General features: G+C 40.1%; 3 protein-coding genes across 4 annotated transcripts; 1 reads left to right on the forward strand and 2 right to left on the reverse strand.

The window, feature by feature from the left end:
• Positions 1-7,281: 7,281 nt before the first annotated feature.
• On the reverse strand, positions 7,282-24,530 carry si:dkeyp-120h9.1 (Y+L amino acid transporter 2-like). Of its 2 annotated transcripts, none has more exons than XM_047383551.1 (12): positions 24,225-24,530; positions 20,319-20,619; positions 20,018-20,193; positions 18,872-19,014; positions 16,862-16,987; positions 12,481-12,625; positions 12,239-12,362; positions 10,927-11,030; positions 10,715-10,811; positions 10,478-10,627; positions 9,861-10,044; positions 7,282-8,799 (listed from the first exon to the last, which is right to left on the reverse strand). In XM_047383551.1, exons 2-12 carry the CDS (start codon positions 20,445-20,447, stop codon positions 8,705-8,707), a joined length of 1,473 nt encoding a protein of 490 aa, XP_047239507.1. In that variant the 5' UTR covers positions 20,448-20,619; positions 24,225-24,530; the 3' UTR covers positions 7,282-8,704. The 2 variants fall into 2 exon arrangements, with proteins under 2 accessions (XP_047239507.1, XP_047239508.1); XM_047383552.1 differs by lacking the exon at positions 24,225-24,530 and adding an exon at positions 23,664-24,111.
• Positions 24,531-28,540: 4,010 nt separating this feature from the next.
• Positions 28,541-40,741, forward strand: stmn2b (stathmin 2b). The gene is made up of 5 exons (XM_047383553.1): positions 28,541-28,706; positions 35,784-35,879; positions 36,401-36,573; positions 37,133-37,324; positions 39,242-40,741. Exons 1-5 carry the CDS (start codon positions 28,688-28,690, stop codon positions 39,299-39,301), a joined length of 540 nt encoding a protein of 179 aa, XP_047239509.1. The 5' UTR covers positions 28,541-28,687; the 3' UTR covers positions 39,302-40,741.
• A 2,047-nt stretch (positions 40,742-42,788) lies between these two features.
• On the reverse strand, positions 42,789-46,970 carry hey1 (hes-related family bHLH transcription factor with YRPW motif 1). The gene is given in 6 exon segments (XM_047382862.1): positions 42,789-44,468; positions 46,161-46,242; positions 46,357-46,440; positions 46,534-46,609; positions 46,704-46,809; positions 46,812-46,970. Coding segments are annotated over 6 exon segments (1,113 nt in total). The 5' UTR covers positions 46,906-46,970; the 3' UTR covers positions 42,789-43,797.
• Positions 46,971-72,089: the final 25,119 nt, after the last annotated feature.

A 72,089-nucleotide genomic window follows, 5' to 3' on the forward strand; every position in this document is an offset into this window, starting at 1 on the left:
CTGAAAAGCTTTATGGAGATGAAGATTTCATTTTTCAGCACGACCTGGCACATGCTCACAGTGCCAAAACCACTGGTAAATGGTTTACTGACCATGGTATCACTGTGCTCAATTGGCCTGCCAACTCTCCTGACCTGAACCCCATAGAGAATCTGTGGGATATTGTGAAGAGAACGTTGAGAGACTCAAGACCCAACACTCTGGATGAGCTAAAGGCCGCTATCGAAGCATCCTGGGCCCCCATAAGACCTCAGCAGTGCCACAGGCTGATTGCCTCCATGCCACGCCGCATTGAAGCAGTCATTTCTGCAAAAGGATTCCCGACCAAGTATTGAGTGCATAACTGTACATGATTATTTGAAGGTTGACGTTTTTTATATTAAAAACACTTTTCTTTTATTGGTCGGATGAAATATGCTAATTTTGTGAGATAGGAATTTTGGGTTTTCATGAGCTGTATGCCAAAATCATCCGTATTAAGACAATAAAAGACCTGAAATATTTCAGTTAGTGTGCAATGAATCTAAAATATATGAATGTTAAATTTTCATCATGACATTATGGAAAATAATGAACTTTATCACAATATGCTAATATTTTGAGAAGGACCTGTATTAGAACCCCTGCTGTTAATACTTTGTCCAGCTCTAACAATCTCTCCTGGGCCTTAGGAGAGGAAACAGGCCCACAGCATCACAGATCCTCCTCAATACTTAACAAAGGTCATGAGATGCATTTATGCATATTCATGGTTTCACATCAAGCTTGCCTTGAGTTCTTGCTATGGAAAATGTCTTTCTCATTTTGAGGAGTGGCAAAGTAAATTGTGTTGTTGTGCCATGTCATACTTAATGTTGATATCTGGGTACCACTAAATATTTGTTTTATTAATTTAGATGATAGTAAAACAAATATATAAAGGTTATTTACAAACAGCAAAGGAATGCCATCTATCAGGATATAAAACAGAGCAGATTCTCTCTAGATTAACAACCCAACTCTGGAATATCTTGTAACAAAAAAAAAGCAAAGCTCAGTGGATAATTACGGCTAACAGTTCATTTTTTTCCTCTTCTGCTCTCGGTGGTGTCAGACGCACTCTCTCCTTGATCCGCCCCCATTTTTTGCCCTGCTTCAGATTTTTGTCTGTTTTTCTTATAGCCTCTGTTCGCATATTTTCCTAATTTTCAGTATGGATTTGATCAGCTGGTCTCTCAACACAATCGATCACATTTTCTCGACGGGAAGACAGGGTAAAGGGCAACCCTCTTGTCCAGACGGAACGTTCTTCTCCAGATACGCAATGGATTACTGGCAGCAGAGGAAGATTGTGTGCCTGACAACAATGTCAGTCGAGGACGTGGAAGATTTGTACATAATTGGATTTCTGATTACAGGATTTCTGCTTTTTGGAGTTGGCGGTTACCTGGCTTATCGAAAGATTTATAAAACATCGGCAGCTGTTCAAAGCACTCCAAAGCTGCCTGGGATGTTTGAAGGGATCTTTAGAGCTCTCAGCACTCAGACTGATATGTTAAGAGAGCAGAATCGCAAGCTGGACGCGATCCTTGAACAGAATCGCAGGCTGGCTGCGTTTCCCGGACTCAAAGGTGATATGATTTAATCTTGGAGAAAGTTGTTTGCTCAGGATCTACTGAAAGTACCAGAAATTTGGCTATTTGGATTTGAAATTGAGAAATACCAGTAAGACTTTGAAGCCAGGTGGAAAATCACAGCCAGCCAGAACCAAAACATTTATTGTTTGTCTAATTCAGGTGCGCCGATACAGCCTTCACAGGCTTCTTATGAAAATGTTTCTCCTGGATGTTCTGTAAATACTACGCTCTGCCCCAGCAACCCCCTCATCTGTGAATTGAACTGTATGGTCGTTTGATAAAACTTCCATCTTTTCTTCAAGGACAATGGCACCTTCGTCAGTGTTGACAGTCTAATTCTTTGCACACATGATCATACTTAAAGACTGGCATCCTCAAGAGTCCACCATGCCCCTGCAAAATCTTTGCTTATGTGTGTGATTTTCCCATGCTCCTTTTTTTTTTTCATTTCTTCATTTCTTCTCCTTTTCAAAGATTTTTAGATTTACCAGTAAATGGAAAATAATAATAGTTTCTTAAAAATTTGAACAATAGCAGTTTTTACACCAGTGACTCAGCTTCCTTAGTCAGAACTCAATGATTGCTTAGTTAAATTTCAATGGATGCAAATGACTACAACTGCATTATACCAGCGAACCCAAGGATTATTCTCTTATCACAAGATGCTTTCCCCTACATAGAGGACTTAATGATATAATTAACTCTTTAGAAAGATTGGTCTAGAACCAGCTCTTACCAGTAAAACCCAAAGGATTATTAATGTTATCTGTATCATTGTAATGTTGGCCAGAGATTTTTAGATTTCTCAGAAGGATTCATAGATTTTTAGATTTCTTAGAAGGATTGTAGTATCATTTGATTTGTTTTTCTGTGTTTATTTGCTTTGTGATTGTATTGTAATTGTATGTACAGCGCTTTGAGTGTCTCCTTAATGAAAAGCGCTATATAAATAAACTTACCTTACCTTACCATAAACTAAAGTGTACTTTCAAACAACTGAAAAAAAAGTTTTTAACTGATGTTGAAAAACTAGACATCACACAAAAAAGGAGTAATGAACAGAGGATAGGAAATGTAGGAAATTCAGCTTTCCCATCTTAAAAACATATTCTAAACAACAGAAAAGTTAATATGGTTTTGGTTTCACTCAGGAAATACTCCATATTTAAATCGTTGCTGCTCACATGCTGAACAAACAAATATTGTGCATCTATCTTCTCCTCACAATTTGACCATACAAACACAAACACTGGTCTTCAACCAAACCTGTTTGCTAAACGGAAATAAAGGAGGGAAATGATTTTCTTCAGAACATATTTATATTTGAGACTCTCTTGGGGCTTCTGGGCGATGATGGACCTGTTTAACATGCTGTCATTTAGAAGGCCTTGCGAAAGAACTCACACTCCTTTAACCTTTTTCCACATTTTTCCACATTTTAACTGCAGACCTCAGATGTTTAACGATCTGAGATTGCAACATAGGTTTGTATTCAGTCCCCTTTTTTTTTGCTACCCTGATTACCTTCAAAAGTCTCCTAATTGTAGATATGTTTATACCGTTTAATTTGTATTGTATTGCACCGACTACGCCAAAACAAATTCCTTGTATGTCCAAAAACGTACTTGGCAATAAAGCTTTTCTGATTCTGATTCTGATTCTAATTGGTAGAGTCTACCTGTGTGTAAATTAATCTTAGTTGTTGAGCTGTTGTTGGAGCACTTTAGTAAATAAACACAGCTCTTTGAAGAAACCTTCATAATGAGCTACAACAACATTTAATTTCCCTTCGGGATTAATAAAGTATTTTTGAATTGAATTGAAGCACACAGCTCATGAAGAAATCTGCAGAGTTTAAAGGAGTTAGGTTATAAAACAACAAACTTTGAACATCTCACAGAGTACTATTCAATCCATCATCTGAAAACACGAGTATGGAACAACTGTAAACCTACCTGCAGAGATACGTATACATAAACTGACAAGCCAGGTAAAGAGGACACTAATCAGAGAAGCACCCAAGAGGCTCATGTAAACTCTGGAGAGGCTGCAAAGACCCACAGCTCAGGTGGGAGAATATGTTGACAGAATTAAAAATTGGGGCTTTATGGAAGAGTTGCAAGAAAGAAGAAAGCCATAAGCAGTCACATTTTTCCACAACCAATCTAGAGACACAGCAGACATGTGGAAGAAGGTGATCTGGTCAGATGAGACCAAAATAGACCTTCTTACATACAAATGCTGTGTGAGTTGGTAAACTAACACTGCACAACACCCTGAACAAAACATCCCCATGGTTAAACATGGTGGGGGCAGCATCAAGCTGTGGGAACGCTGGAAGCTGGTTAGAGTTGCTGGGAAGATATATTTACCTGTGTACAGGACAATTGTGGAAGAATTATGCTATAAAGAACTTGCGAATGGAGGACCTTCAGGACAACAACCCTGAACATGTAACCAGAGATACAAAGGAGTGGTAAGGTCTAAAGCATATTCATGTGTCAGAACGGCCCAGTCAAAGACCATGCTTAAATCCAATTAGAACATGTAGGAATTGAAATTGATGTTCACAGAAGCTCTCCAATCCAATCTGAATGAGCATTTTGTTATGCCACTGTTTCTAGATTTTTATTTGTAAAAAAGAAAAAGAGGGAAACCATGCATGATTGTCTTTCTTCCTGGCAATCATGTACTTCTTTGTGGTTGCTTGCCACATTAAATACCAATAAAATAGAAAATGTTTCTTTTTTCAATGTGATAAAATGTGGAAGAGTTTAAGGTTTATAAATCAGTCGAAGCCATTGTATGTACAGATTTTTTCCCTACTTGGGTTTGATTGATTGTCTGCTTATCTTAGCATGTGTCAGTGTTCCATGGTATTACAATTGCCAGTTAAAGTAATATTTTAACCTTATTACCAGTCTGAGCTAAGGTTTGGTTCATGCTGAAGGGCATGAAGAGTGATAATTTGACTGGAAGCTTCTCAAGCTCACAACAGCTCCTGAACAATCAAAGATCAGGTAGGCCAACCAGAGGAGCACAAAAAGCAAGGAAGAAGCCAATAACATAGTAAATAGTTATAATAAAGTAATAAGCTGAAAGTTAAGATTTGCTCATTAAGTACGTCTGCTTACGGTTGAACTTCCTGCGGCACACATGGGGTCTCCAGGGTCGCCTTCTTATCCAGTTCAGACGTCGAGACAGCTCCATTTTGACGAGCAGGTGCCAGTGTGTAATATCCAGTCACCCCATCAAAGAACAACACACCTTTCCTTCTTCCCATCCCCAGCACAGATATTTCTTCCAGAGAATCTGCAGTGCCAAGCACCTCCTCAGCAACCTGGATGTTCACAACTAAAAAGAGCCTTACCCCGTCCCCAGCTGCTGTCTGATTTCCACTCTGAAAGGACGGAGCAGGCACAGCAGCAGGCTACATTTCCCTTCCATTGCTCCATCTTTTATGCATGAGCCCATGGAACCCAACTCCATCGGTTCTGGGGAGCAACACAGTCAGGCCTCTGGCTGGGAACACAGCTCCTATCCACAGGCAGCGTCTGAAGTGCAGAGTGCACAGCTAGGAGAAATGTGATGCCTCTGAGCTGAGCCTCCCAGGAGGGGAGCTGGTTGGAGATCGAGGCTCAGCCGGTTACCTGAGGAGGCTGGAAGGTGGACAAAGACACCCTGTAGAAACTTTACCGCTCCTTTTAAAAGTAGAACGAAAACAACTTGAAACTACAAAATAGGTGTTCTTAACAAGCCTTCCCCTTGTTTAGTGTCATTTAAATAATTTTTATTTATAATAAACTTTCTTCAACAGGAAACATGCTCTTTTGCATGCTTCAAAGTTGCAAGCCTTAAAGATGAAACAATAACATGACCCCCTTTCTCACCCAACCTAAACCCTACTGAGAAACTGTAGGTCCCTCTTAAACAGGAAATTTATGGTGAAGGAAAACAGTCGAGCTCTCTGAACAGTGCCTGGGGGGCTGTGGTTGGGGCTGCTACTGCACCAGAAGTAGATTGTCAGCAGGTCAAAATACTGAAAGACTACATGAATGGAAAGCTTGTGATTGTTATTGAAAGAATAACAATCACATTTGCCAATCCCAATCCCGGTGTTCTCTGGAAAATGCCAAGCATCCTGCATGGTGTTGGGCTGTGAGCACAACCCCCATTTGTGGACGTCTGCCCCTCATACCATCCTCATGGAGTCGATTTCTAACCGTTTGTGCAGACACATGCACATTTGTGGCCTGCTGGAGGTCATTCTACAGGCCTCTGGCAGTGCTCCTCCTGTTTCTCCTTGCAAAAAGGCGGAGGTAGCGGTCCTGCTGCTGGGTTGTTGCCCTCCTACGGCCTCCTCCACGTCTCCTGGTAGCGCCTCCAGACTCTGGACACTACGCTGACAGACACAGCAAACCTTCTTGCCACAGCTCGCATTGATGTGCCATCCTGGATGAGCTGCACTACCTGAGCCACTTATGTGGGTTGTAGAGTCCGTCTCATGCTACTACGAGTGTGAAAGCACCACCAACATTCAAAAGTGACCAAAACATCAGCCAGAAAGCATAGGTACTGAGAAGTGGTCTGTGGTCCCCACCTGCAGAACCACTCCTTTATTGAGTGTCTTGTTAATCACCAAAGATTTCCCCTTGTTGTCTATTTCATTTACACAACAGCTGTGAAATTGATTGTCAATCAGTTTTGCTTCCTAAGTGGACAGTTTGATTTCACGGAAATTTGATTTACTTGGAGTTATATTGTGTTGTTTAAGTGTTCCCTTTATTTATTTTTTTGCAGTGTATATAATAAATTATAAAATTAGAACAGAATTAGAACACAAAGTGTTCTCAAACTGAATATACATTTCTTATATTTAAAGCTTGCATTTTTCCATCATAAGGAGTATACGTTTTGTACCTTTCTGTTCGCACAGCTTCATTTAGGTCAAAGATGTCAAACTCAGGCCTGTGAGTGTAATATGCATGTATATTTGGCCCATGAAATAATTATAGAGGTCTACTACAGGTGGTTTACCGGTAAACAGTGCATGCATTGATAATGCCACAAATCCCAGAATACTCTATTTGACACGGATGTGTCTGTTGACATCTGATTTTACAAGTGCTTATAGTATTAAGCTTTTCTTGTTCCAGATACGGTTTCAACTAAATTTAAGGTTTCCACATAAAAAGGCTTATATCTGCGAAGGAAAACCTTTTTTAGCTGTCAACATTTTTTCAATATCAAGGTGCCCCATAACTTTGTCCAAGTTTTTCCCATTTTTGCCTGCTGTGTATTTGAGTTTGACACCCCTGATTTAAACCCTTTTCACACTGATGCCCCCCCCAACGCAAACAAAACTCATCTTCCTCCGATTGATAAACAGCAATCAAGTGCAAAGTAGTTTTTTAGTTAGAAGTTGCTTTTCCACAATAACCTTTATTTAGACCAGAGCAAATCAGAATTATCAACTAAATGTTGCCTGGAGATTATAGTGTGCATCGTCTACAAAAGCAGTAGGCGGAATATTCATAAAGAAAACGAGCTAAACAAATCTAAAAAAAACACACCGAGCTTCAGTTTCCTGTCATGAGTTTAGTAAGAAACAGTGACCTCTAGTGGCGAAAGGTATAACATCTGATAAAAAGGTCAAAGCAGAGTGCACCATTACACATTTTGGACTTTATTTGGATAAAACACAGAGCACACACATTCTTCTGGTGAGACAGGACTTACACAATTAAGCTGTTTTCATCATTTGATTTGTCTATGTTCAATGAAAAGGTAAAAACAAGAACTCACCATTACCTCTGTGGTACAACAATTTACAAACATTTGGTACTCACCGAAACAGCACTCACCTATATTGCAACACTCACTTCCCGTAGTCAAATATAAGTTCATATCTGATGGAAATAGGCTGAATATAGTAATGCAATATTTTTTTTTTAAAACTAAGCCACTACAATTTGTTTTTAATGACTACTAGAATCCCAGAGAAAGCAAATGAGCACATGAACTATATTTGTGTCAGTTATTAACTTGATTTGTGGAAGTGCTCGTGTAAAGACAACATATTAATATGAGGACTGCTTGGTCCAACATCTGCAAGAAGAACATCTGGCTACGTTACAGAGACTTTAACGATTTTGCTCAAGACGTTACAACAGCAAACAGAAAAATTTCACCACTCAGGAAGGCACATACAGTTTTCTACATGTAGTCCAAACACCACACGTCTGCTTAACACAAGAGACGGTCCAAGTATAATTCTACTAGTTCTATGGTGAAACAGTGAAACATTAAAAGTCCTACGTGTTATTCAATCCCTTAAGACTGGCGGGGATCAGCAAAAACAGCGTGACTGATCCTGAGGTTTGCCTCTGAGTATTTAATCCCACAACAATCACAGTAACTCTAAGAAATAGTTTCCATCTTTAGTTGGTTGCGCATGTGTGAAAAGAGGCAGGAAAAAGACAAAAATAAGGCACAACTTCAACAAAAATATGGTGGGCAAAGACACTTCTAAGTTGCTGATGGACGTTAGCATTACCTTCACGAAGGAGACTGCTAGGAGCAGATTTTGATGTCTTCAAAATAAAACGATGATAAAGTGAAAAACAACCTGACATAACAGCACTTTTGATCTCATAACTCCTGAAAAACGTAAAATAATCTCTACATATCTGCAGGTGGTCCTTCGGTTCAGGAATACATAAAACTTTTTGTAACCCACAAAACTGTGATAGAAGATGTGCAAAACTGTTTCTGTGATCTCTGAGGAATGCCAGTGAGTTTCTGCACTCACTATGCTGCTGCCATTTACACACACACACACGCACACACATACACACTTTCAACTCCTAATCAAAACACTGTAAACTGCTTGTGTGCACGGGTTACAGTGTGCGCGCACGCTGAGAGACATCCTGCTGCCGCCTTTCTGATTGTAAGATGTGAGAAGAAGAAGGCAGGAGGTTTTCCTTATTCTTTTAATCTCATCCCTGGTGATGTGCAACTCAGTTTCCTTTATCTGTCCATTCATTCACCATCAAGTGCTTTTCTCAGGGTTCTTGGTCACTGCATCATTCGATCTTCTCTGGGTCTATGTTGTCCAGATCAATATCCGGCGTGGGCAGGCAGCAGAAGCACAGTTTCTGGGTGAACAGAGAGATCTTATCTACAGTGGGAGGAAAGAAAAGCATGAGAAAAATAAATCAAGACAAGCAAACAAACTGTTCATTTTCATAAAAATGAAAAAATAAAATCAACTAATGTTGGTTTTAAAAACAACAAAAGGCCTAAGACCTTCATATTTCTAACCACTTTGCACCGTTTACTAATAGTTGGAGAGTAGTAAGAGAACAACTTATCCCCGAGTTATAAACACATGTACACAATACTTCATTATTAAGCATATGCAGACTTTACAGTAGACTGAACTTTAAAACACTAATCTTAATCCCTTCTTAGCTCCCAACACTGTTCTGTTTGAAATACAATCAAAATAAGCTACCTACTGCAGAAAGTTATTCAGAGGAACACAAAGTTGTTTATGCCAATGACTAAAACTGATTAATTCTGCCGCATTTTGAAAATAAGCATGTAAATAACATTCTGTTCTTAATGCCAAGTAAAGATATATAAAAAAATAAAATAAAAAAAATGTGTCCCACCGACATTAAATCAGACTGAGTGTTTTCTGTTTTAGGTTAGGATTGCCAAAATAATTTTTATTTTCTAAAATCTGCCAGATCTTTGGAGATTTATTTTATTATTTGTCTTCATATTTGGAAATATTTGTTTATAAAGCACCTTACAAAACAAAAGGCAACCAAAGTGCTATACAGGTGTATACAAAAATAGAATAAAAAAAGTTATCCAACCATGAAGCAATAAAATACCCAATGGACAAGATAAGCAACAAAAAAAACCGTGTAATTTCAATTTCAGTATTTCAACAAATATTACTCTATAGCTTTAAGTAAAGAGGTTTTCCACCTGTATTTTGTAATATTTAATAAAAATCTATAAAACAATTGCAGCACACCTTAATGACAAACTGCAGGAAAATATGTCCCTTAATTTAAACATATATTAAAAGGAGCAATTTATAAAAACCTATGAACTGGAGTCTATAGATCAAATTCTGAAATATTTACTATCATTCAAAGTAAATTGCCTCTAGAAAAAATAAAGCATAGCAGACACTGCAACAACCTTCAACACGGTGGTTCTTACCAAGCATTTTTCCAAGGAAGGCTGGTTTAGATGTGGGAGGTAGATGGACACAGATGTAGTAGACTGGTGCTCCAGACAGAGCAACAGCAATTCCAACAAGAGAGTTGATGGTGTCACTGTAGAGAGGCACCACCACCAGGAAAATGCTGCACAAACAGTAAACTACCGGGAAGAACAGAGACAGCTGCAGGGAAGAAAGAAAAAGGAGGAAGGGCAGGAGAACAGAGGCATGTTAAGAAATTAATGCGATCTTTCTTATGTCCATTTGTTCAGCAGCTTTTTCTTTTTTTTTTTTTACCAGAGTCGGTTTTATAGCTGAAATAACCAAACAGAGTTGTAAGGCATAAAAACATCATATGATGACCAGACATACAATGGTTTTACTGCCGAGTACAGAAACCTTAAAGAAATACTTTGGCAATAAAACTATTTTACTTTCAGTCTATGACCAACTGTGTCAAAAAAATTCAGGGAAACTTTCCATGCAACTCAAATTCAAATCCTTTAAGCGTTCACTGGACCAATAAGACTGGAATGCACATATTTCATTCATTTTGAAGTTGCATGTCAACATGCAGGCACATGTGAGACTACAGTGACTAAAACAGTGTTCCTACCTTAACAGGACGCGGCATATCGGGAACTTTGATGCGGAGGTAGATCTGACTGGCTATAGACATGCCGATGAACAACCAGTAGTTAAAGCTGAAGTAGTTGATCAATCGAAAGACATCAGGCACGGACAGGTAAATTAAGGACATGCCCCCCTTAAAAGAGAACAACACATGAAGCACAGAAAGAGGCCAAATGCAGAGTTTTGCCTGAGAACTACTAAAATATTAAAACAAACCAACATTGAAAAGTAGGGCTGGGATTGGGGTGTAACGTTTTATGTGGATCATGCACAGCATGTTGGGTAGGTGGCCTTCTCTGGAACCAACAAAAAACAACCTGCAGGGAGAAACAAAAATGTTGCACAGGGTAAAAACACCAGCACTGCTTACTGAGGCAAACCGGTCCTTATAGGAAGCTTAAAATAGATCAAATGTTTTAAGTGGCTACCAACCTAGAGGCAGCAATGATAGAGGAGTTAAGGCCTCCGTAGCAAGAAATGGCCACAGAAACGGGAATCAGCCATCGAGCCCAGCCCAGAACTTCATCTGCAAACGTCTGAAAGGAAAATAAAGAGAGATCGTCGCTGATGCTCATTCACAGATATAATTCAGTTAAAAATCATACGTTTAACACGAATTATTTTAGTTTAATAATTAAAACTGATAAATACTTAAGCAGGGAGTCAGGCTAACCTTTAATAGTTGCATGTAACAGAGTCAAAATAGGGTCAATTTATAACTTAGTCTGGTTCTTTGTTTTAATTTGTACCAATGTCAACGGAAGCAGAAACGCTTTGCTTTTCAGCAATCACTCCATTCTCTCTCAGTTGTGTTCAATAGACAGATCATAGGTTGGTGAAATCATCAGTAAACCATCATACTGAATATTGCAATAAAAATATTAAAACGACATTGACAACAGTCATTAAGAACAATTGTTCCCCCATCTGTGCTCTAATCAGATCATAAACCTCCCACCCCTGTCCCTGCATAGAGCACTAATGTCTTTAGCTAAATGACGTCACTGCAGTCTCAACTCCTTCGGTCGGAGATAACCAAAGCGACGCGCCGAAGCCAGATGCTTGTGTCAGTGTTCGTCCACCAGACTGGAAATGATGAAGGCCAAAGGCAGGAAGTCCAGATGATAACCTGATGTTTCTATGATGTTGTGCAGATAATAAATAGATAAATGGAGACACAGTACCATGCCGAATATTCATACCCTTTTAACCTTTTTACATTTTGGCATGTTACAACCAAACTGTATTTTATTGGGATTTTGTGACAAACAAACACAGAGTAATCCATAATTGTGAAGTGGGCATAAAATAATAGACAGACACAGAAAATATCTAAAAGAAGGTGCTGACTCAGTTTTAGTGTGTGGATGTGAAAAGCTGTTAGAGAAACGCCAAATAAGACTTGCAGCTGTAATTACAGCAAAAAGTGGTTCTATGAAGTATCGACTCAGATGGGGCTGAATAAAATTTTACATTATTACAAATAAAAAAATCCACAGTTCGTTCCTCTGTATAATTATCCACCACTTTGTTTTAATTAATCACAATGAAAAACACATTAACGTCATTTTAAAAGCAAATAGAAACAGGTTCAAGGAGTGTGAATACTTTTGCAAGGAGTTGTACCTAGCAGGCTTTCCACGTAGGGATTAGTGTTCACATAATCAGCGTGTTTGATGGGTTACTATATGAACAACATACAGCGGTTTTGGGTTTTAATGTTGAGAACTGAGCAGAAACTCACCACTGCAACAGCTTCACTGTAGAGCACTGTGTCAGCATCCATGACCGCATAGTAAGCTACGTTGGTTAAAATGTAGATTATTGTGACAATGGGCATGGAAATTGCAATGGACAAAGGCAGATTCCTACAAAGGAAGTAAAGGGAAAAATGGCTTAAAACTTTTTAGTACAGATTTGTTAGTTTTTCAGTGTAAAGGACATGTAAAGGAAACAGAGGGAACACATGAGAACAGCAGACTATACCTCTCTGGGTCCTTGATCTCCTCTGTGATGAAGTTGAGCGTGTCCCAGCCAGAGTAGGAGTAGAGCGCTGAATAAAGAGCCAAGGCCATGTCACCTGGGTCCAGCTTCGAGCCTTTAAAGGAGTCCTCAAAATTCTGATCAGAACCTGCCGCAAAACAATTGTTCATAGGGATTATCTCCAGACTATATTTCTCACTGGTTACAATGGTTCTTCTAACTTATTCAGTTAGGTGCCCACATATTCCCAGCTCCTTGACCGCCATACTTTAAAAAAATTAACATTTTATTACAAAACATTTTCGAAATTTCTTTCATTGCCGATGAAGATCAACAGTCATGAACATTAGATCAAAAGCGCCAAAATTAAATTAACATTTCTGTTTTAAAATGGTTTGTATAGAGAGATTACTGAAAGCCACATTCACTTTTAAGTCAGAGTGAATTTATAATTTATGCCAAAATTAATAATATGGCCTACTTAACCCAATCATTAAAATAAAATACAGGTCCTTCTCAAAATATTAGCATATTGTGATAAAGTTCATTATTTTCCATAATGTAATGATGAAAATTTAACATTCATATATTTTAGATTCATTGCACACTAACTGAAATATTTCAGGTCTTTTATTGTCTTAATACGGATGATTTTGGCATACAGCTCATGAAAACCCAAAATTCCTATCTCACAAAATTAGCATATTTCATCCGACCAATAAAAGAAAAGTGTTTTTAATACAAAAAACGTCAACCTTCAAATAATCATGTACAGTTATGCACTCAATACTTGGTCGGGAATCCTTTTGCAGAAATGACTGCTTCAATGCGGCGTGGCATGGAGGCAATCAGCCTGTGGCACTGCTGAGGTCTTATGGAGGACCAGGATGCTTCGATAGCGGCCTTTAGCTCATCCAGAGTGTTGGGTCTTGAGTCTCTCAACGTTCTCTTCACAATATCCCACAGATTCTCTATGGGGTTCAGGTCAAGAGAGTTGGCAGGCCAATTGAGCACAGTGATACCATGGTCAGTAAACCATTTACCAGTGGTTTTGGCACTGTGAGCAGGTGCCAAGTCGTGCTGAAAAATGAAATCTTCATCTCCATAAAGCTTTTCAGCAGATGGAAGCATGAAGTGCTCCAAAATCTCCTGATAGCTAGCTGCATTGACCCTGCCCTTGATAAACCACAGTGGACCAACACCAGCAGCTGACACGGCACCCCAGACCATCACTGACTGTGGGTACTTGACACTGGACTTCTGGCATTTTGGCATTTCCTTCTCCCCAGTCTTCCTCCAGACTCTGGCACCTTGATTTCCGAATGACATGCAGAATTTGCTTTCATCCGAAAAAAGTACTTTGGACCACTGAGCAACAGTCCAGTGCTGCTTCTCTGTAGCCCAGGTCAGGTGCTTCTGCCGCTGTTTCTGGTTCAAAAGTGGCTTGACCTGGGGAATGCGGCACCTGTAGCCCATTTCCTGCTCACGCCTGTGCACGGTGGCTCTGGATGTTTCTACTCCAGACTCAGTCCACTGCTTCCTCAGGTCCGCCAAGGTCTGGAATCGGCCCTTCTCCACAATCTTCCTCAGGGTCCGGTCACCTCTTCTCATTGTGCAGCGTTTTCTGCCACACTTTCTCCTTCCCACAGACTTCCCACTGAGGTGCCTTGATACAGCACTCTGGGAACAGCCTATTCGTTCAGAAATTTCTTTCTGTGTCTTACCCTCTTGCTTGATGGTGTCAATAGTGGCCTTCTGGACAGCAGTCAGGTCGTCAGTCTTACCCATGATTGGTGTTTTGAGTGATGAACCAGGCTGGGAGTTTTAAAGGCCTCAGGAATCTTTTGCAGGTGTTTAGAGTTAACTCGTTGATTCAGATGATTAGGTTCATAGCTCGTTTAGAGACCCTTTTAATGATATGCTAATTTTGTGAGATAGGAATTTTGTGTTTTCATGAGCTGTATGCCAAAATTATCTGTATTAAGACAATAAAAGACCTGAAATATTTCAGTTAGTGTGCAATGAATCTAAAATATATGAATGTTAAATTTTCATCATTACATTATGGAAAATAAGGAACTTTATCACAATATGCTAATATTTTGAGAAGGACCTGTAAACTAAAAAACACACCATCAGTCACATGCATAAGCAATGTAGTGAACAAGGAGTTCAAATGAATTCGAAGAATTACAAGGCGAGTTAAACTGGTTAGCATGAAGTTGCTTCAATTTTGCTTTAGGCTTAAAATAGTTTCAATTGTGGTCGTGTCAAAGTCGCTTCCATGTGGAGGTGAAGAACACGAATAAACAGAAAGAACATTTGTACATTTAGCACTTCATTTCCAAAAGTTGTACTTTTTAGCCTATTTCAAAAATAATAATCAGCTGTTGACATCATTCTTATCCAAAAAAAATAGAGAAAATATAATAATATCTGCCAAATCCAGAGCAGACTCACAAGAGGTTCCGATCTCTAGTAAGACTGGAAATAAAAAACTGTTTTATCAGTATACACCCCTTCATTTTTTACACACGTGTGCAAACAAATACTTAAGACATGTGCCCACCGTTTCCAACAAAAAGGACAGAAAGGGTAAAAGAGGCACTGCTCTATTAGAAAGGGTGATGTGCCGCAGAGTTCAAAGTTGTGATCTGGGCACCAAACAAGGCTGCAAACTGCAACTAAGAGGTCCAGATGTGAACCCATAAACAAGATGAAACAGACTTCGTTTTATACTGGTAACAGCTCACCATTAAAGACAGCCAGTCATCACCTTACAGTAAGAGCGCTGACTGTGTCCATACAAACCTGCCTAGGCTAGATCTAATAACTCAATTAAACCCTAACTCTAAGTGACTTGGCTGGCATCACATTTCAGGGTAATTAGCATCCGATTAGATATACAGTTTAATCATCAATAAACCCTTAAAAAGGTGAAATCTGACAGTTTCCACTTTAACATTCTAAACTTTCTAAACTTCAGATTCCAATTTCCAGATCTTTTCAATCAACCTTCAGTCCATTCGCAGTAGTGCTTAAATCAGAGCATCATCATCTGTTTTATTCAAAACCCAGACTCTATTTAGAAATTAACAACAGAAGGACATAGCTCCACAAGGAGACAATGTCTATGGTCATAATCACAGTTACTTTGAACACAATGGCGGTCCAGATCCAGATGAACTTGTCTTACTCAGGTCCGGAACAGTTGCTAAGATTCCGGAACATTAATCTCAGGCAATTTAGGTCCAAAATATTGTTTAGATTTAGAAAAAAAAAAGAGAAAGTATGAGAGATGAGGTTATAGACAAGATTTCTTTATCTGTAAAATATTATTTATTTTATTTTAATTCCAATTACAAGTAGATCTATCTTAGCAAAAAAAAAAAAAAAAAGTCCAGTTTAAATTAAAAAAAAAAAACGTTTTAAAGATGGCGCAAGAAATTTGAGATTCTGTATAGTCAGAAAACATTATATAAAGATGTAACATCCCACGTAGGAATGCATTGGGACTGATATGTTTTATGCTCTGTTGTTGTTAAAAAATTCCCATTTTCTCAGGTTTATGTGTTGGTTAGAAATGATCTTTGTATATTATGTTCTTTGCTGTTAGAAAAGTGAAACTGTCTTTAAATTATGGATGCTTTGCTTGCTATTCGGGTTTGAGTTGTCGCCATCACCAATTTGTTTTAAAGATGACAATAATGACAGACAAACACCTTAAAAGCCTGTTGACTTATGTTAGGCGCTCCTTATTTCCCCTAGATCAGCAAGGGGATGTGACAAAGACTTGAAAAATACAGTTTTAAGTGTTTACATGAGTAATGGTCACAGATACAAACCAGAAACTTGTATGTCAAAATGCTGCCAAAGTTACAAATCTAGGCCTGTTTTTAGCAAATGAAGCTGGCTTCAGCTCTGAGAAGGCCCGATCTCTCAAGCAACCTGCACTCTGAATTAATCGGATTAGTCCAACTTCTTTGGAAAGAAAGATTTTCTAAACAGCAACTAGAAGGATGGCAGAGTGTCTTTTAGAAAGCCGTGCTGATTTCACATGGGACAACACATTCAAGATCAAAATCCTAAACTCATCCCACAGCTTCCCTGCAATACAGTTTATAATACGTAATAACTGGTAAAGTAATCTAATTTACTAAGATCTAAACTATCAATGCCTGATTCATACATAAAATCATCAGTCTCTATAAATAAAAGCCATGCTTTAAGCCATTTGGTTCCACCTCTTTACAGGCTAATCAGTAACTAGCAACAGCATTTCAGTAACAGTCCTGAACAAAGCCAGTGTCCAAGTCCTCCATTTATGAGCTTCAACAGCCAACTACTACTGCAGCTGTATAAATGCAAGGTAACAGGACAATACCTTGAGCCAGCTTAACCAAGCCAGCAATGATGATGACGATGAGAGCTAGGACCTTTGCTACAGTGGAGATGACCTGGAGAATCGCTCCCCATTTTACTTTCATGCAGTTTACAGCAGTCAGTAAACCTAATGGGCAGAAAAAAGGAGGAAAACAGCAGGTAAATAAAAAGCAAAGAAGAATAAAATGACAGAAAAAGAGGGTAGAGGCTGGGATTTTTATTAAATTTGTTAGACCTTTAGCAACAAAAAATGAGAATATTAAGCATTTCAACCGTTTGTAGAAACAAATCATTACATGTAGAAACTTAATAACCTGAAGGAATATTCCCATCTTTAAGCTTACAGCTCATCTTGCTGATCTTTTCGCACCTTGTCTAGTCGACACCTTTATCCCTGTTGATCCGTCATGATAAAATACCAGGTTGTTTAAATAAAACCAACAGGTTTAAAGGATCAGCGAGTGTGTTTGCATTGCCTTTATTCTTCAGAGAGTTCCTTACTTCACCACAACAAAGCCTCAACTGTCAAAAAAGGACATCTTATAAAATGGATTAAAAGTCACCAGTGTAGCTATAAACACACATATTCCTCGTTTATTTTTAATTAATTGTTTTACGAAGTTATGTTGAGATGACGACGGCTCCTCAACTCTTTTTTCCCCCCTCATTTACATGCTGCATTTATGGTGTCAAATGTTCAAATTGTGAAGCTAGCTACTGCAGAAAACATTTCATATAAAAGGAAGTTTTAATCCAAGTCTATGTGCATCATTTTTGCATAGAGTGCAACGTTTGAGGAACTGTGAACAACATAAACTCAACAGTTTTTAGGTAAAATTGTGAGATCGGATGAACAATGAGCAACAGAAATTAAATTTCCTGCTGGCTGGAAATTCTACAACCCTACAGGGGTTTGAGGGACTGGGTTACACATTCAAGGAGCACTACAAACAAATGTTAGTACCTAATATAGGTCCACTCTTCTGTGTGGAACTGTAAATGGTCATGCCACGGCATCTAAACTGGATTTAAGTATGGAATTTGACTAGACCACTGTAAAACCATTTTATTTTTTAGCCATGGAGACGTGAAGTTATTGGTGTGCTTCAGATAACTGGCTGGCAGCATAGGGCAAGTGCATCTGAGTTCAAGTTCCCGACTTGAAGAGGAAACGTTCATCAGAATTTTCCGACAGAATAAGATTCTTGGTTCCATCAGGTAGAAGTCGCCCAGGTGTTAAAACTGTAAAGCAGACCCAGACCACCGCACTACCACCCACCATGTTGGACCGCTTTTATCTTTTTTTAAATGCTGTGCTAGTTTTACATCAAATGTAACTAGATGCACATGTTCCAAGAAGTTTCCATTTTTTTCCTCTTCACTCTAGAGCTGCAACTAACGATTAATTTGCTAATCGGTTCATCTATGGACTATTCTTTTGATGAACTGATTTATAATCGTATAGTAAAAGGTGCTTTTGGGAAACATTAAAATTAAGGTTGCACTGATATAACGCAATCGATACCAGTTCAGATATCGGATATTAATATTGCTTTTATGGCCGATAACAGATATTTACTCTTATTAAAGAGGGTTAGTAAACTGTTTCTTTCTTTAATATTAAAACATGTTTGGCGATCTAAAACATGTAGGTGTGGCAAAAAAAAAAGCATAAACCGAAGGAATCTGAGGAGGAAACCCATTTCCACAGGACTGTATGTAGCATAATAAAAGCTAAAGATGTCTTTCTTTTTTTAACCTTGTTAGTATAATAAGTATTAACACCCGCACAAACACCAAAGCTGCTGGACTGTAAATAATTAATACCATTATGTGTTTCAGTATGCTCCTTTTTGATTGTACTATAGTTACCAAACCTGTGAGCGAAACTGCAGGACATAGCTGCAAGTAACATCTCATTTACGCTCGTGTGTTTTTTTAAAAACCAGCCAGTAAGTATACAATAGATCAAACAAACCGTACAACAAGCTTAGAAGAAGAAGAGACTTACATATTATTGCAGCTGCAAAGAGGCGGACAGCGTGATAAGGGGCGGTACATGTGGGGTAGAAAGGCTGGACCATGTAGTTGGAAAAGGTCAAGGCTATCACTGCCTGACAGGCTGGTTCTACAATCATCAGGGACGTCCACAGCCTGCAGTCGATATGTATGGTCAGTTACTGTGTGACATAACACTGGTAGCACATTTGTTTCTGGCTTTAACACGCTCCTAACGTGATCAACTTTGAAACGTTCATTTATATTCAATTAAAAATGTGTTTGTAATATTAACACACAAATCTTATATAAACCCAAAATTTCATTTCTCAGAAAATATCATTACATGCGACCAATTTAAAAAATGCAAAGCAGAAATGTTGCACATTATTATTTCACAGCCCATGCCATGTTTTATCAAGTCCAAAGTCAGAACAGCCATCTACCAGGAAATCCCAAAACACTTCAGAAGCCCAGACATTTCTTTATTAAAAATTAAAAAAATATATTTATTGGTCTTTTGTAATATTCTAAGTATGTAAAAAATGAATTTTGAGTTTTTATTGGCTTTAAGCCAGAATCAACTAAATTAACAGAAATAAAACACGTGAGGTATTTCATTCCATGTGCAATTATTCTGGATAGTTTCGGTTTTTGAATTGAATTCACTTTTTGGTGATACTCCGGGTAATGGAGATGAGGACAGCAACGAAGGATTATTTTGCTAATTGATTAATCTGTTGACCATTTTTTCAATTAATTGATTAATAATCGGATGGCAAAAGTACCTAATAGGAGATTTTTTACAGACTTTCAAGCAGCTGAAGCTAAAGCTCTGCCGCTTCAGGAGATCTGGATAGAAAGCATATTTACTGCCAAGGAAAGTTTTTCATCTTAAATGCTAAATGTATTATTTATTTATTTTTTTACAATTTTGGCCTAATTACAGCTTTAATGAGCTTCTTCTTTCAACAAATAGCATGTTTTAGAGTGTGTATAGTCAAGTTAATTATTCGATTACTAAATTAGCCGACAATTATTTTAATAATCAATTAATGCGATTAATTGTTTCAGCCCTAATGGAGATGAACCTGTATTCATTCAATTAAGAAAGAAAAAAAACAAAAACCTCTGCAGCTTTAAGGACGCTCAGACATACCGAATAAAAGCTAAGAAGCCTCCAAACGCTTCCAGAATGTAGGCGTAAGAAGCACCGGATTTGCGGATGGTGGTACCAAGCTCGGCGTAGCATAACGCTCCAAACACAGAAAATATGCCTCCGATGGCCCACACCACCAGAGACAAGCCGTAAGAGCCCGTATACATGAGAACTCCCTGCAGGGACAACAGATGTGTGGAGAAACAGGACAAAGTGGGGAAACATACAACACAGACAACAAAATGGTAACAAGATTCATTTATGAGGATCAAATATTTACTCAGGAAGATAGGAGTCTTACTTTAGGAGAGACAAAGATTCCAGAGCCAATCATGTTTCCCACGATGAGGCAGACCCCATGGAGGAGGGAAATCTCCTGCTTTAGCCGAACACCACTGCCCACCGACGTCGTGTCTCCATCAACAACCATTATTACTAATTTACAGCTTTAAGCCTCAAAGGAAAAGGTTAATACGATTGATTAAGAATAGAGCAAACATACATAAAGAAACTCCCAACAAAAAGTGGTTTATAAGGAGTTTAAGATTAAATCCATCTCAAACAGCCAGGGAATCCAAAGGTGTATTTCTCTGGTCGAATACCTGCAAAACACCAAACAACCAAAAAAAAAATAAAAAAGATCAGTCACATTAAAGTTTTATTTAAACCTAAAACTCAGTTTCTCAAAAGGGACAATGTGATTTTAGTCCAATACATCATCGAGACAAATCACCTAAACACTTTCCTCATTACCCTGCTTCATCTTCCGCTACACACAGTTCCCCCCAACATGAATTAATGAGTTTGAGCAGCTGTTTAACTTCAGTGTATGTGAAGCTGCAGTGACACGGCAAGCATTACTTTCCCCTCAGTCTCCTTTAACTCACACATTTACATCTTTATTCAAAGCACCTTAAAACTGAGGATAGGGAAGAGCATTCAATAAGGTTGCCAAAGGCTTCAAGTGCAGAAGGGTCTATTTAGCTGAAATGATTCATGATGAAGCTCAACTTCATTCAGGAAAGAGAAACTGTGTTCACTCTTCAATCATCCACAAACTATCCAGTCTGTGCACAGCAATGGAGGCATGTGGTAACTGTTAGAAATAGTTATTTCCCCTTAGAAACGTGTGTTGGTGGCATGCTTGTGCATCAATGCTGTTAATAACAACAAGTAAGGATTGTTCAGACCACTTAGAAGTCTGCAGCTTTTTCAGCTTGGCTTTCCTAATATACTGGCTGAAGTGGTGCCAGTCATACTACCCTACAGAGCACCATTTGTTATTCAGGCCACTAGACCAGGGGTGGTCAAGTCCAATCCTCTATAGCCAGTGCCCTGCATGTCTGAACTGTGACCCTGCTGGGTGATTTAAACTGCTGGGTGACTTCATCAGCATGTCATCATGCTGTGCAGAAACCTGCTAATGAACCCTTTATATGATTCATGTGTGTTGGATCAGGAAAACATTTTCAACTTGCAGAACACCAGCTCTTAAGACCTAGAATTGGCCACTGGACTGAATCCGTCTCTGCCGAGAACAGAGGTATGCGTCACTCCTAAGCCTTTCACAAACTGAAGGCATGGAAACAATGCAAACAATTTTAAAATGCAACCGTCACCTGTAATCTTTAAAAATGTATATCATCCCAGAGGGAAACTGACACAACGAGACCAACTTCTATGAAAAAAAAGAATACAAAAAGTAAGCAGGTCTGCTTCTATTCAACAACTGTGATGCACCGTGTATTCTTGGACCTCTACTGCTAGATACTTCCACTACAAACCGGGGACCTCCCACCAGATCTGCATTTTTTGGGACGCTCTGACCTGATCATCTAGCCATCACAGTTTAGCCTTTATGCTTTAAATGTCAGCTTTCAGGACACGATGTTCACCTGCTGCTTAATGTGCCTGACAAACTAACAGGCACCATGATGAAGAGATACTTGGACTTATTCATTTCACCTGGCAATGGTCATAATGTTAAGCCTAATCAGTGTTTTTTTTAATAGACGTTAAGAAATTCTACATTCACCACAAGCAAATATGGGTCTGGTATTATTCATGGGCAATTCAATAAGTTTGTTTTTACCTCCTTTGCAGGAGGTAAAAACCTTGTGGCCACCACGTGTCCCTTATTACATCGGGGAAATTATACAAGCATCTGTTCTGTATCCCTAAACTAATCTGGCTCCTGCAGCTAATGGATCCCTGTTTACAATCCATCTCTGGAGGAAACAATTAAACTTCGCAAGAAGGTGAAGAACATCTGCTGACGGCGAGCCTTCTGATACGGACTGATGTGCTCCACATCGAGTGCTAACTACCCCTGACTGTAAGCCTTTAGGTTATTTTCCAAAACTTGCTGTTCGTGTTTGGTTCAAACATGTACATCAAATTAAAAACAGCACACCCAGAACACGGTGTGCAACTAAAACAATGCCAGAGAAATACACGGCAAACCACAAACTTAGAATGAGTCGCAATGAGATTCTCACAGTGAGATAACGGACCAAAAAATACCAGTTTCACAATAATTACTCAAACATTTTAAACAAAAATGTGTAACATTATTTAATACCTTTTATTTGAAATAGGAAATTATTCCCAACCGCTGCATAAATAATATAAGAAACATGTATTTGCTTTGATTTTGATGCAGAGACACAAACCAAAGCATAAAGACACACTGAGAGTCTGTAGCTATAAAGAAAAAAACAAGGTGATCTGAATTCAATCTAAAAAAAATTAAAATAATAAAAGTAATTTAAGAAAAAAATTTAAAAAACTTACTTGTGCTTCACTTGTGCTTGGGACACAAACGTTGCTCTTTTAAAAGATGACCATAAATATTCATGGATATTTAACCTCTTAAATACCTGTTTTAATAATTGGAGTTTCATATTCTTAGAAAAACAAACAAACAAACAAAAACAGACATCCCATATAGAGCATAGAAATTGTGCCGGAGAGTCAATAGAAAGCCGGCTGTAAAATTTATTCTGATAATTTTGTACTTTTTGTGCAAAGCCGTGGGTCCCTTGGACACTAAAATCATCTTCTAAAGATTGCCATGTAGCAACATATTTTCCATTATATTTTATTTAATAAAAAAAAAGAAAAACCCTTTAAATGCCAGCTTTAGAGATTAAAGCCTTCTTTAAAAAAAAAAAATCTTTACAAAAAGCTGATTGCATTTTCTCCATTTCCTAGACTACAATCAGCATAGCTGAGGGTTAAAGTCCGAGGCTTGGAGTTTAAAAAACCGGCAGAAACATTACCTCTGGTAAATTGTCATTTCTGCCCAAAGCGTTACAAAAGTGTTAGTTTTATTTTGATAGGCTAACAGTAGTAAAAAATATGTTCAAGTAGAACAATTTTGAAGAGATTCCAACACCAGCAAATGAGAATACTGGTGTTTCCTAAGAAATTCATATTGAAAAAGAGTCAAAACTCAAAAAATATATACCCTAAAATATTTAGTCAGGACTAGGCCGCTTGCATCAAGCAGCTACTGTTACACAAAACTTAAAAAACACAAAAAAAATCCGGAATCCGCAAATTGACCTTCCAAAGTTGACATCTACCCTCTACACCCAACAGTATAAAACCCCAAAACAAAATGGACAGAAATGCAAATCTCTACCCGTCAGTGAAGCCTGCAAGAACAATTTCAGTCAATTTCGATCCCTTGACAATCCTCCAAGAAGACAAAAATCAGCATTTTAAGAGAGCCAGACTGAGGCTGTAAAAACCTGGACTCGGGACGTCTTGTTTCCGTGTGCGCAGCCACGGAGAACGCGACACGACGCATCACATACTCTAGTTTTTCCGTCACCACCCTGAATTCATCTCGTTGTGTTCATGGTTAGCCACCAACCAGCCCTGATGGTTAACTGCTGGCCTGATGTGGATTTCAAAGGGCAGCGGAGGATGAATCAAGTTGTTTTTCACAGCACGAACTTTAACTATCCCCCAGATTCAGGCGTAAAGCCAAACGCTGCTTATTTTAAACCGAAGCTCTCTGGTTAGCATCAAGCTAACAACTAGTGGATCATACATGATGTAGGAGTTGCTTCATGCTAACACGCGCATCTACGAACGGTTAAATGAAGTCATGCTGGAAGCGTCTCTTTTAAATGCTGCTTTGTCTCTAAATTCATGCAAATGACGTATCAGTAAATAAAGCACAACAGATTTTAGTTACCTCGTTACGTGCCGACACGCTCCTCGCCGTCAGAATCAAGCAGCAACCCATGTGCGGCGCAGGAAGAACTTTAGCTTTGGTCCACGTTAGTTAGTAAGCAACATCTGCTCAGGCTGCGCGTCAACAGCAACCACCACAGGATGACTGATGCAACTCACAGAGAGACCAGGGGGAGGTCGGCTCGTTAAACACTGGAAGCACTTAGATTTAAATGGATGTTTAGATTAAACCGAGAGCGTTTAGGAGCGCTGCTTCCATCCCTTGGCAAGCGACGAGCCGCATAGCTACATCCGCAGCGAAAACCAGGTGCGAATATGGAAGCCCATTACTGCCATACGTTCGGATTTTAAAACTCACAATTGTGATTTCTGCCTCTTATAGTTATGACTTAGAAAGTCCGAATTAGTATTTTGAAATTCACCATTATGACTTTTAAAACTCATAACTATGACTTAAATAGCAAAAAAAAATAAAATAAAAATAATAGTCTGGCAAAATGTGTAAATGGTAATATCAAAGTTATGACTTTATATTTCATACTTAAAATATAGCATGAAATCTCACCCTTATTACTTTTAAAGTTAAAAAAATTTAATAAAAAATAAAGTCAAAATTATGACTTTGAAAATTGTATTATGACTTTGTGTCTTATAGTTATGTCTCTAAAAGTCATCATGACCAGAATTCCTTTTATGAGACTTTGATAGTCAATATACTAATAAACCTTAAACCCCATACTTATGAGTGATAGTCAAAATTGTAACTTTAAAACGCATCTTTATAAATTTGTATCTAACAATAATGACTTAGAAAGTCCAAATTAGTATTTTGAAATTCACCATTATGACTTTTAAAACTCATAACTATGACTTAAATAGCAAAAAAATAAATAAAAATAATAGTCTGGCAAAATGTGTAAATGGTAATATCAAAGTTATGACTTTATATTTCATACTTAGAATATAGCATGAAATCTCACCCTTATTACTTTTAAAGTTAAAAAAATTTAATAAAAAATAAAGTCAAAATTATGACTTTGAAAATTGTATTATGACTTTGTGTCTTATAGTTATGTCTCCAAAAGTCATCATTACCAGAATTCATTTTATGAGACTTTGATAGTCAATATACTAATAAACCTTAAACCCCATACTTATGAGTGATAGTCAAAATTGTAACTTTAAAACGCATCTTTATAAATTTGTATCTAACAATAATGACTTTGAAAGTCCTAATTAGGACTTTTAAACAATAATGACTTTGAACGTCATAATTAGGACTTCTAAACTCATCATTATGTCTAAAACTCTGTATTTTATAATTATGACTTTGAAAATCATAAGGGTGGCATGTCATTCTTTTCTCTCAAGCGGCAGAAATGGGCTCCCATGGACTTCCATAAGATTGAAGCATGACGTTTTCCTGTCCTTTCCAACTTACTCTATTGTTTCAAACCATACCAACTACTTCTCTGCATTTCTTTCCTCCTTAACAGTGTTCTTTTGAATGAATAAATTCTAATACTGTATAGTAACTCTCCAAATAAAGTCACATAAACCTATAAAAAACATTAACAGATATATTGCAAACTGGTTCAAACTAGATATCTAAAGACTGAAAAGCCAGTTTTTCCATTTCTATTTTTGTGATTTTAAATAACCAACCCTTTGTTATACATAAATATCTGAAGAACTTAACCGGCCAAAATCAGCCAAAAATCTTCTTTCTGGTTAATCAGTAGCTGTATATAGGGTCTCTGGCCGTACACTTTAAATAAACAGTAACATAACAACTTTCTTATCTACGCAAACATGCGTCAGAACCCGCACGCTGCAGGTGTGCGGGTTCTGACGCATACACACAGAGTACTGACAGCTTACTTGGATCACAGCCCTAGGGTACTAAATTATATTAATTCAAGCCTGTGTTTGCCATATTTTTGCTGCAAATCGGTGGATTTCTGTATCTTTAAGGACTTGTAATTTGCTGCCACCTTGTGGTATGTTTATTTGTTGTTGTAAATATTTAATCCACTAAATTGATCGTAAAGCACCTTTATTCGTCAATTTCCTAACCAATCTAATTAGATGGATGTAGGCCACTGCAGGAACCATTAAGAATTAATCAAAGAACCTTAAATCATTACATCCAAATTTTGCGAAGATAACAATAAATAAATAAATTGAATATTTTAATCGCACATTCTAGTTTCTTTGAAGAATTTATTCATCAACATAGTGTGCAATGAACCTGCTCATCCCTCACAAACACACACAGAGTTATCAGCCACAGGAGGACCCGGCTCTGAATTACAGGAGGACAGAAGGGCAGTCAGGGGCGTAGCTGGGAGACGGTAGTGTGCTAGTATGCATTTCAGGCAGCTAAACGCGCATTTCTGGCCCACTGTACTCAACTTATGAACTGATATTTCCTCACAATATTTTCAAAATAAAAGCCTTAGACTTGGTTTGAGGGTAGTGGGAAATAGCATTTTGTTGAATATAGCTGAACTAAATTACACAGCATCAAGCTCTAGTTGTTTTTGCTTTTACAATAAACATTGTGCCCCCAACCCATTGTTTTGCATACTGTTATTATTGCCAATTAATTTAGTTAGTATTTAATTAATCTTTTGAGAAGATATTTTGATCTTTGCACAAACACAAACCTTTATATATATCTACTAGAAGACTTGTTCATAAATGGTAGTTGTGCTGATGCATTCAGCCAACCAAAGGAAGCTTACTTAAATCCGGCTGTGCTCTCAGATTATAAACTGAATCAAAGGCTGTGTGGGGTTACGGAGCCTCCTGCACAGTTATTCTGAGTCGCTTCTCAGACTGAAACTCGAAAGGAGAATGGAAAATCAACACAAAAAGCTAATCCTTTGAGGAAATAAGGAGGGGAAATTAAATATGTGACATAAGTATAAAAATAATTAATATTTTAAATGAACACATTGGACTGGATGAAAATGCATACAGTATATACTGTAGAAGGAAATTAACAAAACCTTGTGAAAATAAAGAAAACATTTCTCAGTACAAATTACAATATCTCGGTTTATGTTTTATCGCTTGTAAGTTTTCCTCATTTTACATTTATCTTTTGAAAACACCGCATTTTTCTTTTGTTTCTTTTAAGATTTCTTTATTTTCTCCCAAAGTCATTGGACTTGTTTTATTTTACCTTTATAGGCTACTGCTCTATAGTAATTCACTTGCAATAGACAGTTTTTGTATTTAGTAGCTGTTGATTTACAGAATAATTATAAATGCACAATATGTTATCAGTAATTTTTCTTAAAAGAAATACCTTTATACAGCTTTTTTTTTAGTACAGCTAATCCCAAAGTGGTCCCAAAACTTAAAGGAAAGCAATATTTTTGTTCTGATAAGAAACGCATACCTACTTAAATACATAAGAACACACACACACACACACACACACACACACACACACACACACACACACACACACACACTCACAGAGATGTATGTATATATATATATATATATATATATATACTGAGCCTCATTTTGACTTGTTTTAAGGACATTACATCAAAGTTGGATCAGCCTCTAGTGTGTTTTTCCACTTTAATTTTGTGTGTGACTCCAAATCCAGGCCTCCATTGGTTAATAAATTTGATTTCCATTGATGATTTTTGTGTGATTTTGTTGTCAGCACATTCAACTTTGTACAGAACAAAGTATTCAATGAGAATATTTCATTCATTCAGATCTAAGATCTCTTATTTGAGTGTTCCTTTTATTTTTTTGAGCAGTGTATATATATATATATATATATATATATATATATATATATATATATATATATATATATATAGTGAGAGAGAGAGAGAGAGAGAGATAGAGAGTAAGAGATGCAAGGGAAAGGGAAAATTCCCAATCAGTCTCTATCTCTGCAGCCAATTATTAATTGTTGTATAATTCATTTTCTTTCTAGTAAATTAAAAAGGGTATAAAAGTCCACAATATACCAGTTTCTGTGCTTAATGACACTACATTCTGATATAGTGACCTGTGTCCCTGCTTGTAATTATACACTCCAAGCAGACCATTATTCAGCACTTCAAATTAAATCTAAAAACACTTTCGTTCTCCTGAAGGGCACATTTCAGCTAACTAAGCAAAGTATCTAATGCATAATTATCTGTGTCCTAGTGGTCTAAATGTAAGATATTCCACAAATAGGCTTAAAAAGGAAAGTTCCTGCTTTTATTTAGTCGGGATTGATCCAAACTTCCGGTCTCGTCCTGGTTATCTGGTTATTTGTCGCCTCCTTTCCTGCAGCTCATCACAGACCACCAGGCGCACCGGCAGACCCTGTCTCTCTCTGCTGACTCAGTGCCTTAACAGCAGTCTCTCACCCGGTGATACAGCATCCAGACACCGACGCACATTTCTCCGGCCAACCCACCCCGGCGACACTCTTCAGAGATGGCTAAGACCGCAATCGGTGAGTTCTTATTTTTGAAAAGATGTATATTTCCCCTGCCGTCAAAGGCTGAGGCAGGTTTCAGGGTGATGGGGATGATGATGGTGATGATGATGATGATGAAAGGCAGTGGCGACACCCATGTCACAAAAGGATGCTGAGGGCTGACAGGAGGGAGCGGCCAAACTCCTCTGCAACTCACTTATTTATGAAGTTAGGAAACTGCGGCATCTTTGTTTATTTGTTGTATTTCCAGCTGCTATAATTTAATCTTTGTTTATTTGACCAAATCCTAAATTTCACACAGATCAATATGGGTCAGACTGAAATGAAGGCAGTGACGCATACGCGTATTTAGCCTCCATTCTGGTTAATGCATATAACTAAAACAAATGGTATTTTTTGTTACTCCTCTATGGAAGCATAATTTGATCGCTGCAGCACCTGCCCCCTTCACTGCCTGACTCAGAGCCGTGCGGCATAATGCAGCTCCAGCGACCCCACCCAGTATCCTCCGCTCCCTTCAAAAGCCGCTCCCCGGGGTGTGAAACGTCTCACCGTCACAAATCTCCCGTTTTATTTAAGAAAAAATGGGTCATCCTCTCTGTCTGCCTGCTGAACCCATTTTCTATACGTGGCCGCTGTATATAGACATGATAGGGGAAGGAGTGAGAGAGGAAAAAGAGGAGCATCCTTATCACGAATTACTCTGCTGTCGAGGGAGGAATTTACGACTGGCGATGAAAAAAGGAATATTACACCCTAATCGTGTTAGGGAGGTTATTGAAAGGGATATTATCCTGCTCTATAGCTATACTCTGAAATAAGATGGCAGCGTTTGTTAGAAATAGGAAGAAATGAGATTAGATTGCTGTTGGGAGGGAGGCCTTTTATTACATTTTATTTTGATTGTAATAAGCGACAGCATTTAAAAAAAAACGGACACAAGCTGCAGATTTTCCTGCAATAATAAACGAGAGAGCTTTAATATTCACGTACAAGTGTATGAAGGTGTGTTTGCTTTCTGGTAGACAGAGCAGGTGATGGAGGGGCGTCCAGGGGGGGCGGTGCAGGGCCTGATGTCTGAGCTCTGGGACACTTAAACACTGGCCTCTCCTCCTCCCCTTTCCTCCTCCTCCCTAGCCTCTTCTTTTTTCCTTCTCCTGCATGATCTTGATTTGAGCTGCAGACAGAATGGGATGGGCATGGAAAGCAGTCATGATGCCAGTCATCACTCTGCGGGTCACTGAGTTCATTTAGACTAATTTCTCTTTGCAGAGAAGCAGCAGCAAACAAACGGCAAAGTAAGGAATTTTATTTCTAATTGCAACAGATCTTCGTTCGCCATAGATGAATTACAATTAATATTATTACTAATTTAGTTGTTCTTACTATATGTAAGGACTTTAGTTGGTAATAAATGCCTTTTGTCATTTCCAATTAGGTGTGGTCATCTACCTTTAGGTTGGGGTCACAAAATCAATCCCTTTGTGACCGGAAATCATCCAATAATGTTCAGCCTGAAATTGATAGTTCAGGGTTTTTGAAGTGAAGTTCTTCAAAGTCATTATGAATGGTTATAGCTGTGAGCAAGGATCTCCTCTAGTTGTCTGTATTGCAGCAGATTTTAAGAAGTCTCTGTTGTTGAAGTACTATCCTTTAAAGAGGATGCTCTGGGTTGTCCATTATGTTCTTCTTTTAAGAAAAAGATCCTTCTTTTCACAGTTAAGTCTAGATGCTCAATTCAGTGTCCAAAATATGCTACTTTTGCTTTTTGTGCTGCTTTACTTTGACTAGTAACGTGTTTAAATTTTCACTTCTGACAAGCGTTCTGCATCCTACATCTATTTATCATGTACAGAATCATCAGCTCTTATATAATAAATAAATAACTGTGCAATGCCAATATAGCAACAATTACAATGTTTATAATATATTATTTGCATTAAACTGCTATGATGCTTGGGATTGGAGCATGTTTATGGTGGTAGAAGTCCACCTTGGTCTTGGCCAGTCTTGTAGTAGGTGTCATCTTAAATCCTTAATGAAGACACCAGTAGTGTTACTATTGCACGCAATTTAACTTCTTAACAAAACCTCACTTCAAAAAGCCTGCACTTGCCCAATATATCAAATAAAAATGCCACTGTGTCATTACGTCCACTGGTATGTATCACTTTGTTGCTATGGGCATATTTGCACGAGCTCTCCCCTGGTTTGTAACTCTCCTGATTTATCACCAATTGGGTCCCATTGATCTGTGCAGCACACTCCCATTGCTGTTACTCCTCATGGCAGCCTGAGAGGAGGAGGTGACACCAGTCCTGCTGGTGATAGTTTGTCACATCTGAATATTCAGATTGGGCACATTACAGCCCAAATACCAATGTCGCAACAACGACCTATTTATATATATATTTATATATATCTATCTATATATATATATCTATCTATATATATATATCTATCTATATATATATATATATATCTATATATATATATATCTATATATATATATATATATATATATATATATATATAGATATATATATATATATGTATGTGTAAATAGCTACAGCACCACTTGTCACCATCAGATAGCAGTAAAGAAAGACCACTAAACAGAAAACATTGCTTACAACCAGAAAGATATCTTAAAAACCAGCTGATTGCTCCGTCTGACAGAATGTTATCTTATGGTAATATTAACAATGTGGTGATCGTATTTCATGCCATACCACAGATGTAAGGGAAACTGTCGACAAACCGACTATTTGACTGAGGAGATTTACGAGTCTTTAGAGATAGGTGTACTCGAATTAGAAGTCTAATTTACTGAAATCCCATCACCAGCTCTTCTCTCACTGTTTGGGTGCCATAATGATCCATTTAACAATCTATTTTGCTCTTGTGATAGCTTCATAGTTTAATGTTCATATTGTTGCTGTGAAGTTGCTGAACACGTGCCCTCAAGCCCACACTGCTGTGAAAGCTATAGCACCCTTGGGGGCCTGTAGGCATTCTTCGATGAACAAGATCGCATGTTTGTTGGATGCCTTTAATGGTTAGATTGCTCCAGGTGACTGTAAAAATCTCTTCTAGTAATGGCAATGTCTGCAAAATTAGATGGAGGCAGAGGTAGAGGGGAAACAAAAATGGGAAAATAGCCAATGCAGGTGTGGTGGTTTATGCTGACAAAGTAAAATGCTTAGAAGAGTGGGGGTGAGGGTGACAAATATCAAACATGATAGAAAAACGAGAGGATAAGACTGAGAATACATCCGCAATAGATGAGATGGACGACAAGAGCTGCAGAAAGTGCCAAAATGAGAGGTGCTCACTCAAGCTATTGATGATCTAGGTTGTGGGGTTGATGGAGTGGAAGTGGAAGGGAAGTTTGATGGGTGCGTCGGTGGTCGAGATGGGAGGAGAAGAACAAACATTCTGACCTGGCTGGTTGGAACCGCCTGTGGGAAGCAAAGAGATGCATTAAAAATGTTATCATCCCTGTCTGACTTTACTTTATCCCATCTCAGCCTGGAACAAAAACGCAACGTAACTCAATCACAACCTTTGACCATGTGCTTGTGTTTAAACAAATCCAGTGTAGTACTCTCACCACGAGTGATTTGTCATTTTCATGTGTCTGATCCTCAGAGGGGTTTGCTATCACAGTGTTTACTGAGAGCACATGTGTTTTCCCTAAAGAGAAAGGCAATGACACTTTAATATATTTTGTTCCACAGAGAACCTCGAATGTTTCAGTTCACTTTAAGCATATTTGTGCAATATGCCGGGGAATTAAATCTGCCTTGACATAGTAATGCAAAAAAACTCACCTCAGACAGTATAAATGAAACAAAATAAGATTAGAGCCCACATGATCTCTGAGTTTACTTGCTGATTGCATTGAACCAGATACTATTGTTATTTTCTATGCACAATATCTTTTATTTACAGGGTTTATTCTGACAGTTTTAGGCAGAGCCGAATGTTGTGCATGGCCTTATTTGAGTTTTGATTTGGGGGCCAACTTTCAGCTTTTAGTCATGGAGGAGGATAGGAAGGTTAAGATTAACCAGTTTGTAATGAGCATTGGTAGAGCAGCTGTGTTTATATGCAGTTTTTAGATGAACGCATCATTTTCAATTGTTTATATCAGTAAAATCCAAACCATTCTAATGACAATTTAGCCAAACGTTCGTGAATGTTTCTTTTAAGAATCTTCTTCTGCTACCATTGTAGCAGAACCTTTAGTGTTTGGGAAGAGCACTGCAGTGAGTCAGCCAAAGAAGAACACCAAGAATGTTCTCAGGACCTCATAGGTCCAGCTCAGTTTATTTCACGCTGATCACATGGATCAACTTTTATTGATGAAAAAGTGGGTATATTGTGGTCTCTTAATTCTTACCCCAGCTAATCTATCAGAATTGTTATTATGGGCTAACAATTAAACTACTGTTTACATTCAGTTATTGTCAATGTTCCTATTTATGACCTGTTACAATGACTTCCCTTCGTAAGGATAACTATTTTTACAGTTTTTTTTACATTTTTCTGCTTACTGTTGAGTTAGTGAATGGCTGTTGTATTGGGACATTTTCAGATTCCATATTTTATTGGAATTATAATGCAATTAGTTTGAATAAAAACTGCTTTAAAATTTAGATGTTATCCTCATTCAGCTAAAAATATCCTTCCCTTGCGACATTAAATTTAGCAAACTGAACTATAACATATATGTTAAATGAAATGTTACTGAACTGAAGTGAATCGTGGTTGAGTGGTGAATCAAATTGAATTGCTGTTTTTTGGCCCAGGTATCTTAAATGTATCGGATATTTGGCAGTGAATTGATACGTACCGTATCGGCTACAAAGCAGAAAAACTATTCTCTAACAGAGGGGCAAAATGTAATATTTTTTCCACAAATTGGATTGATGTACTTGCAAACACTTGTAGTTTACATGTAATGTGATGCTTGTTTAGACAAAAACACAAGTAATTGTTAAATAAGCAAAAAATATACCTGGGTTAACATAACTTTCAAATTATAAATTTTTTCCATCATTGCACATAAACGATACATTCATAAACATTTATCAGGTTTGAATTCAACCTTAAGCTGCTGCAGAGTTTGCGTATACTTCCAGCCGACTAGGGTTTGAGGACATCTGCTTAAGTTCAAAGTTAATTGATTGTGAAATACAAATAATTAGTTGCACATTTAAATGTTTTAAAAGCACTTAAATTTATCAAGAAGAACGAACTGCTCCAATGATTTGTTAAAGACTTCAGATGTCAACATGGTGTTGGAAAATGGCTACCGGACTCTTCAAACGTGTCCCGACCCCCCTTGTAATCAGCGGAAACAGGGCAATCCGCTAATTACAAACTGAAGTGCTTTCCACCTGAGGTGGCTGCTTCCATTAGGCTGTCCTGGGGGCAGTCAACAGTGGCAAATATTCCTCAGGGGGCTTCACTCCTTGCTGAGTCTAATACCCCTTTTTGTTATACCTGTTCAAGTCAAAGGAGTGTTAGTGTAAAGACCATCAGCAAGTTGTTTCCTCATTTCCATACCTTCCATTAAAAGAAAACCCCTTTTTTCCATTTTAACCTTAATCTGCGTTCTTCTTCATTCCTTTCTTCTCTATTGTTTTCATTTCCCCTTGATGTGCTCTCCCACGTACTCCTCCGGGAAGGGGTTAACAAGGCCATCAGAGAGTAGTGACAGCTGCATGTGAGAGTTTATCACATTACCGGGGCGTCTGCCAGTCTGCAGGGCAGCAAGTGAGACAGAGAGAGAGAGAGAAGCACTTAAAAAGGAGGATTCAGATTAATCATTCTTAAAACGTATTGCTCCTTCACTGTAATTCTAACTTCTGTGGTTGCTTCTGTAGCCTCCTGGAAATCATGAATCAAAAGTGCTACATTTTAGCCCTGCAGACCTTGTGCCTAGGGTGATAGATGATGCTGTTCGGTGACAGCTGGCATGCAGATCTTGCAGCATAGTGCAGCATACCTTGAGAGAGAGAAAACGCAGAATGCTTAACAATTTGCAGTGTGTTGCAGATATCTTTCCACCTTTTCCCTGCAGGGAATGATGCTGAATCCAGATTGCAAAGCATTATAGATGCCAGAAATACAAGAAAAACTATAAAGAAAAACCAGGTTAGACAAGGGTAGTTGTTCCCTTTATTCGTTGTCTCCATTTGCCCTCTAAACAGGCTCCACATTGCAAACAAGATGACTATTTGATTGGTGCAAACACAGAATGCAGTGTGTTGCAGATCTGTTCTCTTATTTCCTCGCAGGGGCTGTTGCTGAACCCACATAACAAAGAAACATAGGTGCAAAAAAACACAATTATATCTAAAAGAACAGGGCTAGACAAGGTTGGTCATTTGGGTTATTCTTTTTTCCCAGTCTTCCCTTTAAATCACTTTATTCGTCCCCACTAAGCATTCTGTATGTTGCTAAATCCAGCCAGTTAGAATTTATGCCAGCTTTATTAACTTTTTGGACTAAGAAATGGCCACGACATAGAGAGTTAGGCTGCTGCGTATTGCTGATAAGCAATAGAAGCAATGCCTTCTATTCTCTAAACAGAGAATAGAACACAAACTGAGGATATACATGAAATACTGTTGTTTTTTTTAATTTTTTTTTATCTATCTCTGATGTTTGGTTGCATAAGCAAGAGAATTGCTGGGATTTAAAGGGGTGTTGCTCTGGCAGGATTAATAAATAATACATCAAAATAAAATGCATAGCTGATTATGTGTGGCGAATCCTGCAGGGATGGGAGCATCAAAGGTGCTTGGGGAAATTAGGCCAAGTGAGGAAGCATCCGTCAGACTGGACTGATGAAAGCAACTCAGCTGCATCAGACATGCTTTGATGATGATACTTTTCTTTCTCAGAAAAAAAAGCGTTCATGTTTACATCAAAGGTCTCCTACTGAAGTAAAACTAGGTTAATGATGTTTCATCTTTTTCTGTGTTACTGGGTTAATATCTCCTTCCAGATCATATGAGAGGAGCACAGCTGGATCTGTGTGTGATAAGAAAGCAATCATATTTCCATTTATCTCCACAGCTTACAAAGAGAAGATGAAGGAGATCTCCATGCTCTCACTCATATGCTCCTGTCTGTACCCCGAGAGCCGCAAAAACATTTTGGGAGACTTTGAAGGTAGGAGGGAGTCATCAGCGGGAATATTTTCATCTTTAGTAAATAGGCATGGGCTGGCATGAGATTCGCATGGTTTATATACCATGGTTTTATGGTTTAATGGTGTTACACAAAAATGTGAAACAAACAAAGCAGAAGAGGAAAAATAATTCCTACTGCTGCTAAATTAATCTAAGATAATCTCCAATAAGAATTAAAATACTGTTAGCAATAACATTTTTCACAGGAAAAGCAGTTCAGTAGCCTTCGATCTAAACGTGAAACTTAAGAGCTGGGATCTGGTTGGGGGAAGGACAGCACTGCATAAAAGAAAATACACATTTGAAGCACTGCAGCTGGAGAAAACTCCAATTACTCCAGCATTTTCCCTGGCATTGCATTTAAATGGACTTTTTATGGTAGAAACGGTATGACAGAAAACTTTAGCTGTTTCGTAATCTTGACAATAGCCCATGCCTATTAGCAAACAGATTCAGCAGGCAACAGATGAAAGTCTGACTTTGTAATGCATGCTCTTGCAGATATGGACATCAAGCCAATTAACAAGCGTGCATCAGGTCAAGCCTTTGAGGTCATCCTAAAGCCACCATCTCCTACATCTGATGTGGCTCACTGCATCACCAGTCCCCCAAGGAGGGACATTTCCCTGGAGGACATCCAGAAGAAACTGGAGGCGGCCGAGGACAGGAGGAGAGTAAGGATGCTTCCTGTCATTATAACTGCAGCAAGAAGCCAAATATCACTTGGCATCAGTAAAAGAAAATGTCTTAATACTGGACAAGTTCACAGTTTTTGCCCCATAGGCAAGGATTGTGTTGACTAAATACAGTTGAATCTATTTCAAATCACATGTAAACTCACTGAACAGCTCCAGATGAATTGAAAACTGTGTGTGCTAATACCTGCATCTCATTGATTCGAATGTCAATGCAATGAGTCCAGCACCTGGTACCTCAGGCAATCTATCAACAAATCAATCATGCATTCATTACGCAATCAATAGGACTGCCTGAATGATTTATTTCATGCTAAATTTCCACTAAAATCCTTAGAAATCACAGTAGCTGCAGAGACATGTGCTTACTGTAGTTTGACTCATTTATTCTGACCATGATTCACTGAACACGAATCACTGATTAATGCTCACCTTCTGAGATCTGTGAGTAGTTTTCAGTAAGTCCCTCTCATGGTATCGATCTTAATCCACCTGATGAACTCATCCGCTTGGCTGCTCATTGCTCTTCTTCTTTCAGTCCCAGGAGGCGCAGATCCTCCGAATCCTTGCCGAGAAACGTGATCATGAGCGCGAAGTGCTGCTGAAGGCCATGGAGGAGAACAGCAACTTCAGCCGCATGGCTGAGGAGAAGCTGCAGGTGAAGATGGAGCAGATTGAGGAGAACCGGCAGGCCTACCTGGCGGCCATTATGGAGCGCCTGCAGGAGAAGGTGAGAAGAAGTGAATTACAAGATGAGTGTGGGATGGTTCATACAGGATGAAAGACCCCGGAAATGTTGCACAATGATGGACAATTGGCGTCATCTGTTTTTTCCTTGTCTGTTGTCCACTTTCCACTTTTAATATTGCTTGAGGTAAAATGACTATACAAAATAATTTATGAGAAACAGCCAAAAGTCTACAGAAACCTGAAAGCCCTTCAGAAAGCCTGAAGAACTATTGATCCAGACCATTTCAGAATGTTAAAACAAAGCTTTGCTGTTTGCAAACAAAAAAAATATAACACTACTCCACATTTAGTAGCATAAATTTTATGCATCTGATACAACTAGATTTTTTTTATTTACTTGTTATTAAAGGTATTTTTACCCCCCCTTACCATAAGTGTGTAGATGTGGCTTCTTAAGATGATTTAAGTAACGTATTAATTGGCCTCATTGCAATATCTAAGAAGAACTGATTGGAGACCATCAGCAGATGGCGCTCTTACTCAAGAAAAGTTCAAGAAAAAGGTGGAATGAGTCAAAAGTCAATTTCTTTGGCATGTTAAAACCTATTGCCAAACCAAAAATGATTTTAAGATACATTTAAAAAAACTATTAAACTACAACTAAAATGTATAATTTGTAAATAATAATAAGAGGAAAAAGCCACAATAAAATCACAGTAAGTTGTGTAAGTTCAATTAAGTTCTAATACACTGCTTGAGATAAAACAAGTGGGTCTTAATGAGAAATTTAAATGTTTATGAAGTGGAATGCTATTCCACAGACTTGGGTCTTCTCTTGAAGAATACAGATTACCATGATTTTATATGTACTAATAACAACTTCAAAAGTGTAGTGACCATTTGTGTTCACTCCCTTTTTACTCTGACACCGTTAAATATAGTGTGGTGCAACTAATTACCTTTTAGGGCAATTAATTGGTAAATGGTATCCATTCTTGTGTAATTTCGACCAGGTATAAATTCAGCTGTTCTGTAAAAGCTTTAGGGGTTTGTTAGAGAACATTAGTAAACACAGCATCATGAAGACCAGTGAGTGTAGCAGACAGGTCAGGGAGAAGGTTGTGGAGAAGTTTAAAGCAGGGTTAGATTATAAAACAATATCCAAAACATTTCTCCATCATCCAAACAAGGAATATCGCAAGCTCTGAACGTCTCACTGAGCACAGGACAACTACTAGCCATGTACTCTATAAACCTGGCCTTCGTGGAAAATAGGAAAGCGTCCATCAAAAGAAAAGCATAAAAAGTGAGAAAATTTTCTCTGTTAACATGAGACCAAAATTAACCATTTTGCCCGACATTACTAGACAACACAGACTTCAGTCTGAACACACCATCCCCACTGTGAAACATGATCATGGCAGCGTCATGCTGAGGGGATGATTTTCTTTAGTAAGGATAGAGAAGCTTTTCGGAGTTGATGGGAAGATAGAAGGAGCCTACGAAGGGCATTCCTGGAGGAAACGATCCTAAAGATGATTCAGATCAAAACATACTCATGTGTTAGAATGGCCCAGTCAAAGTACAGACCAATTTCCAATTGAGAATCTGTAGTAAGACTCCATGGGTGCAATGATCTCCATCCAATTAAACTATTTTGCCAGAGGGCCATGCTAAGTAGAATTACCACAAGTACTGATTTTTATGCGTAAAAAATACACCACTGTCTTTTCATATTTATTTGCTAATTTGTGCTGGTCTACCTGATAAAATCCCAATAAAACATGGAAGTGTTTGGATATTCCATGACAAATTGTGAAAACTTTCAACCTGGATGAACACTTGCAAGGCACGCCAGAAGAGTAAGCTGATCTCCTATCCTTGTTGACTGCAAAAGTCTAGTAAAACACTAAGAAAAACACAATATGATATTTTTTTGCTGTTTCTTTTTTTGTAGGAGAGGCATGCTCAGGAGGTGCGCAGAAACAAAGAGCTGAGAGAAGAGTTGATGCCGTGAGAGGCTCCACCAGCCCCTACATCCCCCCACCTACAGTCACCACCTCATGTCTGAGGAACACCTCCCTCCCCACCTCGCCCTACATGTCTACACCTCTCCACCCGTCTCCCTGACACACCCACCCCTCTTGTATTGCTACGAAACTTCGAAGAAACGCCACCCTGACGTGAAAAGGATTAAAAAAATGTTAATAAAAGGAGGAAAACTATCATCTCCTGTCCTTAAAAAAAGAATGTTTTTGCTCAAATGTGAAAAAAAAAAAATCCAATTGACACCCGACAGTGGTTTTTGTAAATACTTCTTTTTTGTTATTTACAGTCTGATTCAAGCAGCAAAAGTATTGATTGCAGTGTGCCATTTTTATATATAGTTTTCTTCTCCCTGCATATATATGGATGTAATGATCTGTTCATTTTCCTTTCCTTTACTCTCTCATTTCAGCCTGAGAATGTTTGTTTTAGATTTCTCTCGTGTGGTAACGAGCTTAGGTGTTTGTTGTGAGTTTGCCAGCTAGCTGATGTTTTGCCGTTAACAGGTTGCGCCTCCCCACCACAAAAGTGTGCATGCATGACTGGGGAGCTGGGTGCAGAGTTGGGGCGCATTTGCAGAAAAGTCCCCAGAAGGAAAGGTGGAGGGGGGGGGGAGGGTGCTGTTTCCACACATCCGCTCCTGTGAAAATAGGTAGTGACTGTACCGCAGGGGAACACTATAGCATTTAATGAGCTCATCCTCATCTGCCTTCCCTTCATTTCCATCTCTTTTCACACACACGTAGGCCGTGAAATCACTCACATGCTCTCCACACAGCACAGGAAAATACTGTTCATGCTCCATTGATCTCATAAAGCTTCCTTTATAAATGGCTTCCTTACATCCTCAGAAGCACTGTTGCATACAGCACCTCTGTTAAAGCTAAGGGGCATCCTTACAACATGGGATCTCAACGATCTCCAGTTGCAGTGAATCAACCTAGAAAAAAGACAGCTTTTATCTATCTCTGACTCCTCTAGTTCTCTTCATCATTAAACTTTTCCCTGAAACACAGTAAATACTGGCACAATGGAGATATTTAAGCCATAAGAGGCATAATTGCAGCAACGATCCATGGAAACGGTATTTCTGAGAGTAAACTTGAATATGAGTTGCAACGACTGGTGCTGGACTTGGATGATCACACACATACACAGTTGGCCTGTAGATGTGTGTGAGTGGGCGTGTGAGTGTACTGCACAAACCCCAGGTAGTTAGCTTGTTGATCTGTTTAGATATAAAAATCAACAACAATACAGTGTGTAACGATTGTCAAAAAGTTAGACACAGACAGTTAGTTTCCTTCCTGACTCTTTCTATCCTCTGTCCATTTGTGTGTTTCCTCCTCTTCCAGGTATATCTTTGTGAGCAAGCAGTGGTTAATAAAGATTTGGGGTTCAGTGAATAAAACTGGCTTTGAGAGCTATTTCTTTCAAAAAAAATTTAACACACATTTCCAGGTGTAACTTTGCAGAACATTTGATTTATGTATATGTTCATGAAAGATCATGTGACCTTTGGGACAGGAACTTGTCCCAAAGGTCAAAGGCAGTTTACACCCTGAACAGGTCACTAGTCCATCACAGGTCAACACAGAGACATACAGGACAACCAACCATGCACTCACTCCTAGGGGGCAGTTTAGAGACACCAATTAACCTAACATGCATGTTTTTGGACCGTGGGAGCCATAGTTCCCAGAGAGAACCCACATATGCACGAGGAGAACACTTACAAACTCTCTCCAGATTTATTCAAATGAAAATAATTCAATGCAGTCAGATCTACTGCTGTGGCTTGCAAGAGTATTTACAACTTTAGAGACTAGAGCTTTTTCACAGTTTGTTACGATTCAGTGTATTTGCAGAATATTTGCTAAACGCTTGTCAGTGGTGAGAAAAAATAGATTATTTCTCTACAACTTTACATTGTACATTACCTTTGGACATTTATCCAAATATTATTGGGTGTCATACATTATTTTGCCAAAAGTATTTGCTCGATTTTCCAAATCTTTGAATTCAGTTCTGATATCTTCCATGGCCAGAGGTGTTTAAACCACTTGACATATAGACTTCTACAAACACATAAGAAGATAGTTCGTTCTCAAGCCTTGGTATACCTCTGTACGGCAAATATATCAAGACAATTTGGACATGAAGAGACCCCTTTGACAGTTGTACATTTCCTTGATATTAACTTTTAAACAGGTGATGTCGCTATGGTTCAGATCTGCCTCCATTCAACGGTTTTTAGCAGAAAAAGACATAATAGAGGAAGTACTTTCATGCCCCCAACTTTGTGGGAATTTATATAGCGCTTTATCAAGTCCGAGGACACCAAAGCACTTTACACTACAATCAGTCATCCACCCTTTCATACAGACATTCACACATTGACAGTGGTGAGCTACAATGTAGCCAGAGCTGCCCTGGGGCAGACTGACAGAAGTTAGGTTGCCATACAATAGGCGACACCGAGCCCTCTGACCACCATCAGCATGCAAGGCAGTGAAGTGTCTTGCCCAAGGACACAACGATGCAGACAGACAGAGTAGGGCTTCGAACCAGCAACAGACCTTATTAAATTCAAACTTTTGTACCTAACTAGTTTTCAAAAAGGACTGAAGTTGTGTGTTATATTCTCAGTCCTTCTATAAAATGATGGCATAAATAACTAATTAAAAGCCCTGAATTATTGACATTCATGCAATGTACTTAAACTGTATGTAATAACAGTTTTATCAACTACAGTGTACTCTGCTCATATGGCCTGCTTGAACTAATGAGTTATTCTGATCTCCACTGCGGAGGAACACTTTATGGCCTGTAGAGGGAGACAAACACAAGTCTTCAACAAGAAAAATATGGCTTATTAAATATGAACCCAAGTATGAGAAACCAAAGGAAAAAGTGTGTATTTAAAAAAGACAAGGATTTGATTATACGTTGTAAAGCTCTTAATCCAGAAGAAGAAGGAGCCGTGTGTCCAGCTGAAAACAAAAGGAGCAGCTGGTCCAAGATGAAATGATGGCAAAGAGACAAAACTTCATTTTTGGACTTCCTTTCTCACAGCCCCTCTTCTGCTCCCACTTTTTATTTCTTTCTTTCTCCTCTTTCTCTCCCTCACCTACTCCAACCTTTCTTTCTTTCTCTCTCTTTCTTTCTTTCTTTCTTTCTTTCTTTCCCTCCTCCAGTTCCCACGGAGCGCACGGGTCCGGCCGGGCCTGCTATTGTCCAGGATATCCCCGCCTTGTTAATGGCTTCCTGTGCACACACAGAGGGCCGCTGAGAGAAACAAGCAGCCACATCTGATACCAGCCGTCGATACTGCACGCCTGAAAACAAACACACACACATTCCTAGTCCGGGGGAAAAACAACTGCAGGCAGCAACAAGTAAACACACACTCCAGAATGTACACACACTCGAGCAGTCAACAATAAATCCACAACATGTTTCAGAATGAACTGTTTATTGCAGGGAACCTGTCATTAACAACAGAAACAGAAATGGAAAACTGAAAACTCTAATTTATTGGCGCTTGTTTGTGCTTTTTACAACCATAAACCATACAAGTGAAGACACCAAAATGTCTACAAAAAGACTTATTTCAACATTTATGTGGTCCAGTTTCATTTATGCTGATTTGACTGAAAGAGTTTTAGAATCATTATTGGATATGCTGTAGTACTCAACAGCTAAATGCATGTAAATAACTGGAGACAAGGTGGAAAAAGACTTATAGACTTAATTTACAAAATGTCGACGCAAAATGATGCAAAAATATTCCTAAATGCCATTCTGAACATGCTTTGTTGAAACTAAGTTGACTGAAGTACTTTGATTACAATCATTGTCAAAGCTGTAATGAAACAATAAACAAAGAAATGCATGTAAATAACTTGAATGGTGAATAAACCTAGCCTCACGTATGGAAACATAAGCTGGGAAGAAGACTTGGGCAAAAGTGCACGGTATTATTATTAGAGCCAAGCTCTGTATTTAGTCAAACAGACACCTGGTTTCAGTTATTACACCCCATAAAATGTTGTAAAAGGGAGGGTTTCTGTCATGACTCTCAGCCCTGTTCCTCCCCGTTGTAGACAGGACAGGGGTGGTGGGGGTACTTTCATCCAGGAACTTGCTTGACCATCTGGAAAAGCTATTGCTGATTGGCTGACATGTGGGTGAAACTTCTGAAGGGATGGGGAGGAACAGGGATCAGTCAGCTCAATAAATCATTTGTGTTGCTGTTTACGTGTATTTTCTCAGTATGTTTTTATTTATTTATTTAAAAAAAAGGAGAAGTTATAGACCTTTAACTATCCTCTGTGGGATTTCAGCAAAATAGAAAATATATAACACTTTCTTAGCAGGGAACATAAAGTCTTGTCCTTGAGTCCGGCTCAGATGGGAAGTGAAACGAGTCTGTGTAAGCAGGTTGTGTTGAGTTTTTCATTTGAGTCAGAAAGCTCCTATCTCCATCCCCCAGGGTCTGTAGGGTTTGCCCATGCTGGAGCTCTGAGATGGGGGGCTGATAGCAGTGGTAGGGGAGATGATGGGGAATGCACTGAAGGCGAAGGGGAAAGCTGAAAGTGAGGAGAGCAGCGGAGGAGAGAGCTTGGACGCTGACGAGGGAACCAAGGCAGGGTGCAGGACGGTGGTGGGAGCGGAAGAGGTGGATGGAACCCTGATCGGACCCTGATCCGGGAGCGGAGTCGCACTGCCGCTGCGTCTGCCAGGTACCTGAGTCTCTGCAATTAACGAGGAGGACATGGGTGAGGTGGAGGAGGAGGGAGATGAAGAAGACGTGGACGATAGGGGATTCTGTGGGCTGCTGGTGGTGCTGCGGGGTAGAGGTGCCAAAGGAGCCCCCTGTTGGTGCTGAAGGAGGATGGGATGTGCAAGGTGAGCAGGAGGGGATCCAAAAGCAGAACCCCAGGCCAGGTGACTCAAGCCGGTGTGAGCCTCGCGCTGACTGGCATAGTTGTTCAGGTGAGAGACCAGGCGGATCCGCAGAGGGTCTGTGCTGTCCAGGCACTCAATGATGCTGAGATAGCGTGCTGTTTCAGCCAGGCACTCCCTGAAACCCAAACCACGGTAGTCCATTGCTAGGGCATGGGCGTCAAAGTAACCTGGGGAGATGAGCAAAGGAAGCCACTTCAAATGTACATCGCAAAACAAGTTTGCACAGAACTAAAGAGAGCCTGTGTCAAGTGTAGTCATTCTTTTGGCTTAACACTTGTAACTGAGACTGGCAAAAAGTATAAGGGATCTAATCAGCTGCCTGCAAATGTATTTTTTTGTATGAGTGAAACATCAGCAAAAGTGTCAACAACAGCATTCTTTTGGTCTTGAAGTTGCTGCTGAATAAATAAGACCGCGAGAGCGTCAGCTGGTAACAGGAAGTACTCAATATATTATTTGGAAATAATTAAATTAGGGTAGGAGGCTACATCCTCTAAATTCTAGATAAGAAAACAACCATTTCTACTCCTAATATAAATAAGTTCTTAAATATTTTTTTTGGCACTAGCAGCCTTTGTTGTACAGTAACCAGACAGGAAAGAGGGTGGAGAGAGAAGGGGAAGACATGCAGCAAATTGGACCGAGACCCAGGACAACCGTGCCGAGGAAAACAGCCTCTGCACATCGGCCACACGTTCTACCAACTGAGCCACCAGCAAACCCCTCCTAATATTAAAATGTATATCTTCTTATATGCTAGATGTTAAAGCGAGATCAGATTTAACCAACATTAGTTGTTTTCCAGGTCAAAGCCTTACAAAATTGGAGATCTGAAATTGCCCACAAAATTGTCATTAGCACATCTGTTGCAGTAATTACGCAAAACAAAACTTGTGATCCATGATATGTTGCACATTATATGGAAATCAATGTGAATAGTCTGTAAAGACCTTGTCTGGGTAAATGTTTGTTATTGTTTAGAAATGTAATGTTTTAGAAGCATTTTAACTGTTTTTATGCTCCACCTTTCAACTAAGTGGAAGATGTATAGACAAACTAATTAAAACAATGTCAAATTAGGAAAACTGGCTGTCTTTCAAATTATTCTGATACATTTTTTTTAGGCAAAGATAGAGTCCAAAAAGCATTTTGTTATATAAGTACTATCCTCTATTCAGTCAGTAATAACCTCTGAGCTCTGGAAGCTGCAACAGAATATAACAAACCCTAAGAAAATATGTATTTCAATATTTTAAAACACGTATACAAGGTTTTATTATTATATATCATAGGTAAACTGAATGATAATAATAATAATTTGTTTATTCCTCACTGTCTAGGTAGTCTTCGTCGCTTTATAAGTAGTCCAAATTGTTGCCCGAACCAAACAAGTCCTCTGTGTAAAAGGGGAATATTTAATTTTTATATCCCCTTTTGTAAAGTAAATATTCCACTGACACTGCAAGGCAACCAGACCCATCGGAATTTGGACTTTATGCACTTTGTATATAGTGTATATGTGAGTACACTGTTGAAAATATCAGTTTAATGTCTGCGCTTTTATATGCTTGCTGATTTTCTGCACTTATTAAAAAAGAAGAAAGAAATCCTTATCAGTCTAACAACTGAACTGACAATAAGCCTTGATTATTTTACTGATTCTGATACCATTTGCCTAAGTTGCCAGGACAGGATACACGAAAATTTAAATATTCGGGTTATGTTAGATATAATGTTGATATAATGAGAACACTGGTTAGGTTGTGTTGCATGTCGGAAGGCCCTTATAATAAAAATTAGTTTAGCCTTGAACTGACTCTGCGTGTAACAAATCAAAAAATGAGCGTTTATGTATTTACCTTTGCCTCCAGCAGCATGAAGCAACTTCAGATGATCAACAGTCATTTGCAAAATCTCTGCTTTTTCAAGTTTGGCTGAACCCTTGAGCGTGAAAGGGGAAACATATTAAAAATGCTCCCACACGTGATTTTTTAATGCATTTAATCCATGTTAAGTTTCTTGTAAAGCATTTGTAAACGGTGTGATTGTGCTCACCTGTTTCTCGTAGGCGCTGGGAACCAACCTGCGGAGCTCGCTCAAGCTGTTATTTATTCTGTCCCTGCGCCGCTTCTCAATGATCTGACAAATGAATTCACAAGACGTTGTTAGACATCAGTCTGCTGTCTGAAACATCAATGGATTCAATCAATTCATAAAATCTGACTGATTTACTCCTCTGCGTCTTTTCCTCGCCTGCACCTGAGTTGATGTTGTCGGAGACATGGACCCGAGAGGGGAGCTTATATTCCTAAAATAACAAAATAAAATGTCATTTTTACTAAAAAAAAACAACAACAAAAATAACAGTAAATATTATTACCTAAAAGGATTAAGGATCTTACCCATTCTCATCTGCACTCTCCTTCTCTACTTCAATGGTTTCATCCAGTTCGCTGTCCGATGAACTAAAATCGTGATTCCTTTTCATTTTCACGGATTCAGAGTATTCCCCTCGGTGTGTCGGTTGGGTCTGCCAGACGTGCGTATGCACCGGTTCGCTCGGAGCGCCTCCGTTTGAAGCGCTCGGCTTTCCCACGATGTCATTTCAACACTGCTGCCTGCCAGCGGGGGCGGGGCCTGGTGCTCCAAGCAGCCAATCACGAAACCGCCTGGGCTTTGATTGGCAGGGCAGTTGTGATCACTGCCCCTAGACGACACCTGAGAGGGGAATAAAAAGCTCAGACATATCACTCGGGGAAATATTTTGATGCACATGAGCGAAATAAAGTTGTGGCCTCATATGCTCACATGCAAGAAATAAACAAAGACGCTGAATGGACCAAAAAATATGACAACAGAAAATTTTTATTTTGAACAGTGTAAGCAAGCATGTACATGGAGATTGAAAATAAATCTAGAAAACAACAACAGAGAACTAGAAAGAATGCACATCTGCAATATGACCACTTTGATGACACAGTACAAGTACAAATGACACAGCGGTGTGGTTTGTGGTCTTTTTAGTTTCTTCAAGTCAGGAGTTTCTGAGGAGTTTGAGGGCTCTTTGTTTCACAATCAGACCATGGGACCGCAGGTATTTTTAACTTCTAAAAAAAGCAGAGCACAGCTATTCCTGCCGTTTAGATCTATTTCTGCTCAAACATTTAAAATCTGCAGCTATATTCTTTTCTGCATGTGTGGCATGTGCCCAAAGCATTTAGTTGCTCAAATGTATTATTGCTGAACATGAGCTCAGTAAATGTAGTCATGGATTTAGAAGAGTAGTCGGAAAAGTTACGTCTGAAATGTATTTTTTGCTCAGTTTTTCCATAAGGAAACTATTTCTTTAAGTATGAGTTGTTAAAATGACAAACTTCAGTATGCAAGTGCTCAAGTTGAAGCGCTCAAGTTGAAGCTTGCAAATGATAGCTTAAAAACAGTGCTATGTTCTTTCGTTTCCATGAGGTGACTGTGTGTTTTTTTACAATTAGAATTTTTTATTGAATTTGCCTCTCTTGTAGTCATAGAGATAGTAGCCTTCTTTCAGCCAGCTGACAAGCCTTGTGCAGCAAAAAGTTGGGGAGGTGTTATGCAGCCAGAGAAAATGAAATAATAAGAAAACCATGTTAGTTTCTTTCTTTGGGGAAATGCAAATAATATTGTAAAATACATTTTCAAGTGTGGCCTTTCTAGGTCAAACCAGTGACTTACTAAGGATATTTTCTTTTTTCAGGTTTAATATTTTGCAAGTGCTGCCCCTTAATAAAAAGGCAACCTGGGTGATGTGCCATATAATCCAAATCAAAAACTGGCTTCTGTAACAAGATAACAGACAAAAATTAAAATCAAGCTTTGACAACCGTAAATTACACCGTCAAGCATTACCTTTCGACTCACCTATTTGTCAATGCATAAACAAATAATTTGTATTTTCTTTCTGAGTGCTTTTATTGTCCTTTAATGAAATGGCGTCCCAGGTGGCAAGCGTTGTTGCCAGTGTTCAAACCCCCATAGCTGACAGTTAAAGACAAAAACTACAAATCAAGCCAAGTTAAGTTGATTTATCATAAAATACATTTTCAAGTATGACCTTGCAAGGCTTCCATACTGTAATCCAGAAAAAAGTTAAACAGTTTTGTTTGTTTTGTCTCGTTGTGTTTTAATACCACTCTGATTGGTAAATAATGTGCTATATTTGTAATGCATTGTATTTTATTTTATTTTACTATCTGTTCTGTGACTTTCTTTGAATTTTTTTGCGGTTTTGGGAGCGAGTTATCTTTCCAGACATAGAGGATCTTTGAGGAAACTTTGACAGCGGTCCAGTGGACTTTCGGTGCCCCTCATCCCCTCTTTCCCTCCTCCACACAGTCTGTGTGTGTGTGCGTGTGTGTGTGTGTGTGTGTACCGGTGGTGACGAGGAGTGGCTGGCCGGCTGTCAGCACGCGCTGGCCGTGGGAAAGTTCCCTAACCGGCGCTGATAACCAATCAGAGGCCGACGGCCGTCTCCGGCGCTGGAATGAATGGAGCAATTGGTCGGGGCGACGGGCGGTCTGCGAGCGAGCGTGTGAACCTGTAATCCAATACTAACTCAGCCCAGGAGGACAGACAGAGGCAGCGCTGCCGCAACCAGAGGAAGCAACCACGTCTAATCTTACCCCACAGAGAGACCTCATGCACGGTGGAGACTCCTTGGCCACTTCAAGGACTCTGTGAGAGCAGTCAGTCCAGTAGTGCCCCCCATCTCCTTCTCCCCGGAGTTTCCACATCATCACCGCAGCGCGACTGCTGGCTCCTATAGTGGTCACACTCCCCCAAATAATTTGACAGATTCGCTGCTGTGTGTTTGTATACATAGAGGAGTCATGTTTCTGCATGTGGAGCTGGCGACAGGGCTCTTCAGTTCAAACAGGGGCTCCTGCGGGGGACCTCTTCAAATAAAAGTGGGTAGTTTAAATCCTTCATGAACAAACAGAAAGACATTCCAAGCTCTGTTTCATGAGTTTTTGCATTGGGGTTTATCTCTTTAGCTGTTACTACCCTTATAATTATTGTTTTATGATTTAAGGGCAGTATATTTTGCATTTTATGTACCCTTAATTTAGCCAATAAAACAGAATCAATCAGTCGTAAAACTACTGGCAGAATATCATAAACAACAAACATTTTTGGTCATTTTATTTTAATGCTAAACATTTACAACAAATTAGTTATTGTTTCTGAGGGATCATTGAACAGCTATGTACAAAAACACAGAAAAGACAAAACATTAAAGTATCTCATCCTAACAGTTGTTTAGCCTTTTAACAGCTTCAGTCTGAAAGCTGGCAGTTCTTCATTTTATGTTGCAATATCATCTGATCATGGCACCCCTTATAAGATCATAACAATCGTTTGAGGAGACCCTGACAGTCTCCTGGCCTGTTCCTTCATCAGCTCTGGAACAGGTCCTGGACATGGGATAGGAACACAGAATAGGGACACTCCAATAACCTTCTCAGCTCCCCTCACTATCCTCTGCAGGGCTTTCTTGTCTGACTTATTGCTTTGTTTGTATAAATGAAGTATATACAGGTGGGACAAAGTTGCTCAAGGCCTACACAATAGAAATGATTAATTAAAGCTTAATTTTAACTTTGAAATCAAATGTATTTTCTCAGTTTTCATTTGATTTATTTTATTGCTGATTTCTGGAATCTTTTTAGCTTATTTTAAAGTAAATTTGTTTACAAAGACCGTAGTCTATTTACAAGACGTAAGTTTTTTTTTTTTTACTCAAAATGTTTTTAAATGTAAATTTAAAATAAAAAAAAACTTTCTTTATAACAAAAATACCCCACATGTACACCCATCATGGGTGCATGGTGCCAACCGTTGGCAAGCTGGATGTCACCACGATACTGTAAAAGCAGACAACTTAGCCAGTTGTACATTTTTAATAAGAACTTGATTCAAAATAAACTTTTGCAGTTGTTCATGTGTCAATGAATCAAAGCCTTTATTTGTTTTTTCAAGTTTTTCTGTCAACACACCAAAAACAATAAAAAAAACAATGAATAAGCTAAGGAAGCATGCACATGCATGGAGGAAACATAAAATCCGAACTTGTGGTATTATTTCAAGCTGCAGAAGACTATTTGTTCTGAGCTGCTTGTGATTCTAATCTCAGGCTAATAAAAGTCATACCAAAATCATATCCTCTACATGGACACATACAGCTTTTATGGTGATCCTTATCGGTGAGGGTCGAAGTCGCAATATTTCTCACAGAGAAAGAGAGGGGAGCCTTGTTTGGTTTATATGAATGAGAGGAAGCACTTAGGGCTGTTTTCATCTTCTTGTTGTTGTATGAGGTTGTGCTTACAGCAGCACAGACACACAGATACAGAATAACGTTTACTAAACTGATCACTGGGAATTTATCGAAATGTGTGAGTTTGACAGGTTGAAGCTGCCTCCACATACATTTAAGTCCATGCCACCTGAAAGCTCTTGTCTCAGTAAAACAGGTGTGCTTCCATATTACAGGTCTCATTCTGTGTGTGTGTGTGTTTGTAGTAGTGGGAGCAGGAGTAGAGGGGAGGAGAAGTAGGGGTGTGTGAGCTCTCTTGTTGTATTTCAAGTTCATCCAGAGTTCCCACGCAGTTATTTTCTGCCCGGCTGTCTTTGTTCTCCGGGTCTCATCACATGTTGTGATTAGTAGGGCCTTTCAGGGGCCGCCCTTTGAAGGTGAGGGCCAGCTACGCCACATCATCATAACCTCCGCCCCCCCATCCCTCCGCCCGTCATTTTTTCAGTCTCTGCAGATCAGGCCACCAAATCGCATCAAGCTCAGTGATGTTTCCCCTCCTTTGTTCTCGTTCTGTCATCTATTTTTTTTTTCTAGTCCAAGGTTTATACAGTGCTTTGCAGTATTCACACCCTTTAAACTTTGCCATATTTTTTCGGTTTACAGCCACGCACTATTTTTATTATGTGATATGGATGTGAGTTGATGTGATAGACCAACATAAAGTTGTGTAACATCGTGAAGAAGAAGAAAATTGATTAATGGTTCTTAAAAGTTTAAAAATTAAAAAGATTTGTTGTCAGTCCCCCAAATCAAGACTTTCTACTGCCACTTTTGGCTGCAAATCTTTTGGGGTTTGTCTTTAACAGCATTGGTTAACTTCAAAATAACATTTTTGCATTTCCTTTGAAAAATAGTTTAAGTTCAGTCAGATCAGGTGGAGATCATCAAAGAACAGCGTGTTTTTACATTTACGTCCATCCGTTGTCGATACCCACTTATCCTTTTTTCAGTGGTCACTGTCGCCAGTCCATTTCAGGGCAGCACTGAGACACACAGGACTGACAACCATGCATTCACACACGCATACCTAAGGGCATTTTAGAGTAATCAAGGAACCTAGAAGAAAGCCGGGGTACCCAGAGAGAACCCGCGCAAGCACGGGGAGAACATGTAAACTCCGTGCAGAAAGACCCCAGGATTCTAAACGAGGACCTTCTTGCTGCAGGGCAACAGTGATATCAACTGCTCCACTGTGCAGCCACAGATTTTTAATTGGATTCAGGTCTGAACTTTGACTGGGCCATTCTAACACATTATATGCTTTGATCTGAACAATTAAACTGTTTCTCCAGTTATATGTCTAAGTACATTGCCCTGCTGGAAATGTGAGCTCCGTCTAAACTCTCTTGTGTTTTGCAGTCTATAGAGCTAATTGCAGGATTGCCCTGAAATTAGCTCTATCCCTCTTCCCGTTAACACTGACCACTTTTCCTGTCCCTGTTGAAGGAAGGCATCCCCGCAATGTTTACCCATATGTATTGTTTGTACAGTGTTAGTTTTCCTCCAACATGGCTTGCAGCAAGCTTTTATTTTGTTGCATTAGATTTTATTTCAAGATATTAGAGGGAAGGGGACTGATTACAAAGCACTCTTTCAATATTTGGTTTTATTTTGTAAACCAGGCATCATTTTGTTGTTGGTTTATCACATAAAATCTTATTAAAACACATTGAAGTTTATGCTTGCAATGTGATAAAATATGGAACCTAAAAGGGGTGGGAAGTCTTGTGCAAGGTCCTGCACATAATTTATTTCAGTCTTGCCTATTGAATCATGCCCTCTCCTTGCCCGTCTCTTCTCTTAATAAGTAATTTTGTTCTGACTTTAAAGGTAACTTTTATGTCTAAAACCCTCAAACTGCAGCCAAATCCTCTCAGACACACACTGTTGATCAGAAGCCAGTTCAAACAGAACACAAGGATACATTAATTTAGAAACATTTTAATTCCCTCCTGACTGAGTCACACATTTCCATGTCCTCTAGCCCCTGCTTGTGGAATAAAAGGTTTGTAATTTAGATTTATTAAAAAGAGTTGTTTTTTTTAACAGTCCTTACTTCAGACAAATTACGTCTAGACTGTCTCACTAGAGGAAATGCTTGTGGATATTCAGGCTCTGACACTGTGATATAGGTGGATTTCACTGATAAATTCACAATTCCTTTGCATCTCATGCTGCATGTATTCACACGGTGGCCCACATGCCATCAGGTGTTTAGCTGTATTGGTTTGTTTGGATATGATTTCCTGTTCAGAGCTAGGGCAGCTCTGCATGACTTCAGGGAGCGTAAATGGAGTCAGGCTGCAGCGTCGACAGAGTGATTTTGATGAATGATGTTGATGCCACATTCAGGAACTCTCGGTCCACTAAGTTGTGCAAATCTGTCAAAAGCTAAAAAGCTAAAGCATTCTTTGTGTTTTGTTTCTTGTGGAGCTCAGGGTTTTAGTTAAATACATCAACAGATGTGTCAGCTTTCATTTAATCTTTAATTACTTTCATGTCAGGAGTGTTTGTTCAGTCATTTAAAGTCCAAACATTCAGTATTGTCTCATGTTAGCTTTTTAAAAAATAAATATTTAAAACAACTTTATTTCCTAAATAGTAATATTAAGAGAACCCACCACTTCAAGGTTTTATTTGATCTTGTTTGAAACCTTACCTTATATGGTTGAGTGAATCCAGTCTTGCGGAATCAGCTGATTACGGATACAATGCTAAAGGATGAAGCTGGAATTTTTTAAGCTTCCAAAAGAAGCGGAAAAGAGAGGTTTGAGGAACTACTTATAGTAGAGTATGGTGGGGCCAAGGAACCACGGCCTGACAACAGTACTCGTAGATCATGGCTACTGAGAGGCTCGTACTAAGGCTCGTAGCCCTGGACTATCAAGGCATGGCAGACCAACATTTCTACAAACTAGCTGGCCTTCCTGCTTCTCTGGAGGATGCATAGAGACTTTATTTGTTTTCCAATAATAAGGGCTTTCTAAGTGAGGGTTATTGGTGATGGTTGAGATCTAGATAGATGACTGCATATTCACAGAGCACTTAGTTCTTCCCGAACTGTAGTTAAAGAGAATAGGGGTCTTGGTCTTCATTCCTCTGACTGTTCTTGAGCACCACTTGCGATCAGCAATGCGGTTATAATGCTGGATGAAACAAAAAGCTATGAAGGACAGGTCTGGAGATGCTGATGTTGATTGACCAACACAGAGCGAAAGGGGCTGATTGTTTGTAGGAAAACCAAAATCCTCTGGCTTGGAAGACTTTTAAAATCAAGAGGGGATTTAATAATAATAATCTCTTCTCGCTCTCAGGTATGGTGAAGGCAGGCCTGGGAGAAGAGGACAGAAATATGATGGACAAACAGATGGATGGATTTTTCCATGAATTTACTTCCGTAATCATCCAGATCTTGGAAATACTTGGATTAAATTCCATAATTTGTTCGAACTGCTTAGGAACCAGCCATTTGAACTTTCATTGAACATATTGACTTACTTTGTGTAGCGTCCTAAGATACTATAAGTTTAACTGGAATTTATTCCTAAATAAATAAACTAAACTCACTGCAGGTGGATCCGGACTGCAGATGGTTGCATGACTGTGGTGCGGCGTCTGCAGGTTAGCTATAGACAGATGTTCATCCGCTCCAAACAATACGTCGAGCCGTACTCTGGTGAGACCCTGCGGATGGTGAGCCTTGTTATTGTTTATAAATAGAGCAGTTCGGAGCACGGAGGAAGGTTAACTTTGTTTCCCCTGACAGAGAGCGGAAGCAACAGCTAATTCTCCTCCAGACATTGTCCCGTCACGGGGGGGGGGGGTCTTTAATAGGGGGCTGTTTGTGATGCAGGGTGGGGGTCTGTATATGTGTGTGTGAGACACTTTGTTATTGTCCTAAAGGCGGGCGGGGATTGAAACGTAGTTTCATTGTTTGCCCTTGTCAATCAATGTTAGTTCTTCTGTGAGTTTTTTTTGTAAGGGGTCTTCTCTTTTTACCCCACTTGACTCATATTCTTCTCCCTGCTTCCACTTCAGCTACAAGCAGAACACATCAGTCAGTGTGTTTGTGTATTGAGGAAGTTAAGGATGTGTCAAAGTTGACCCAGTGACACCCAGCTCTGTCTTGTCCCCTCCGTGGGAAGTGTTTGAGGGCCTCCCCATCAGTCTCTGTCCCATACAGAAACCCACACACCAAGATTTTTACCTAAATACTAAAAGATCATATAGAGATCAGATAGAGATCATGTATTTTTTCCATTTGCCCAGACATCTGATATAAAAGCCACACTGAGCCACAAATTGCATAAAAAACGGAGTTTCTAACCCAACTCTTAAATAATTTAGACTTCTATAACTATTGAGGTTCAAGGGCTGATTTGAAGTGTTAGGAATAACCTTTATTAATATGACTCATAGCTGTTTTTCCCATTTATACTATAGTGAAATAAAATATAAGTTCTAGTGTTTCCCTTTTGTTACAATAGGATAAGAATGCTCATAGACATACAGTACAAGGACAAATGGCCCAAGGTTTGTCATAAACGACCTGAAGCTGGGGCACTAGGGTTCATAGTGGAGCAGCCGGTATAACTGGGTTGATTAGAAAACTACAGCACACTTAGATTAAATATGGACATCCGCTACTACACAATCTAACAGATAGACACCACAATGGTGACACATAGTCTACTGATAATCACTGAGGGAGGGCACATCCATTGCATTGGAGTGCCAGATATAAAAACTACAGGGGTTGGACGATGAAACTGAAACACCTGGTTTTAGACCACAATAATTTATTGGTATGGTGTAGGGCCTCCTTTTGCGGCCAATACAGCGTCAATTCGTCCTGCACAGAGGTCAGAGGGATTTTAAGCCATTCTTCTTGCAGGATAGTGGCCAGGTCACTACGTGATACTGGTGGAGGAATACGTTTCCTGACTCGCCTAGATCCGGTGACTGTGCAGGCCATGGGAGATGTTCAACTTCACTTTCATGTTCATCAAACCAATCTTTCACCAGTCTTGCTGTGTGTATTGGTGCATTGTCATCCTGATACATGGCACCGCCTTCAGGATACAATGTTTGAACCATTGGATGCACATGGTCCTCAAGAATGGTTCGGTAGTCCTTGGCAGTGACGCCCCCATATAGCACAAGTATTGGGCCAAGGGAATGCCATGATATGGCAGCCCAGACCATCACTGATCCACCCCCATGCTTCAATGTGGGCATGCAACAGTCTGGGTGGTACGCTTCTTTGGGGCTTCTCCACACCGTAACTCTCCCGGATGTGGGGAAAACAGTAAAGGTGGACTCATCAGAGAACAATACATGTTTCACATTGTCCACAGCCCAAGATTTGCGCTCCTTGCACCATTGAAACTGACGTTTGGCATTGGCATGAGTGACCAAAGGTTTGGCTATAGCAGCCCGGCCGTGTATATTGACCCTGTGGAGCTCCCGACAGACAGTTCTGGTGGAAACAGGAGAGTTGAGGTGCACATTTAATTCTGCCGTGATTTGGGCAACCGTGGTTTTATGTTTTTTGGATACAATCCGGGTTAGCACCCGAACATCCCTTTTAGACAGCTTCCTCTCGCGTCCACAGTTAATCCTGTTGGATGTGGTCCGTCCTTCTTGGTGGTATGCTGACATCATCCTGGATACCGTGGCTCTTGATACATCACAAACACTTGCTGTCTTGGTCACAGATGCGCCAGGAAGACGTGCACCAACAATTTGTCCTCTTTTGAACTCTGGTATGTCACCCATAATGTTGTGTGCATTTCAATATTTTAAGCAAACTGTGCTCTTACCCTGCTAATTGAACCTTCACTCTCTGCTCTTATGCAATCAATGAAGACCTGCTACCAGGCTGGTCCAATTTAGCCATGAAACCTTAAACACTAAAATGACAGGTGTTTCAATTTCATTGTCCAACCCCTGTATATGTGACCTTCTATCGAGGCTCTTCGTCATGTTCTAACACACTGCGACGGTCCGAGACAGGAGCCTCAGCTCTGATCTCTGTAATTATTCCTCTGCCTTAATTTAGATTAAAGGAGCTAAAAGTTAGAAACTGGTTGAGAGTCTTTCCTTTAATAGTCTTTAGATAGAATGAATGACTGTTTCCGGGGTTCCAAAGGACCGGAGGGGCTCCGAGGCGTCTGACCGCCAACAGGGTGCGGCAGCTCGGACAAATTGGTGTTCCCGCCCGCACCCCGGAAGCGGAAACCACTTTTGGATAGGGTTGCCACGGAAGGACAACACATCACAGCAGCGGCCGCAAACCGTTAAAGAGATACCTATTAAAAATCTCCAGTGCTTTTCCTGTAAAAACACTCTGTTTTGTTAGTTCTGAGTGTGCTGTTTTTGTAATTCTTGGAGGCAGAGAAATGGTTCAGAATAATTGTTGCGTACGCATTAATAAGTGATAAGACATGTTAATAAGCGGTGACGGCCCGGGAAGAACGGTACACTCTTCCAAACTTAGGCTAAAATCTAAGGGTATAGGTTTAAAGTTCTTTTATTGCATGCAAGGGAAGATAGTTCTCCCTCGCACACAATATGAAAGCGACCCCCTGAATGAGGCACGCGAACTCGGTTAGGGTCTGTCGGGTCCTGATTGTTCTATAAGAACGGTCAAAAGATACCACCGAGGGGAAGTATTAGGTTTTGATAGCTCCTTGGACTTCTTAAAAGTCCTTAAAGCGGCTTACTTCCTTGTGAGTAAAACACGCAGAGATTGATGCGCATCCTCGGCATGGTTTAAAGGTCCTGCGGTTCTCTTAAAGAACCCAAAAACGCCACCGAGAGGGGGTCTTGAGTTTAAATAGCTCTCTAATTTTTCCATAAGAAAAATTTCAAACTGGCTCGCTCCTTTTTGAGTAAACAGCTGTATAAATATAAGTATAACATCAAATGGCCAGTATGAATGTTTGTGTGTCTATAACAGTGAGCGAAAGGAAGTGACCGGGGACATATTACACTGACAGACACTGACTGACCGCTACATGCTATGCTAACATGGTAAGCTAACAGGCTAAGCTAACAGACCCTAGCTCACTGAATAAACTGCGGTAAATAAGCTTTGGTGTCTGAGAGATAATGGAATAAGCTCTCATGTGGACCAGGAAACGGTGCTGTACTGCCTGGTTGGCCAGAGTGTGTGAAAGTGTGTGAAGTGAGAGAATGACTGAGACGTCAATAGAAAATGAGCTTCGTGCTTGTTCTGTAGGAGCAATGCTTGGAGACAGGGAGGAGAAATATATTAGCAAGTTTCCACCCCCTTTTAACAAGTTAAAACAACAGTTTGATGGAGCTTGTTTGGGTCCCGGAAATAATTGTCGACTCACCAGAAAAGGGTAAGCAATAATTTTTAACCATTAAGTAACACAAAGTGGTTCCACTCTAAAATGTTGTGTTTACAGGGCAATCGAACCTTTCATGTGGCCAATGTTTGTCCATTTTGTCTATCTGTTTTTGTGAAATGAATGTCTCTTTCATGTTATGTAAAAAATTAGGGGATATGTGGCAGTATACATTTAATTTAAATTGTTTTCTGATATGAAACTAATGAAACTAATTGAAACTAATTGATATGAAACTAATTGGAATTTTGAGTTTTTAGGTCTGGAGAAGCAGTCCTGGCGATGGACCATCTGCTTGAAAGGTAAAAACATTTTAAACTATCTGACACTCTGATCCTCAGCTGTATCAAAAAAATATTAGGTCAGTTCTTTATGATAACATGAAAGGAAGCGCCAGAAGGGGACAATCTTTCCCCTCAAAACATGATTTTTTCCAGTCAGGTTCAAAATGATCTAATTAAATTCAAATTTAACACAAGATAAAATGCACCTTAACAGAATTACTGGACTGAAATAGAGAAAACTTGAGTTAACTGAAACAAACGTTAGTTACTTGAAATAAATACAAAGTGTAATTAATAGCTGAATGAAACTCTACAGTGTGTTTATAAAACTGGGTAAGACAATCTAAGAGTATAAGACATAACATGCCCTTCATTTCTGTGTTCATCAATTTCATTAAGCCTTCTAAACGGACAAGTTTTTCCACAAGACTCAGTTACAGTTAAATGTAATTGAACCCGATTTTAAAAATGGTATCTATGGTTCAGATTTAATACTTACATTCACAATTTAATTAACACAATACTCTGACCCTTTTTGATGCCTACACTACACATAAAAAGAGACCAATCAAGGTATGGAAAGAGATTAAAATAAGCACTAGAACTAATGAAATTAGCACTTCCCATTATTAGAATAATAGCAACTAATAAAAACTAATGACCCCATTCTTAAATATAATAAGGACTTACTGCATTAGAAAATATAGATAGATCTAAATAAAGCTAGATTAGAATAGAACATTCAGAGCCATTATAATGTTGCTGATGAATACCACAAAAATTGTTATGGAACCAGATGATTAAAAGAGAGCATAAAGAGAGCTTTATCAGGGCCAACAGAAACATTTGCAGGGAAGGTCCAATGTCCTTCGACCTGATTTTGACTTTATTTAATCCTATCATGGCCCATATTATGTATGGAAAGAAATAAAAGGTATAATTAGCAGCACTGACACCTGATTATTTCAAGAGTAACCCCTTGAGATGCACCATCTCATTTTTGAGAGGGTCCTTGCAGAGCAGGAAGGTAAACAACAGTAAAACGAATTAAACAAATATGAAAAATCACACAGAAATACCCACAACGTTCTCAAGGACCCACAAACACGCACTCTCACAACCTCCACCATAGCAACCGCATGGCACATACACTTAACATCAAGACACAAAATAAGACAATGCATACAGATGCAGAGTTCCTGTGCACATCTCTGTGAGGATTAAGTCCAGAATAAATGAACCTTTATTCTTACTGAAATCAAGAGAAAGATGTTTTAAAATAATGTTAGGGCTTGCGAGACAGGACCCCAGAATGCAGACGAGCAGGCAGCGTGATGATAAGTGCAAAAACAATTTAATAAAAAACAAAAACTCACTCTCAGAAGAGGCAGGAACAAAACAATAAACGGACAGGCTTGGCATGAACCACAAAGCAAGACAAGAGCATGATTTGAGAACAAGAAATGATATAAGAAATGTTTCCGCGATGACTAACTGAACAGGTGTGTATATACATGGAGTGAAAACCAGGTGGAGCAAGGAGACAGATTAACTTGGAGCAGAAACAAAAAAAAGAGTTGCGGCAGGGGCCTCGGCAGGAGGGCCAGGCCTCGGCAGGAGGGCCAGAAACAGAAAACAGAGTTCAGGCAGGCGACCAGGAGGTCGTCCCCAGCAGGCACAGAGTTCAGGCGGGAGACCAGGAGGTCGTCCCCAGCAGGCACAGAGTTCAGGCGGGCAACCAGGAGGCCGTCACCAGCAGGCACAGTGTTCAGGCGGGCAACTGGACCTGCACCACAGAGTTCTGGGCGGTCGGCGGCGAAGCCGTGGAGACCTGCGACAAAGACGTGGAGGCCGACAGAGGCGGAGAGACAATGGCGGACTGCGACGGGAACCTGCAGGTAGGTCAGGAGGCCGACCGAGCAGAGTAGAGGACCCCCCAGAAACTCTGTGGAACTCCGGAGGCGTGGAGCCTGGTGAACCCTTGGAGGCTGAAGCAGAGCCAGGCAAACCCTCGGAGCTCGGTTCAGAGACCAAAACAAGAACAAACTGTTCCTTGAACCCCTCAGGAACAGGGTCCGGCGGCACTTCCTCCTCGAACCCCTCGACTCTGGGTTCAGAAGCCAGAACGAGGACAAACTGCTCCTTGAACCCCTCAGAGACAGGGTCCGGCGGCGCTCCCTCCTCGAACCCCTCGTCGCAGGGCTCAGAGGCCAGAACGAGGACCAGTTCCTCGCTGAACCCCTGCAGACTAGGAACAGGAGCTGAGGCGTCGGCGGGACCCTCAGTGACGTGAGCAGGGGCTGAGGCATCGCAGACACCCTCAGTGACGTGAGCAGGGGCTGAGGCATCGCAGACACCCTCAGTGGCATGAGCAGAGGCTGAGGCATCAGCCGGACCCTCAGTGGCGTGAGCAGAGGCTGAGGCGTCAGCCGGACCCTCAGTGGCGTGAGCAGAGGCCGAAGCGTCAGCCGGACCCTCAGTGGTGTGAGCCGAGTCGTCGCCGGGGCCCCCGATGACTTGAGCCGGGGCGTCCCTCTTACGACGTCCTCTGCGCCATGTGGAGGGAGTTGAGGCTGACTTAGGGTCAGGCCTGGAGTCAGGCTGTGGTGTGTGGAGTCAGGCTGTGGTGTGTCTGGCCTGGAGTCAGGCTGTGGTGTGTCAGGCTGTGGACCTGACGTGGGCTGCTCTGCAGCAGCGCTCTGTGGACCTGACGTGGGCTGCTGTGCAGCAGCGCTCTGGAGACCTGACATGGGAGGAGGTGGACGGCAGTAAAACTGCCTTACTGCAGTCTCATAGTCCCTCTCCATCTGCCCGATCCTCTCCATCAGCACAGGAGAGGAATACATGGTCGTCCTGAAGCTCTTTATTTGGCGTGCGTAGAACCTTAGCCGCCCCTCCAGTTCATCAGGCGAAGACTCAGTGCTATGGGCTGGAGCGAGCGAAGACGGCAAGGATGGATCTGCAGCGAGCCTGGCAGACAGTGCTGTGGCAGATGCGGGCTTACTTGCCGCAGCCCTCACGTCCGCTGACAGGGAAACTACCTCCTTGGTAGCCGAACCACAGGAAGGTGCTCCGCGCCGACGTTTCTTGCGGCGGGAGGAGGGCGAGGACTTCACTGCCGTATGAAGGGGAGGAGAAGATGAACGGCACGAAGGGGACCTGTCCCCGGACATGGAGTCGCCAACCTGGATCCGTCATAAGCCGACTGCGGCACTGACAGCCCTGCAGAATGGCGCAGCGTCTTCTCCGCCTCCCAAGACAGGAACGTAAAGAGATCCACAACATCGCAGCCAGACCCAGGACCAGCAGGTGCGAGCTCCATCTCCTCCGGCAGAAGTGGAGAGGGCACAACCTCCAGATCGGACGGGGGATAACTCATCGCCTCCTCCATCTGCTGCTGAACCCAGCGATCCAAAGCATCTGCCTTCAGCTTGTCCGCGAGGTCCATTGCCGGCGGAAACATTCTGTTATGGTTTGCGAGATATTGGACCCCAGAATGCAGAGGAACAGGCAGCGTGATGGTAAGTGCAAAAACGATTTAATAAAAAACAAAAACTCACTCTCAGAAGAGGCAGGAACAAAACAATAAACGGACAGGCTTGGCATGAACCACAAAGCAAGACAAGAGCATGATTTGAGAACAAGACATGATCTGAGAAATGTTTCCACGATGACTAACTGAACAGGTGTGTATATATGGGGTGAAACCCAGATGGAGCAAGGAGACAGATTAACTTGGAGCAGGTGAACCGAATAATCTTAATTGACAGACAGGACAAAACATGGCTGCGGCAAAAGCACAGACTCTAATTTACAAACAAAACCAAACTTGACAAAACATGGACTGTTATGATTTGGGGTTGTTTGGTTTTTGGTTTCTGGGTTTTTGTTGGTCTTATTCACAGTTCAAGTTTTGAATCATGTTTGTGTTTATTTTCATGGTCATGCTTTAGTTTTGTCATCTTGTTCATGTTTTGTCAAGTTTGGTTTTCGGATCTGGTTATGCTTTTGCTTCATGTTTTTCTAGTTTCTGTTAGTTTGTGTTCAAGAGTCTCTGTTTTGCTCCAGCCACTTTCTGTTAATTCGGATCACCTGCACCTATTAATCTGTCTTCTTGTTTCACCTGGTCACACTCCATAAATACACACCTGTTCTGTCATTCATTGCGGAAACATTTCTCAAACCAAGTCTTGTTTTTTGATCATGCCATTCCTGTCTCGCCTGCCTGTTTGTTGTTTTGTTTCTGCCTCCTGCTGTGAGTGAGCTTTTGTTATTAAACCTTTTTACTTACCGACATGCTGCCTTCTAGTCTGCATTCTGGGGTCCTATATCTCGCAAGCCGTAACATGAACAAGACTAAAACATGACCAGAAAAATAATAAACAGAAGCATGATTCAAAATCTGAGAAGAATAATAATAAACAAAAGAACGATTCAAAACCTTAACTGTGAAAAATATAAGAAAAAACGCGAAACCACAAACCAAACAACCCCAAATCATAACAAATAAAGTGAGTAAAAAACAGCTATGAGTCATATTAATAAAGGTTGTTCCTAACAACCCCCCTGATGAGGTGTCATTTGAAGACACCTCACTAATTTAGATCAGTTAACCCCCTAGGCACTGGGTAGTGGACCACCTGCAACTGGGTACCCAACCCCGAAACAATCATTCAACCCTGTATGTGTGTTAAACCTATATATGACCAGGGAATCTCCTTCCAGCTTTCACGTGGTTCCCCCCCACCCAAGGAGGAACGCCATCTCTCTGGTAGACCCCTGGTTGTGTCTAAGCAACAATTGATACTCCTAATGGAGACAAGTTTAACCCCATCAGACCTGCATGTGCATTATTTAGAGAAAAGAGAGAAGGACAACAGCCTGAAGCACAGCAGAAAATTCTGTCTAACATCATGTGAATCAGTTAATGTAGACCCTAAGTGTTGATTGTCTTCGTCCATCTTCTCTGCCCCCTGAGTGACATCCATCCCCAAGCGTCTTTTGGCAGGTTCAGCTACCTGAAAGGGTGAGTCTTAAAATGGAAAATAGAATCATATGTTCATACCGGGCTGATTCCGCCCAATTGTAGGTAATTATCAACTAGTATTATTATTATTAAAGCAGGCCACATAGTGGCTTAATCAAAGGGATCTTAGTCAAACATATTTCATCATTATCAAAAACCATATACTGGTTTAACAGTATTAGAAAACTTTTTACTTTAAAGCAGCCTCCATTTATTACCTAACACATGTCGTAAAAATCAACCTATGGAGAGGTGAACACATAACTAAAAATAACTTGCGAGGTCCTATTAATACTTTCATTCATGACATGTGCTTAACTAATTTAATTTAATCAATCTGTCATTAACTTTATCTGATACATCATTCATATCATTCAATCAAATATTTCGATTCCTTTAATATCAACATTATTCATTAAGTCACAGAAATTACTGTAAAGGATATCGAGTCAGACAGCAGCCCCCCTTTTCACTTATGGGTTATCCTCTGTTAATCCAGTGAGCCTGATCACGGCCCCCTCTTTCTTACACCCTTGATTTGAGGGGCCCGACCCCTTTAACCATCGGCATCTGACAGGCGGTGGTCACTCTCGGACCCCCTGAGTCCATGAAGCCCACGGTTGTAGTCATGCACCTAAGGATGTTGTTTAAGCTGTAGCAGTGAGCGGTGCGGCAGATAAGCAACAAGGGCAGATATATTTAACTAAGGCAGCAAAGAGATAATAAGAAAAGGCCACAGAATCATACATCCATAACAGAAGTTAGCACCTGAACGTTTTGGAGCAGCGGGATAACATGTACAGTACAAAAAAAAAAAATTTGGTTCAGTTAAGATCAATTCAGTTTTTTAAATAGCACCAACTCACATGAAATGTCTCAAGGAATATTTCAAAAACAAAACAAAAGACAGAAGAACATCTACAGGGGTTGGACAATGAAACTGAAACACCTGTCATTTTAGTGTGGGAGGTTTCATGGCTAAATTGGACCAGCCTGGTAGCCAGTCTTCATTGATTGCACATTGCACCAGTAAGAGCAGAGTGTGAATGTTCAATTAGCAGGGTAAGAGCACAGTTTTGCTCAAAATATTGAAATGCACACATTATGGGTGACATACCAGAGTTCAAAAGAAGACTAATTGTTGGTGCACATCTTGCTGGCGCATCTGTGACCAAGACAGCAAGTCTTTGTGATGTATCAAGAGCCACGGTATCCAGGGTAATGTCAGCATACGACCAAGAAGGACGAACCACATCCAACAGGATTAACTGTGGACGCGAGAGGAAGCTGTCTGAAAGGGATGTTTGGTTGCTAACACGGATTGTATCCAAAAAACATAAAATCACGGCTGCCCAAATCACGGCAGAATTAAATGTGCACCTCAACTCTCCTGTTTCCACCAGAACTGTCTGTCGGGAGCTCCACAGGGTCAATATACACGGCCGGGCTGCTATAGCCAAACCTTTGGTCACTCATGCCAATGCCAAACGTCGGTTTCAATGGTGCAAGGAGCGCAAATCTTGGGCTGTGGACAATGTGAAACATGTATTGTTCTCTGATGAGTCCACCTTTACTGTTTTCCCCACATCCGGGAGAGTTGCGGTGTGGAGAAGCCCCAAAGAAGCGTACCACCCAGACTGTTGCATGCCCAGAGTGAAGCATGGGGGTGGATCAGTGATGGGTTGGGCTGCCATATCATGGCATTCCCTTGGCCCAATACTTGTGCTAGATGGGCGCGTCACTGCCAAGGACTACCGAACCATTCTTGAGGACCATGTGCATCCAATGGTTCAAACATTGTATCCTGAAGGTGGTGCACCAATACACACAGCAAGACTGGTAAAAGATTGGTTTGATGAACATGAAAGTGAAGTTGAACATCTCCCATGGCCTGCACAGTCACCAGATCTAAATATTATTGAGCCACTTTGGGGTGTTTTGGAGGAGCGAGTCAGGAAACGTTTTCCTCCACCAGTATTACGTAGTGACCTGGCCACTGTCCTGCATGAAGAATGGCTTAAAATCCCTCTGACCACTGTGCAGGACTTGTATATGTCATTCCCAAGACGAATTGACGCTGTATTGGCCGCAAAAGGAGGCCCTATACCATACTAATAAATTATTGTGGTCTAAAACCAGGTGTTTCAGTTTCATTGTCCAACCCCTGTAGTTTAGAAGTGTTCAGTCAATTCAATCCAATCATTTACACAGATTCAAAGTCAGTTGCATACATCCCAATTTGATCCTAGTTTCTGAAAAAAGCAGTTAAGTTCAGTTTATTATTAATTAAATTTGGTAAAAGGTTTTCGGTTAAGCAAACCCAGCCGAATCCACTGAGACACTGACTTACAGCATTCACTCCTCCTGGATTAGCATGTAGCAATAGTGGACAGTCTATTGAATTGTGTGTTTAGCTTTGCAGCAATCCCTCAAACTGAGCATGCATGTGGCGACAACTAATTCGCTTATTTGGCTTTTTTATTTCTGTGTGTAAAGGAAGGCACTTTTTACGTGGTTGCATGGGAGGAAATTTCAAGTTCATATTTCCTATGTATTAGAGGGTTCATTAGGCTTTACTGAATGAATGTAGCTTAGAAACAGAAAGGGATAATTAGAGACATAAAGTGACGGATGGATACTTCTAAGTTTCAAGCAAGTTGTAGTGGTTCCAGACCGTTGACTTTATCTAGAAATCAGATTTGGACCTTTGGATGTAAAGTTTGAGACCCCCTGCCTTAGTGAATAGATAAACCATCAGGGTCTGAGCATGGATATATGTATAGTAATTACACAGAGACTGACTAACTAAACAAATCTAAGGTCACTTAGCAAAACAAGTCAAATTTAGCGCAAGTCTTCTTAGCACTACTCTTCTAACCTAATAGGTTGCAGCAGAGGCCTTTAAGCAGCACATTAAATATGTCTCCTTTTTTCTGCCCTGTCCTGCTGAGGAGACTAACCAAGGAAAGGTGAGTGCTTGTTCCACTAAACAGGTATACTGTTAAACCAATAGAAATGTAAGGAAAGCACAAATTGACATTTGTAAGTGTTTTCTCTTTATACAGGAAGGACGGCCGGTCCCTCTGCTTCTCAAGAACGCCTCCCCAAATGTCGCAACTACAACAACAACAACAACTTCAACAAAGAGCTTAACTGTCCTAATTATTTGGTTTTTGACACTGTTAATTATAATGGTTTTCAGGCTCAGAGCTAATGAAAACAAAACATTTTAGATCAGAATACAATACTACATACTACAACAGACCAAAAAATTTTAATACAGATATGTGGGCTTAATGAAAAGTATGTTTAATTCCTGCTTAAAAGTTGCTATGTCCTAAATGTACTTTTAATGTGACAAATGAGCCTCTTTGGAACACATATTCCGATTTACTGAGATGTACCTGTATATGAAATATTTATATAACATCCAGTGGATCTATTTCACAGCACATCAGGTTTGGGACAGAGTATTTTGAAAATTACTTATAAATGTCTCTCTGCAAACCCTGCGTGTGAAAGCTCTGAGGCACCTAGCATTTTTCCAACAGCAGAGGGGATCAACATATGTTATAGAGATAATGTTAGTGATTAATTTTCCCTCCCCATAGGACAATCCCAACACACCCTTTTGTCGGCATTTCTCTGATCTTCCGAAAAAGGTCCACTGATCCTCAGTCTGGTACATCTGATACCTAAATTCAACAGGTGGATGGGACGCAGAGGAAGGTATTCAACTCCCATGTGTTGGAAGGACCTGAAGGACCTGCTGGCCATAATTGACTGTGTCTGAAATTAATGTGGAGGTTAGAATGAGATGCAAAGTGATGGTAATTTTTCTTTTTTTGTGCAAGGGTGGGTTAGGGGTGTTTGGGTTGGACTCATGTCTGGAGTTTAAAGAACCTCCTGGTGGGTGGTCACTGTGAGAGGAGAATGAAAGTCATAGAGAACAAAGCAAGTTACTTAACTTTCATCTTAGCTCAATGCTATTATTTGCTATAAGCTTGACCCAATCACACTTTTACACCTAATTGTGCTATTGGAAAATCATAAATCTTTAAATGTTTTGACATTTTCTATAAAACGAGAGTCACTGGGACTAGAGTAGCAGCTTGGATTAAATAAAGCAGAATACGCTGAAGTGAGACTGAGGTCACAAGTAGCAGGAGATCCTGGTTCTTGCCATGACTGGCTTTAAATGCTTCACGTCTGATATTTTGATATAAATGCGATGTGGCGAAGGTATGCTGACATTTTAGATGAAAATCAGCATCTATTTCTTGCACTTGTCAAAGAGTGTATGTGGGCACACACTTCAAACACACATGCAAACTACTAACCACTCATCTTCACTCTCTAATTCGATAACAAGCTCGAACGGTTGAAACATGTTTTAACGTTTGACATTTGGCCTCCAGTAGAAAAACCCCTTCCTTCAAGCATCTCAACCAAACTTTGGGAGACAGAGTAACCTCCCTCCTTTCCAGCTGCAGCAGAGGGGGTTCGTGATCCTCTGACCCTTGTAATGATGGAGGGTCAAGAGTCAGGCTGTGTGAGTGAATCGTCTGCGTCTGCAGAGTGCGTGAGGAACGCCTGGGAACCAGAGCTCGCTGTGTGATCCTGTGAAATTGATCTTTCCAGAAGGGACCCGTGGTGTGTATTTATGTTTAGGTGGCGGTGGTTTTGTATATGCACTTATTTGTAAGATTCAGCTGAAATGGTTGAACCAACTGGGGAAAGACTTTGCTAATTTGGTTTGCATGTCTTCTCAGATAGAAGAATATGGTGCCTTAAATTCTTTTATTTAAAACAATCAAATTCCTAAAGATTAATTCTTACTTGATCTTGCTGAGAATAAACATGATTTTACATAACTGCAAAAATGCTAATTTTGATAAATAAATTCTTTTATATTTACGATTTGAAAAATTTAGCATGTCTGCATCATGTCTCCATGGAAATCTTTCCAAGGAAGTAATGTTATGGAAGAAACTGGCTGTTGGATGTTTTGTATTAAACAATCATCAGTGTGTACCCACTTAGGAGACATTTAGTGCCAACTTTGACCATCGGTGATTTATAAGATATGTGGTCATGTGACTCAAATAAGTATTATCTGCCAGAAGGAGGTCACTGAAAGCCATTTGAGTTGGAATAAAAGTTATTTTAATATGGTCAGGGTGTCCTGACCATATTATCTATTATGATAATAGTTAGTTGGCCCAAAGGGGGATCACAACCACAATCAAAGCAAGTAGGCCTATAGTATCACACATTTTAGGAAAGTAATGTACAAACAAACTGGATTTTAAGTGAGATTTAAGCTTTTTATGATTTTCTATCTCCATAATTCATTAAACTATGTTACTAGCAAAAAATAAACTGACAAGCTAAACTGCTAGGTACATGAGTAGAAAAATGTTTACACACTGGACAGAGGCCAGTGCGAATTGACCCAAATTAAAGAGAAAGTGTTTTTGTAACTAAGATTTTGTGAATTTAAGTGATACAGTGAAGTCCACAATTATTCACACCCCTGGCATTATAACTGTTTACCGCTTTATTGTTACAGCTGCTGAATGAATAGAGTGGGAAGTGGGAACATAGCATGTAAATGTAGGCAAGATGCATGCAGTGATAAATTTTTGAGTATTTCTGTGAGAGAAACTCCTCTATTGAAGCCCTGGCTGTTTTTCATCTTCAGCATCTGCTTTTCTTCTTAGCTCTCCCTCTATCTCCCTCTCTAAGACCGCTGTCTGTCTTTTCAGCCTGTTTGGACCTGACCACTTCAGTCATATCTTCAGGCTTTTTGTGGCGGCTACAAAGCCAATCCCTGCTTGTGCTTATTCAATCACAGAGGGATCTTGGGGAGGTCTTTCGTCTGTCTGTGCCCTCTTAGAGGCTTTATACAGACATTTTGAAGCAATCACATCTATTAGTTGGGACTTGGGATGTCTGATCCTAGGACATAGGGTCTGCGTTAAAACATGGCACACCCTATTCCGAAATTCCTAGAAGTCTTTTCCAAGAAGAAGAAAAAAAGTATTTTAATTATTAAAAAATTATTTTAGTGGTTTAGCTTTGTATTGAATACAATGACTAAAGCGCTTTGAAAGTAAGATTTAACTGCCACTGCACGTAAATTATGGTCAATTAAACAGAGAAACCAGTCAGTGGCAGAGTTCTCCATTGATTTTCGCACCCTTGCAGCAGCCTCTGGCTGGAACGACTGTGCACTCAGAGCAGCCTTCTTCCAGTCTTTAAACAATCCGTTAAAGGATGAGTTAGCATTAATCGACGAGCCCAAGACTTTGAATGGACTAATCAATTTAGCTGTCAGACTCGATAATCGGATGAGAGAGAGAAGAAGATCTCGGCTTGAAAAGAGCGCCGTTGGGATCCGTCCTCCTAGACTAATCACTGAAACATCTCGCCCCACCTCAGTTTCACATATTACCGAAACAGAACCCATGCAGATAGGGCGGACTCGACTTTCTCCAGAGGAAAGATTGAGACGCCGCCAGACTAATCAGTGTTTCTACTGTGGCTCACCTGAGCATTTCCTTGCTGGCTGCTCTATTCGTCCCACGGGACCAAAAGGCCAGGTCCATCAGTAAGTAAGGGGAGACTGACGGACCGTCCACTTACCCCTAGGCTCTGTTTACTGGCCACAATAATTTCACACCGCCCTTTTCTGAACCTATCTGCCCTTATTGACTCTGGTAGTGATCAGAACCTTATTGATCAAAGGTTAGTTAATGAAGCACAGATCGAGACTGACCCACTTTCTGCACCCCAGTTTGTGTCCTCATTAGACGGACAAAATTTACCACGAATCACTCATCGTACCAAACCCTTGACATTAATCTTTTCTGGAAATCATAGGGAGGAGATTTCTTTTTTTGTGTTTCCCATTGGTTTGAATTCCGTTGTATTAGGTTTTCCCTGGCTAAAGAAACACAATCCTCACATTAACTGGGCAGAGAACCGAATTGATTCCTGGTCTACTAGCTGTCATTCCTCTTGCCTACAGTCAGCAGTCGCCTCACTCCCCTCAGATTCAGCTCCTGCAGAGATGAGATTTCCAATCTCGCAAAGATCCCTTCTGAGTATCATGATCTGAGTTTAATGTTTAGCAAATCCAAAGCTTTATCATTGCCTCCACATAGAACATATGACTGTGCCATAGACTTGCTTCCCGGAGCCCCCTGCCTTCCAGTAGGCTTTATAATATCTCAGGACCTGAGAGAAAAGTTATGGAGGATTATATTAATGAGTCACCGGTAACTGGGTTAATTCGCCCCTCCTCATCTCCACTCGGAGCAGGGTTTTTCTTTGTAGGAAAGAAGGATGGTTCACTTCGCCCATGCATCGACTATAGGGGATTAAATCAAATCACTGTAAAAAATAAATACCCTCTCCCACTCCTTTCCTCAGCTTTTGAACCAGTTCATGGCTATACCATTTTTTCTAAATTAGATCTCCGTAATGCATATCACTTAGTTAGGATCCGCCAGGGGGACGAATGGAAGTCCGCCTTCAAGACCCAGTTGGGAACTTTTGAATACTTGGTTATGCCTTTTGGACTGTGTAACGCACCAGCAGTGTTTCAATCACTAATTTATTATGTCCTTAGAGACTTCTTGAACGTTTTTGTTTTCGTCTACCTTGACGACATCCTGATCTATTCTAAGGACATTAAAGAACACATTCGTCACGTCCGTCTAGTCCTCCAGAGACTTTTGGAAAATAGACTGTTTGTGAAAGCTGAAAAGTGTGAATTCCATAAGACATATGTCACATTTTTAGGCTACATTCTGGAGGGTGGACAGGTTCGCTCGGACCCCAAGAAGATCAAGGCAGTACTGGAGTGGCCTGTTCCAGACTCCCGCAAACAACTACAACGGTTCCTTGGATTTGCGAACTTTTATAGAAGGTTCATCAAGAACTTCAGCCTAATAACTGCCCCTCTCACCGCATTGACCTCCACGAAAGTAAGATTTTCCTGGACACCTGAAGCAGATGAGGCTTTTCGGACCTTAAAAGAGAGGTTTTCTCAGGCTCCCATACTGGTTCACCCCGACTCCTCCAGACAGTTTATTTTGGAGGTTGACGCCTCAGATACAGGGGTTGGAGCTGTACTTTCTCAACACTCTTCCTCTGATGAAAAACTCCACCTATGCACCTTCTTTTCTCGTCACTTAACAAACACTGAACAGAATTACGATGTGGGAGATAGAGAGCTACTTGCAATCAAGTTAGCTCTCGAAGAATGGAGACATTGGCTAGAGGGTGCTAAACACCCCATCTGAGTATGCACCGATCATAAGAATCTGGCTTACTTGCAATCAGCCAAAAGACTTAACTCACGACAATCACGTTGGTCACTGTTTTTCTCTTGTTTTGATCTCACCATCTCTTACAGGCCTGGCTCAAAAAACCTCAAACCAGACACCCTTTCCCAGCTTTACTCACCACACACTACTGAGAAAGAAGCCAAACCCATCGTACCATCCCACTGGACTTTTGGAGCCATAGTTTGGGAGGTGGAGGAATTGGTAAATCAAGCCCAACATAACGAACCAGACCCAGGCACTGGCCCCACCAACAGGATTTATGTTCCCACATCTGTTAGGTTTAGGTTAATCCGGTGGTTTCATACAGCAAAATTCTCAAGTCACCCAGGGGTTAGCAGAACCATCTCACTCATCTCCAGGCGATTTTGGTGGCCATCCCTTCACAAATATGTA

The sequence above is a fragment of the Girardinichthys multiradiatus genome, chromosome 13 (assembly GCF_021462225.1).
Source record: "Girardinichthys multiradiatus isolate DD_20200921_A chromosome 13, DD_fGirMul_XY1, whole genome shotgun sequence".
Classification (NCBI taxonomy): domain Eukaryota; kingdom Metazoa; phylum Chordata; class Actinopteri; order Cyprinodontiformes; family Goodeidae; genus Girardinichthys; species Girardinichthys multiradiatus.

Bases quoted from the DNA above. Each gene is read 5' to 3' on its own strand.
- stmn2b (XM_047383553.1), top strand. The intron at 35,880-36,400 runs GTAGGAGGGAGT...ATGCTCTTGCAG, and splicing joins CATTTTGGGAGACTTTGAAG to ATATGGACATCAAGCCAATT. The intron at 36,574-37,132 runs GTAAGGATGCTT...TTCTTCTTTCAG, and splicing joins CGGCCGAGGACAGGAGGAGA to TCCCAGGAGGCGCAGATCCT.
- si:dkeyp-120h9.1 (XM_047383551.1), bottom strand. From the start codon at position 20,447: ATGGTTGTTGATGGAGACACGACGTCGGTGGGCAGTGGTGTTCGGCTA. The intron at 10,628-10,714 runs GTTGGTTTGTTT...TTCTCTTTTAAG, and splicing joins TCCCAGCCCTACTTTTCAAT to GGGGGCATGTCCTTAATTTA. The intron at 10,045-10,477 runs GTAGGAACACTG...TCTTCCCTGCAG, and splicing joins ATATGCCGCGTCCTGTTAAG to CTGTCTCTGTTCTTCCCGGT.